The sequence below is a fragment of the Corella eumyota genome, chromosome 2 (assembly GCF_963082875.1).
Source record: "Corella eumyota chromosome 2, kaCorEumy4.1, whole genome shotgun sequence".
NCBI lineage: Eukaryota > Metazoa > Chordata > Ascidiacea > Phlebobranchia > Corellidae > Corella > Corella eumyota.
In genome coordinates this window covers 923,563-989,287 of record NC_137491.1, presented here as the reverse complement: position 1 = coordinate 989,287, position 65,725 = coordinate 923,563, and the positions used below count along the sequence as shown (strand labels likewise).

Below are 65,725 nucleotides of genomic sequence, written 5' to 3'. Positions count from 1 at the left end.
TTGCGGAAAATACTGAAGCCGTATGTGGACGTTAACAAAAAGACACTGAATGCGGAAAAGGACAAAATTTTTATACCCTTCCCTAATCTTCCCTTGCACTTTAAAGTCGTTTTAGCATCATTCTATTCATTCCCATGCCTTTAAAAGCAATCCCGCATTATTCCTCAGACCTTGACTGCAATCATCCCTCAATAAAGTACAAAAATTCCGTTCCGTCCCGCATTCCGCGAATTTTTATTAACGTTTACATACGGTCCCGCACTATCCCGCATTCCGTACTTTAGTATTGTCCATTTTAAGTATTGTAAAACTAATAACTTTTTTATTAAAGTTACTTCTTTGGTTAACTGTGCTCGCCTATAGCTATTTCTAAGAAAGACCTTTTCAAATTCCACAAAGCAATAAAAAAGCAAAAAACAAACATTTAAAAGTTCCTAAAAATTTTTCCTTACTTTTTTTTGTATATATCTTTATTCTCAATGTGGGAAAGTCGAATGCGCGACTTAAACATAGAGTAACATCAGTTACTCTGACCCAGTCTCGAGTTGACTTTGCCAGTTTGAGATACTATCAATTATAATTGCCCGGTATTTAAGCTGCTGATTAAGTGCTGGCTCAGCAGGAGTTTATACCGTTTATAGCGCCTTACTCAAGGGCGCTACAGCATGAGAGCAGTGGGGATTAAACCCACGACCTCATAGTCGTGTAGCAATTGTCTGATTGTTCTTATCACTATACCACCAGACCACGCTGCCGGTAAAAAATACCATTCGTTTATTTTAATGTCTAACTACCACAACTAGACGTAAAATTCGGTTTTAAAACAACAAATACAAAATGCAACGAACAATTCCTACTTTTATTAGAGATTTTCGCAGTCAAGAACTAAAGCGATAAGAATTGTGATTCTTAACCTATCAGCCTATTTAGTCTTAAATCAGCTGTTTATTCGCGCACAAAATCATGGCCTAAGCGATACGCCATCTCCGGTAGGGTTGCCTTTTTAAATATTTAATTTTTTATTTAAACAACACAACTTTATTGTAATTAAAACAAGTAAAAAGCTACCATGCCTAATTTAAATATTTTGACCAATTTTCAAATTACTTTGCAGTTTGGAAAGTAAGGCTAAAAAAAAAGTGAAGGTAGTGAGAAAATAACCCCAAAGACATTTTATGGTTGTGCCCCTTTACTACCAATTCAAATAGTCTTTCTTAATAGAATAATAGTTAATTAAAACGCCAATGTATATCCATATTTTTAACTAAATCAAAGTAGGCGATTTTGCAGATACGTTTATACGAAATTCACATTTTGTACGGTACAGCCTTTTTGCATAAGTTTAATTAAATGTGTTATTTAACCGGCAGCATGGTGTAGTGGTAAGAACACTTGCTACACCACACATGAGGTCGTCGGTTCAATCCCCACTGAGCTCATACTGTAGCGCCCTTGAGTAGGGCGCTGTGAACGGTACGAACTCTTGCTGAGCCGGCACTTAATCAGCAGCATAATTACCGGGCAATTATAATCTATATTATCCCGAACTGCCACAGGCAACTCGAGACTGAGTCGGAGTAACTGATGTTACTCCTCTATGTTTAAGTCGTGCATTCGACTTTTCCACATCGAGGATAAAGATATATACAAATAAAAAAATTAGTTAATGGTAAAATTTTATTCTTACGGAAGAATCTAACTTCTAACATAAGTCAAACAATATTTAGGTCATCATTTGCGTTTATCGTGACAAATTCATAATTTAAAAACGAAAAAAAAATAATACATTATTTACAATACAAAGTTTATCTAGTTGTTTTTTCCAACATGACACAGTAACCGAAATAACAGTTAAAAAAAATAACAATAACGATTATTTAAATAAAGTTGAATTTTAAAGAAATTGGAACCAAAAAAATACGAAAAAATAAATAAATAACAATACCTTAATATACAGACAAAATGTTATACTGCTATTTAAACACAAATTTGGTCATTTAATAACAAATTTTAGGTCATAGTAACAAAATAAGTTCAAATGTCTGGCAATGTCAAATTATATATGAAAACACTTACAAAAATGTGACAGCTTCATACCATTAGTGTTCGCACCATACAAATTATGGCAGCTTAAATAAGAAAAAGTAAAAATTCAAAAAGATGATTTAATTATATGAAAGAAAAAGATTTTACATTTACACCACTTCAAAAAAATAGGTATTTAACATTATCTTGTTATTACACCTCATTTCACTAAAATGAATAAAAATACTATAATATTTTTTGTCATATAAAACCAAAATAATTTGCATCCAATTTAAAAGAATTTTCATTTAAATTCTAAACATTTTTTGGCAGAATATAAAAATAACTTTGAAGACTTTTGGGATTAAATTTTTAAAATACATCATTTAAAATTTGCTATTTTTATAAAATATAATAGTTTAAAGCCAAATAAAGAATTCATTAAAAACAGAATAAAATTTGATTTTAAAAATTTTGATAAAAGTTTTTTTAAATGAAAAAGTGCAATAGGTAGTGCAAAAAAAACAACCAAATAACCAAACTTTCAACCCAAAAAAGGCTTCATTTATCAGGCTCTGGCTTGCATTTAAACTGAAAAAAAATTAAAAAAATGATCACTAATATCCTTTTTTTCAATTTTAAATTTGATTTAAGTTTTATTTTTTCACTTGTGATATGATTTTAAGTAGCCTAATCAATAAAATGCACTACGGTTGCAACTTTTAAATAATATTTGCCATACACCACAAACGGCAGTTATATTTTTTTTTGTGGGTTTAGAAATTTGATATACATCTATATATGTATATATATATACGTCTAATTTATAAGCTTTTCATAAAAATGCTTTTTGTGGTGCATAAAAATGTATCACAGGCAAATTATTAGTTAAGAGTTGTGCTCTTATTAATACAATTACTTAGTGTAAGGGAGGCTATTAACTTGTTTGTTTATTGATTCAATAAATTCTACACCAACACTTAAACTTTTGGGTTTAGTGACCATGCCATAACATACTTAAAATCTTTATGTAAACATTAATACTTTTGGCATGTTTTAAATCATTAAATAGATTTTGTCATTTTTTCCCTGTCGCATTGTTGTAATATTAATTGTATATTGTATTTATCATTTACTTTTATCAATTTGCAAAAAACCAAAATAAAATTTAAAAAAATAATAACAATAATAAAAAACTAAAAAAATTAAATAACCTAAAACTCACATGGAATTGTTCCATTATAATTTTGAGGCAGATTCCAGATCTGATCTTCATACACCCAACTATTCACATTAGGATTAGAAGCCCATGTTCTCAAGTTGGGGAAATTTTCTACTTCAACAAGAACCCAGTTTTGTTGATCTAAAAAAAAGACGAGCAAATTTTTTTTAACGATAAATGCATAATACTGGTTAGCCTTTACATTTTTGGATAAAATCTTTGAGAATTAATACTGAATAAATCCTACCCAAAATTAAACCATAAAAGCTAAATTTTAATGCCTATGTTTTTTTTAAAAACCTAAATAACACAATGTTTTACCTAGATACGGTTCATTCTCAAAATAGGGGGCAGCCCCTCTATGAAAAACATCAAGCTCTACCATGCTATCATCTAAGCGCAGGTCGATTTCTATTAAATTAAAAAAATTTAAAGCAATTTTAACAAAAAATAACATATTGGAAAAAATCAACTAACATTTAAAATATTAAGTTTTGGTTATATTAAAAAAATAAAAACATTACTTTCATTAATAAAAAAAAATAGTTTTTTTAAACTTAATTTAAAAAGAAATATAAATAAATACCATCTTCAGTCTGAACAGCTGGTCTCTCGTCAATAAAAGCTCGTGAAGTTAAGTTTCTTTCAGTACTGTCTACATGAGATGGATCTAAAAATTTCAAATAAAGAAATTTAAACAATAAATTATAAAAATTTTGCCTGGACTTTATTCACATTTTTATTTTGACAAACATGTCTATTTAATGTATTTAATGTAGTAAATGTTTAAAAATTAAGACCAAATTAAACCAACCTGCTTGCATGTTGTTATATAACTGCATATTTTGTAAATTCTTTGCATCAGCTGTTTGCTGTGAATGATAAACTTCTTGACCAGTAACTACTCTATCTGGTTCCAGCCCAGATATCTGACTATTAATAGATCTAAGATCTAATTCTTGTGAAGCCTGTGGACTTGTAGCTGCTGTTAAAGAAATTGGGTCATCATGGGATTCCTGCTGACCCAGACTGATTGGCGAGCTGGCATTTTCCTCCACGTCTGGTTCTTGTTGCAGGGTTAGACCATCCTGAGAAGCTGGTCTGGTAACTAAGCCTTGTCCGTGTGCATTTCTTTGATCTTGTTGGCCATTTCGCGTGCTTGATTGTTGTGTAGATCGGTCGAGAATAGGCAGTGGAGATGTAGAGATACGATGTGGTTCTTTAGACCTTAGAACTGGTTGAGTATCTGGCCTTTTAACTTCTATAACTGGTATTTGAGCAGCATTAACCATTGGTGTGCTTTCATTACCAGCTAAAGATCTATTATTAACTGGTGTATATATTGCAGAAGCTAGTGCTGATGGTTCGGAGGCTGGATTTATTGGTACAGAAGCGGGTGTTGATGGTGTAAGATGGTTCAAACCCTCCAATTCAGTTGCTTCTTCAGTAGATAACAAAATATTGGTTGGTGTTTTGGGACCAATAACAACCATGGAATTCCGTTCAGTCGAGCCTTCAAGCTCTTGTTCTTGTTCTTCAATCTCCAAACTTGAATCACTTCCTGTACTAATAATCGAAGAAACCTCTGGCTCGGAAAGTGACAATGAAAAATCTGAATTGTCAAGAGCAGTTGCAGTTTTGCCTTGGTTAGAGTCATGTTGTTGGGAAGCTTCTGAACTTGAGTTGCTGTCACTAAGTTCGTCAGTTATCACAGAAACCTGCGACTCGGAGGGTGGCAAAGTAGGATCCAATGGTTGGGTGCTATTACCAGCAATTGTGGTACCTGCCTCATTAGTTATCCCGATATCCGGCACTAAAGTAGAATCAACTAGTTGTGCACTAATGGGACCAGTTGAGCCAAATGTAAACTGCAGAGTTTCTGTCTTTGTTTTCTGGGTGGTAGGAGGTGAATTTGCTCTTCCGGAAGTTTTGGGGCTGCTGGAAGCTGTATTGAAGCTTGAAGTTGTGGGTAAAGTTTCTTGATGAGCTTGGGACTTGACAGAGTTGTTTGCATCCATATTTTCAGGAGGCAAAACCCTGTTAAACAAAAATCATTTTTATTAGTCACTAAAGCTTTAAGTCAAACTAACTTCTGTATAATTTTCTTTAAAATCGCAAAACACAATTTCCTCTTATTTTGGTTAAATTTTACAACAATGGATTTGTAAACCATAGTAAACCATTTTATTTTATTTTAGTTAATAATTAATTATTATATTACCGTTTAACCAAATAACTAACAACGCTTAATGCAAATGTAATAATTTTTAATTGAATTTCTTACTCATTTTCACTGCAATTAGAATCAACATTAAGATTATGCTGCTCTGGTGTAGGGCTAGGATCTCGTTCAAAGTTTTTCCTAAAGATATATTATATTAAAATAAATTGAATGTCTTTAAAGAAATATAAAAACCCAAACAATTTATCAGCTAGTTATGTTTGTTGTGATACATAACACATCTAATTTATTCTTTAAATTTATATGTTTAAATTGAAAATTGAACAACAAAATAAATTAACACATTAAATTACATTGAAAAGACATTACTAAAAACATCATTATAATATTATGAACATACTGGCAGTGATAATGTCACAATCATTTAATTGTTTTAATCAAGTGCTTAAACATAATATGATTGGTCTAATCCAAGTTTTATTGTAACCAATGTAGGGAAAAGAACAAAAACAGCAAAGACAAAATTATTTATAAATTAAAATTTCAAGTTCAACTGCATGAACTTAAAGGGTTATGTTACAGAGTTTTGCAATTGTGTAAGTGATGTATATAGCATGTTAGTATGGTTGACAATGAATCATAAAATGCCTTTAGAACCTTTAAAAAATGTCTGTGGTACTTACAATTTAATTTTCAAAAATACTGGAAAATGATTAACATTAAAAACCTGGTTACCATATTTTTTGTGTGACGTAGAAAGTACTTAGTAGCGTAGTAAATATATACAAGTTAGTACTTTCCACGTCATCACAAACAGGACTTCCCCTTTTTTTTATTTTTTTTTAAAGTTGTATACCTTAAAAAGTAGGTAAAATTATTTAAAGTTAAAAACATTTTTGTGTTCAGTGACACCAACTTTATTTATTTTTGAGTATAAAAATATCGCTAATATATGACTTTAAAAAATTAATCTTAACAATGTAGGTAAACTACTTACAATAATTTTACGAAAGTTGTTACAAACAATATAGCGGAAATGGATTACATTACATTTATACAGGCCTATACAATGAGTAAGCATAAAAAAGGCCTAATACGTATTTTCATTGTAATCGTGTCTTTAAAAATTGAATTACTTTATAAACCGACTTTATTTATACCAGTTTAACATCATACAAGTGTTAATTTTTGTGAATTAGTTAATTTTTATTAGTTTTTGTATAAATTTTTTATATAAACACATTTATAAAATCAATTTTTGTATAATAGTTACAGAAAATTATGCCTTTATAGATGTTTTTCCATTAAGTTTTAGTGAATATAAATGTTTATTAGGTCGAATCCGAGTCCGAGTACTCGGCCCGAGTATTAAGAATATTTTAATACTCGTCGAACATTTTTTGGTTCTCGGATGCCGAGTAATAATTTGTCATTTAAGATCGTTTTTTACTAAACATAAAAAACACAAGGTTTGCCTTTTTCTAATAATTTATAATCTACTCTTAATTATATCACGTTATTTAAGCAACGATTGCGCAACAAATACACTTTTACTTACGGATAATAAATTTGAGACTTTAACATTTTCATTTGGACTTAGAATGATATTGCTATCAGCGGTAAGTAGTTTTGCCAACGTTAAACACTTTATTATCTATAAAATTTTCTTGGCAAATTTTGCAGTTTTAAAATTATGCGGGAAAGATTCTCGTGAACAGTTATATACGTTTAAATGATGTCATATCTGAGTACTCGGGCTCGTCGAATCCGAGTAATTTGGATTTCAGCCCATCCCTAATGTTTATATGTGGTCTTAACAAACATAAATTCTATCAAAATATTCTAAAACCCAAGAACAACAGAACAACACATAACAGCAAATATACGCCACGAAACATTCACAAACAACATAAATTTTGTACTCACAGTCAGCGTTTTTATTCTACATTATAATTCCATAATTAAAATTAAATTATTAGGTTTACTTAGATTTAAAATAAGGTTCAACCATTCATATCGTTAAATAAAGTTAATTATTAACTAAAAATAAGTAAGAATTCTGCAGGCTACTTTCTTATAAAAAAATGTTTAAAACAATTTAAGTTATAAAAAATCAATTAGAACAAAATTTGAAATTCTGTTTAAAAATTGTATTACAACTCCTAGTACACAAGTTGTTTTACTAGTTTAAAAAAAATCAATTTGTAGATTAAAATGTTAATTTTAAATATAACTTACTTAATGGTGGGCTCTCTTTGTGTTTTTCGATATTTCAGTTGAGTTTGAACCCCTTGTTTTATTCCATCAGTAGTTCCCAAACTGGTATAACAAAAAAATTATGCAATATTAAAATATTAACAAACTAAAAAAAGAAAATAATTAAAATATATATAAAAACTGGACCTATAAATCCATTAAGTTTACACACCAAAATAAATAAACACATTTTATTTCAAATAAAATGCTTTAATTAAAAAAACATTAACTTCTCTCAACCACCACTACTACCTTTTCTTATACAGGCCCAATGACAACAAACTTTTTTACTCAAGATGACATTTTAAACAACCTCTTTTGTATTCATAAGCATCCTGATACATTTTAAAGTAAATTAAATGTTAAAAAAGAAATCGTTTGACAGTTAAGAAGTATGCTAAATACATTAAAATTATAAATATTTAGCCTAAGTTTATTTGAATTAAAATCACTTACATTTGGTTATAAGAACAACCTGCTACATTGTTATCATTATAATCTGGTAGGATACTATTTTCAATGCTAAAAAATATTTAAAAATCTTTAAATTTTTACTTTTTTTGTGATTACAAATTTTGGAACGTAAACAATTATATATTAAGTTAAAGTTTTCTTAACTACAGTATTACTAAGTAAAAAATTTTTTTATAAAAACTAAGTTGCTTGTATTAAAATTTTACATTAAGAAGTAAAAAAAAACATTATACCCGGATAGACAAAAGTTAGAATGTTGACCTTGCAAAACCGTATCTTCATTTTCATATCTTTGTGAACTTTCCCCACTGAAAAATAGGATTTTTAAATAAAATATTTGTGTCATTGTGTTAAAAACAAAGATTAAAACATTTTAAAGCCCTTTCTAAAGACTTCTACTAAAAAAAATTATGAAATAGATTCATACTATTACCATTTCTATAAAATTAAAGTTGTTAAATGTATAATAATTACTTTAATTAACTAATTGTTTTCTGTTTTATCTATACATTATATATAGCGTATCATTTGGTTTTAAATTATTCTTACCTTACAGCTGAAACATCTTGAAATGTTTGCAAATTTTTTTCCTCTTCTTCTTGCTTACTTGGTCTGTTTAAAAACAATTTCAAATTATTTTAATAAAATTCAAGTTTAAACTTATTTAAAAGAAATGTTAACTTTGTAAACACACAAATAACAATCACAATCGCTTCACATCAACACTTACCCAGAAATAGTTTTGCTCAAACTAATTTCATCCGAGTCCGAATCACTTTCACTAAAACTTTTTTGAGAATTTCGTCGACTCATGTCCATTGACAAAACAAACACATCCCATAAATAGGATGTAAAAACATTTAAGCAAAAAGCTCTAAGTTTTTCTAAATAAATTGCAATATTTGCCATCAAAATAAATTATAATTTTAACATAATCACCCATTTCTAAAATATATTTTTTTTTTGTATTTTTAACCTCGATGTAGAAAGGTCGAATGCGCAACCTAAACATAGAGTAACATCAGTTACTCCGACCCAGTCTCGAGTTGTCTTTGATGGTTTGGGATATTATAGATTATAATTGCCCGATAATTATGCTGCTGATTAAGTGCTGGCTTAGCAGGAGTTCATACCGTTAGCATCTTCTTAAGAGCAGTGGGGATTGAACCCACAACCTCATGGTAGTGTAGCAAGTGTTCTTACCACTACACAGGCAGACCGGGCTGCCGGTTTTTAGTTAAAAAACCTTAAAAAAGTTCAACACAGTCAACAGCAAATTTTAATTACAGTAAATCAAAAAGAAACATCAAAGTTACATTTCATAATTTAGCTGTTATTTCTCTATTAGCGTGGTCCTGTTTAAACTGGTAGTACTATGAATGCGAAATGAAAGGAATTCATAAGGGAAGATTAGGGACTAGCAGACTAGGGTAAAGTTATAAAAATTCCGCCCTTTCCGCCGTTCATAAACTAGCGGACAACACGAATAGGGTTATCTTTTCAACTGCAACTGTTAACCAACTTTAATTGTCGAGAATGTTTAAAATAATATCATCCAATTTAGCAATAGGCGGACAGGGTTTTACAATAAATTTTCAACGCCCAAACTGCCAAAAGTAAACAAAGATTAATTTGGGAATGACCTCATCAATACAAATAAAAAACAATAACAGTTGTTGTTTATCCTCAATCAATATTTTTTTGCTAGTTTGACAAATAAATTATAGTTTAAAAAGTGCTTTAACAGTTATCTACCAGGATTTATATGTTTTTATACAAATGGATATAAATTTCCCGAAACCGTTTCAGGCAGTATGGCGCCCTTGTTTAAGTTATTTGATTTAAGCCATACAAGACAAGATGCCGCCTTAACATACTCTTCATTACTTATGTAAATATTATTACTTATGGCATATTTAAAAACATATAATATATATATTGTCTTTTATTTGCCACATTAATGTAATGTTTCTTGTGTATCTTTTTATTTACCTTCATTATTGCGCGAAAAACCTAAATAAAAAAGCATTGTTCAAGGTGACGATAGATCTCGCTAACTCAGTTTCAAATAAACGCAGTGATAAAAATTAAACAACCACGTGACTTTAAAAACGTAGATCACAAGTTCGAATCCAACTCAAAGCATTGTTTTTAATTTATTTTTTTTTAATTTAATAACAATCAGTTTTAAAATTAGGCAACTATATATTAACATGAAACATGTAATGAAGTGTGATTTACCTTTTTTATACAAAATAGTCTATTTTAATTATTAGGTTTAATTATAAATATTGCACAATTTCTTTAAGATATTAAATTTAGTAAATATATCATAAAATAGCCAAAAAACCTAGGACATTAGTTTTGTCAATTTTCAATTGCAAGTAGGGACTTAAACAAAACTTTGTTTTTCGAAATTAAATATTATTTAATAAAAAGGCTGTACAAATGTTATTTTGTTGTCATCACAAACTAAAAAACCAACATTAGCATAACAAACAATTCCTGGAATTACAGTATGGCAAACTCAATAAATACAATAAAAGTTATAAAATGTATTTTAATGTGCAATTAAATACTTGTTTTTAAGCTTTTGCTTCAACATTTTTCCTAAAAATTTTTTTTAAAAAATCTTGTAATATAAACATCCTGTCTGCAAATAAAATAATACTTACTCATTTCTTAAAAGAACAAACCAACACAAAAAAATAAAATAAGCGGTTTTCAGTTTTTTTTGTATATAATAGATACTAGTACATGTTATCAGCTTTACATAATTAAACATTTATAGAAAAGATATATGTTTTTAGTTGATTAGTTCCAAAAAAATATGTGCCGTATTAAAACAGAACTTTTAATTTGTTTGTTAAAGTTTATTGAAAAAAGAATAGCAAAGTTGCTTCAAAATATTAAGTTTGATAAATATATAATGACATGGCCTTACCTAAACCTGTGTTTAAAAACCACCTATTTTTTATTAAAGTTGTGCTAATCAAATAGTGCAATAAAAATGTTATGCTGTTGTCATTACACAACATTTAATGAAAAAACCAATGTAAGCAAAGAAAACAATTCTTAGAATTGTTTGAAGATAAATAAAAATATATTTAACAAATATTTTAAAAGTCATAAATTTAAATGTACAATTAAATGTTTTTAAGCTATTTCAATTTTTTACTGTTTAAGGGCTGGTATTTGAATATGTTTTTTTGGTATTTTTTTTAAGAGCATATTAAAGCCTGTAAGCAAGTGAAAGATTTAAAAAAAGATTATTAAATTTACTTTATTTTTTATTAGAAATGAACTAAAAATCTGATCATTTTTTTTATTTTCATAATACAGATTTATACATTTTTCAAAGACAAAAAAAAAATTAAATATTTAACACAAAAATCAACACAAAATTAAATATGTAACACAAAAATCAACAAAAAATTAAATATTTGACACAAAAATCAACACAAAACTAAATATGTAACACAAAAATCAACAAAAAATTAAATATTTGACACAAAAATCAACAAAAAATTAAATATTTAACACAAAAATCAACAAAAAATTAAATATTTGACACAAATATCAACACAAAATTAAATATTTGACACAAAAATCAACACAAAATTAAATATGTAACACAAAAATCAACAAAAAATTAAATATTTGACACAAAAATCAACACAAAACTAAATACAAGGATTTGCAATTTACACTTGATAGCCATTTTCAATTAATTTATATAATAACCATTATGTTTAGTAACTTGATTGACATAAAATAATAACAAGCTTAAAAATACATAAAAAATGACCGCTATTTTAAAAAATAGAAAAGCTTTTACCAAAAATTATTTTAAAAGATTGAATAATAATAGCAATCAATGGCCCCTCGAAATAGGCTGTGGTTAATGTGATCAATTTGTGCAGCTTAGCAAGCAAAGAATTTGGAGAAACCTGTAATTAAAAACAGTAATATTTAATAACATACCATAAATACTTAAAATATTTATGTAATCATTAATACTTATTGCTCAATGCATGTTTTAAATAAACAAATTGATGTTGTCATTTTTAATCGCGTTAAATTATTATTAGTTGCATATCTTTTAATTAACTTTTATTAATGTGTGAAAAACCAAAATAAAAAATTTATAGAAATTTTTTTAATATTCCTTTTTAAGTTTCTTTTTATAGTAGGCTAAATACCAACTTTTAAATTTACCTAAAAAGTAAATTTATGAGGTTGTCATATCAAACAATAAAATTACTAAGGACGTCATTATACAAAGGTTATTGGTAAAGGCTGTGTAATTTAAGTAAACAAATCTTTAAATTTATTTTTGATTTTAAATATTAGCTTACTTGGTAATAAAAAATTGCCTGCAATTTCATTGGATGGCTGAATTTATTTGCCCAACATTAAATCTATAATCAAAATTAAAATAATTACAGGTTAGTTTAGTGTAAAAAATTAAGTTAAATTTAATATAGTTATGTGTTAATAAAAATTTATCTCCAATGTTTAAAAAAGAAATATTATTAACAAAATAAAAAATGTTGTTGTTACAGATTTGTGTTACTCAATTTTTACAAAAATCCACCTGAGAATAGTTTTAGATCATTTCGATCATATCCGTTGTAGAAATCGTTTAAACCTTTGGCCCTCCGTAACAGTTTAAATGAAGATATTGACAGGATTAATCCAATATCGCGTATAGGAGCATTCTTAATTAACAATTCTGCTTCCTTAACTTTTTTCAGGGCTAAAACAGGATTACCTAGAATGTCATGACACACTCCTTCCATGAAGTAAATCTTTGCAATGTCTATTCCATTTTGTGAAAGCAAAATTTTTTCATCGCCTGTGATGTTTTTCAGTTTAATTGATACTAAAAGAGCATTCCCGGGTTCATTATGACAGAAAAAAATCTGCATACACATTATTATTAAAATGGTGTAAGATATCCAATTTCCAACAAAGTAGCTTTCGTTTTGAAGGAATTCTATTGCTAAAGGTTTTACATCTTTAAGTCTTCCAAGATTCTTTAAACAATCAATCTCGTATTTTAATAACTTAAAATAAAAATTTTCTTTGTCTATTTTTTTTAATAACTGCCATTTAAAACTATGTATCATCTTTAAAGGCTCTTCAAAGCGTTGTTCCATAATGTAAGCATCCATAACATAGTAATCAATCAAGAAACCATCCCATTTGATTTCATGTTGAAAGTTAGGTGCTTTATTTTCCCATAGGTGAATCATTCTTTTGTATTGACGTAAAGTGCATAAACAATAAAAGTAGCAGAAACTAAATGGATCATGATCCGGGATTTCTAGTTTGGAGCCAGTTATAATAACTTTGATAACGTCACTTCCACCAACTAGATGTAGTAATTTTCGTTGTTTGAGTCTTACATCTTCCAAGATTTCATATGTTCTTAAAAGACTAGTTGGCCCAACAGCCTCAAGTAATTCTTTGGCAGGATCTAAATCAAAACCTGTTAAAGTTTGCCCCATGTTAATGTTGTCATGTAGACTCTGGTTTTTAGCATAAAGTTTAAGTCTAACTTCACTAGCAACAGAAAGGGCATATTTAAGGTGATGTGCTGTCTTAGAATTAACAATTTTGCGTTGTTCTAATTCAGCAACTGCTTCAAATCCAGTTGAAAATACTTTATAAAAATTGCACATAACCATTAAAAACAATGATAATGCTCTGTAAAATCTCTGTTTCATGTTAAATTGATTTCCAGTAAAACACAAATCCCGTGTGTTATTGTCAAAGTCAACTTTTTTTAACTCATCAATCAATTCTGGTTGTTTTTCAGCTTCAAGTTTTTTCTCTACAAGTTTCTTATAATCATTGTGAATTTCTTCATCTCCATAAACAAAACAAGTTCGTTTTAACACATCAGCCAAGTGATAACCATCTTTTAAATCCACTTCAGATTTAACAGAGCTAAGATAAATTATCATTTCATTTGCCGGTTTAATTAGTTCTGTTAGCCAATCTTTATTAGGAGTTTTTTCTTGTCTTCCTAGTGGGAAGATACATGCAGAAGGTACCATTCCATCAAAAGAAATTCCTCGTTTTGTAAAACTGTCAAAGAACCAATCAATTCCACCTTCGATGTAGTAATCATTTAAGGATGGAATTGCAACACATGGAAGAATAGTTTCTCCCAAATTCAAGATAATAAAATGAAAAATCACAGAAAACCATCTAAAATATCCTTTAGCCATTTCATTTTCTTTAACATCACCTTCAAGCAAAATCATGTGCTCAAAATCAGAGTAAGGAGTTATTTCTTTTCTGGTAAGAGACCCCATTCCAGCTATGGCAAATTTACATGGAGGTTTTCCCATGATTTTTTCACACTTTTGAGCTATAAATTGCATAACAGAAATATATTGATTAGTAACATCATTTTGTATAGCACTAACTTTTTGTATTTTATTCGATTCTAGTTCCTCTAATATTTCTGAACTAACATCGAAAGGAATTTTTATCAACTGAGCCAGTTTAGGATTTGTGTTTTCCCGCAATTTAAGAATCTTTTCAGCAACTTTTGCAGAAATATTTCTTAAATTTGCCAAAGGTTGATCTGCTTTTGATATTTTAAGCAAATGTGAGCAAAGATTATCCAGATCTTTCTTAATTATTTCAACATTTGAAGGATTTCTTACTATAGCTGAATTTAAAAGTGCACAACTTCTTATCAAGCTCAATTTATCAGGACTTTTCTCCTTATAAAGCAACCCCATTTTGTGGAGAATTTTTGCTGATTCTTGTGGTTTATTTTCCTTCCACTTTCCATCTTGTGTTTCTTCACAAATTTGTTTTAACTTAGCAGCAAGGATATTTAACTCTGCATTAGACATAGTTGTTTTTAAAATGTCACAAAATTTCCAAATCAAAGTTTATATACCAATGCACTCATAATTAGAAAAAGGTAAAACTTAAAAGAAAGTTTGCACAGCAGCAAATTACACAACATGGCAGTTTTTAAAATTTTAAAATAATTGAACAAAAGTAAAATATAGTTTTAGCAAATAATTGAAAAAAAACTAGCAAATTTTAAATTAAAATCTTTTTTAATATTTTTCATTGAAATTTGCAACATTAGAAGTCTTTTAAAATATTTAGTTGGGTACAAAAATTTTAGATTCGTTTAAAAGTAGTAAGAATTATAAATAAGCATTAAAACTATATACTTTATATTGGTATATAGAATTGTGTATTAACTTATTGTTTAATAAACTGATTTCTACTAACTCATTTTTAATCCAACTTCTGTATTTACTTTATAAAAAAAATATATATTTACTTTTTATAAATTTTACAAAAATGTTAAGTCTCATTTCTAATTACATAATTATACCATTTTTTCACATAAGAAAAATATATATATAAATTATTAAAGTATTTAGCATATCAAGAAAAACATGATTTAAAAAAATTTAAGTTTCGGTTTGACCATCTCCTTTGTCATATTCTTCATTTAATTAAACTAAAATTTAAAAAAAACTTTTATTCAAGCATGCTTTTTAACAGTACAATCCCATACATAGTGTATCAAATTAAAGTTAACCTACAAATAATTCAAAATTAGCTTTTTATTTGCTCGAATTAAGTTTATTTTTTAAACACAACAATTCGAGAACATCTATGGCACAAAAATCAATCTGTTAATATCAGTGTAAAACACCACTTTAAATAAATTTAAATTTAATAAACGTTGCTACGCTATGTTGTATTATTTACATATTTAAATATTTACCAATATGGTATTACAGCATATTAATATGCACCAATATGGTATAACAGCAGCACCGGTTAAAAGGATAAAAACATTTTTACCATTGGCACATAGAACAAAATTGTTACAGATTTTTACTTAATCCATGAATATATATATATACAATTAATCAACACAGTATAATACATAATTAAAAGATATATAACAAAAAAGGCGATACTTTTTTTTTATTTTTTAACTTTTGTATTTTTTTTTTTGACTAAAAGTTTAAAAACTACTAAAATCTATACAAATTAGCTAACATAAAATTTAAAAAAATTTTAGTATGAAATTTTGATGACCTTTAAAAAAAGTTATCAAAAATGTAAAATTACCATTTTAATTGATATATAATCAGTTAAATTATAAAATAAATTTGTATACAAAAAAATTTATGTTATTTTGTAAAACGTCTTTAAAAAATATAAAACAAACTTTATTTAAAATATATGAACTAAATTTTCATAAATTTAATATTTGTAAATATGATTTAAAATTTTAAACAAATTAGTGCTGTATTTAAAAAAAATCTAGTTAAAAATTTGAAAACAAAAAACTCACAAAAATATATAAAAAAAAAATATTTTTTTTTTCAATTTATAGTCTAGTTAGTTGTTTAGTTGAATATCACTTTTTCTTCACGAAGTTATGTTGCTTGCCATCTTAACCTTTAATTTCATAAATTTTAGTTCAGAAATTAATATTTATTTATGTATCCTAGATATGGAAAGGCAGAATTTCAAGCGTAACATTGATTATCTTAAGTTGACTTTGTCAGTTAGGATATTACCAAATATAATCGGTACCTATAAACTATACAGGATCGAATGGATCGAATAAATAGAATGTACCCAAACATATATCAAATGGTTTTTGATTAAACCAAATGGATCGAATGGACCAAACAGATCGAATGGACCGAATGGATCACATGCATTATGCTTATTCTGAATGGGTGAGGGTCGGGGTAGGGTTTAATTTATGCAATATTTTTGTTCCATCCTATCCATTCGATCCATCCTATCCATTTGATCCATTCGATATACATTCGATCCATTCGATCCTGTATAGTTTATAGGTACCCAATATAATTACCGGACAGTTGAAGTTTACAGTTTAAAGTAACTAATTTAGGACCCATGTACAAGTAGCAAGATTTAAACCCAGGACTTAACGTTGCTAAGCCAGGTGTTTTTACCGCTACAATAAGTTACATGTTGTCTAAACTTAAATTTAAAAAGTATAAACCAATTCTTTCACAATTTGCTGTGTTACCATGTATATTATCACTTACCATCTGGAATTGTTCCCTGATAACCAGGGGGTAAGTAGTAATCCCACACCCATGTTTGATGCTGTACGTACATCCATGTTGTTACAGTTTCATCGTAAATCCATAATGGATAGTTGGTAAAGGAATCAGTTGTAGAGAGAATCCAATTTTGTTGATCTGTAGTTTAAAGTAAAAAAGTTTACTGTGACAATTTTGTGAAAATGTTGCAAATTATTTTATAGTAAAGTTATACTAAGTTAACACTTTTATCAAAATCCGACACTTATTTTTTATACTTGGATACAAATTAATAATAAATTTGCTCTTAACACAATTGACCAATTGACTAAAATCAAATTTTTTATACCCAAGTCTGGCACAGTTTCAGTATGTACCGATATTTCATCTGATATAAAGTCTGGATGAAGGGGTATTTCTATAAATTACAATAAAAAACTTTAATTAAAAATAAAATTTTATTTAGTCAGCAACAATGCAGTATCAAACTGTTGCATACTAAATATTACATTCATCAAATATGAAAATTTTAAACTAACCGTCTTCTGGTAAAACCTCTGGTCTTTGAATTGGTTCATCAACTTCTAATCCGGCATAATCGATATCTGGTATTTCTTGCAACTCTGGTAGATTTAGTAATGCAGAATCTGGTGAATTGGGCAGCTCAGGTTGATTTTGTGATGCAGAATCTGGTGAATTGGGCAGCTCTGGTTGATTTTGTAATGCAGTTTCTGGTGAATTGGGCAGCTCTGGTTGATTTTGTGATGCAGAATCTGGTAAATTTGACAGCTCAGGTTGATTTTGTGATGCAGAATCTGGTGAATTGGGCAGCTCTGGTTGATTTTGTGATGCAGAATCTGGTAAATTTGACAGCTCTGGTTGATTTTGTGATGCAGAATCTGGTGAATTTGACAGCTCTGGTTGATTTTGTAATGCAGAATCTGGTGAATTGAACAGCTCTGGTTGATTTTGTGATGCAGAATCTGGTGAATTGGGCAGCTCTGGTTCATTTTGTAGTGCAAAATCTGGTGAATTGGGCAGCTCTGGTTCATTTTGTGATGCAGAATCTAGTAAATTGGGCAGCTCTGGTTGATTTTGTGATGCAGAATCTGGTGAATTGGGCAGCTCTGGTTCATTTTGTAGTGCAGAATCTGGTGAATAGGACAGCTCTGGTTGATTTTGTGATGCAGAATCTGGTGAATTGGACAGCTCTGGTTGATTTTGTAATGCAGAATCTGGTAAATTTGACAGCTCTGGTTGATTTTGTAATGCAGAATCTGGGAAATTGGAGAGCTCTGGTTGATTTTGTAATGCAGAATCTGGTAAATTTGACAGCTCTGGTTGATTTTGTGATGCAGAATCTGGTAAATTTGACAGCTCTGGTTGATTTTGTGATGCAGAATCTGGTAAATTTGACAGCTCTGGTTGATTTTGTGATGCAGAATCTGGTAAATTGGACAGCTCTGGTTGATTTTGTGATGCAGAATCTGGTAAATTGGACAGCTCTGGTTCATTTTGTAATGCAGAATCTGGTAAATTTGACAGCTCTGGTTGATTTTGTGATGCAGAATCTAGTAAATTTGACAGCTCTGGTTGATCTTGTGATGCAGAATCTGGTGAATTGGACAGCTCTTGTTGATTTTGTGATGCAGAATCTAGTAAATTTGACAGCTCTGGTTGATCTTGTGATGCAGAATCTGGTGAATTGGACAGCTCTGGTTCATTTTGTAATGCAGAATCTGGTGAATTAGACAGTTCTGGTTGATTTTGTGATACAGAATCTGATAAATTGGACAGCTTTGGTTGATTTTGGTTGTCAGAAGGCCCTGTAATAGTAACTTTTGGACCACTACATGATGGAATATTGGTTTCAAGCTGTTCCAAACTGGTTGTTGCTGTATTTGAGATTGGGCCGGACACCGTAAGATTTTCTCCAGCATAATGGCTTGATCCAGAACTACTTGAATCATCATCTGATGAATTGCTTAAAGGGTTTAAAAGATTTCTGCAAAGTTCAAATATATTAAAATCACAACAGGTTACATTAAAAATCAACTAAAAGTTAATGTCTACTGCTTATTAAATCAACCGTTTTTAAACATAGAAAATAAAATTAAACGTATTTTGTTTTCACCGGATTTATTCACTTTTGTTTATTATCTGAAAAGTTATGAAGATTTTTTTTAAATATTGATTTACCCTGATCCAATAATTTCACCACTTGTATCCTGTCCACAGAATGTGTTTGAAGACAATTCGATTTCCAAGTTAGAAGGCAAACTATGAGTTTCAGAATCTGATAATCTAAAATATAACATTTTTAAAGTTTTTGTTTACTTTTTAACTAAAATAAAACACACTTTTAAACAACTAAAATACATTAGGACAATAAGACAGCAATTTTAATTACATATAATTTGTATTTGTAACTAAGGCTTATTCAACTAATTAGGGTAGTCTAAGAATTTTTGTAAAACATAAATATGAACTTAAAAGTTGGCACAACAAACAGTAACTCTTTTCATTGCATATAATGAAAAAACATGTTGTTTATTATGCTAATAAATATGAAAATCTAACAGGTACAAAACAAACTTGAAACATTTCCTTCACCACAACATTAAACTTACCAATGCATATACAAAAAAACAACCAATTAACATAATTACCATCTTAATTACCAACAATTGAAACCTTAAGGGAAGTTAAAATATAAAACAAATGAAGTTTAGTGTATTAAAAATTTCTTTTATAATATAAGAGTTTTGCATATGTGTAGATAAGTTCTATTAAATATTCTGATCACTTGTATTTAACAGTTCTTTGAAAATCTTAGGAAAGAGAATTAGTTTGGCTAGTTTAGTATGAGAAAAAATCAGGTAGGACCTTAAAGTTCGAAAAGAATGAAGTTGTACCTAGAAGTACGAGAGAGAATTAGCTATGACCGCAAAGTACAAGAGTTTTTTTGAGAACAGTAAAGTACAAGTGATCCAATTATTCTACTCAAAAGATTTACTAATTTAATTAATAGTATTTCATAAGAAATTTGGTCGATTATAATACCTATTTTAGTAAACAACATAACTAATTTTAAAATTCTTTTAGGTAAAATCGAGGTAAAACAAATAGAATTATTTAAAAACTTGACTCACTCTACACTTCTTGGTAAATTGTTTTCTACAGTTAAAGACCTGTGCCTTCTTCTGGGCGGAATTTTGTTAGTTGGTGGCCTTCAAAAAAAAAGTTTAGTTAAAGATATGATCTTGAATACAAACAGAGCATAAATTAAATATAGTTTGTATTAACTTACTACCACCCACCACCTTAAGTTATTGTTACCACATGACTTCAAAATGCCAGCAAATACACTCGAATCTTTCACCTTGTGCCTTAATAACCTATTTACCCCAGCTTTACTTCCATACATAACAATATTCATTTCCTTGAAAATTTATATTGTCTAAATATACATCAAAAAATTTGATTTGGTTTTTCTCTATAACTTAGAGTAAAATTTTTATGTGCAGATTATTTCAATTTTTTTTTTAATTTTATTTCTGCGCTTTACTACAGCGCATTTAAAAACTCTACTAAAGTGCTTAAAGAAAGGGTTTGAAAAAAATTTGCAAGGTTTAAATTGTTTAAAAAATCAAAATACCTTAAGCTATTATTTCCATCTATAGCTGGGTTACTTTTAGCCATTTCTTCAGATCCTCTAAAAAATAAAGTCATTTTTATTTTACATTTAAGTGTTTTGCAAATTTATAAACATTTTTGGGGCATTAAAAATACTAAGCAACGTTTAGTTTTTGTCTCTCAGTCTCTACAGTAACAAACTAACAAAAGATTAATTCTTGTTTAAAATCAGTTTTTAATTACCCTTTTCTGGCCACATTAGGAATTGGTTTTTTACTTGAACTTGATGACGCCATTTAAGAAACTTTTAAAATTCTTTGGATGTAAATTCACAATAGCAAAGTGAATATGATGACTTCATTGAAAAAATACCTGTCTGACTGTTAGTTTTATTTTTATTTGGGTTGTCCGTGATTGATGAAAGTAAATAATAAATAAGATAAACAATTAATATTACAACAAGTTGATTTAAAATCCTATAAAATAGTCTTCTAAAAACCCTAAATTGTTCTTAATTATAAACACTGAAATAAATTTAAACAATATTAAAAAAAATTCAAGATCGTCCAAGTCCAACAGTCTTGTTAAAATTTAGTGTTGGCGGTTAAAAGCATGAACTACTAGAAACAACGCCTTCTTATGCAGCCAATAGAAACGCGCGGTAGATTTATTTTGATCACGTGATCACAGAAGACGTCATAAAACATTTTTTTCATTTATCCTCAATGTAGAAAGTACGCAACATTCAGTATAATAACACTTGTTACCAAAATAGAAACATTTCATACCGTAACCCAGTCCAAAGTTGACTTTTTAGTTTAACATTTTATTTAAATTGTCTCGGTATTAACCTGCTGATTTGTTTTAAGATAAGTAGGAGTGTGTATCGTTTACAAGTACCTTACTTAAAGAGAGCATTACAGCTTAGAATTAGCAGAGAACAAACTAATGATATTAACTTCATGTAGTGGAGCTTATAGTACTGACCCAACCTATGTCTACCAGAAAATTTTTACAAATATATTTTTTTACTTACTTAAGGTCTCCGATACAATTCGGCCAATTTTTATATACCCATCGCTAGATGTAAATAAAATAAGTTTCTAATAGCGTAAAAAATTCTTAATTTAAAACTTAATCGACAAAGGTCGTTTATTAAACGTACGTCCAGTCCCTTGTCTAAAAGTTTAATTTATTCTAAAACTTAAATTAAAGCAGATTTTGTCAAAATTTAACAAATCTTTAAAAGACACTTAAGATTTAATGAAAATGATTTGTTACAATGCATATACAACAAATAAAGATCAAAATAAAATTAGATTTTAATTTTTTAACACCACACACCTGATTAAGTTTGTTATCAAAGTTAAATAGTTAAAACATACGACAAAATAAACAATTCTAAAAAAATTTACGTTATTTAAACATACAACTAAACAAAATGATAAAAGGTTTAATAACCTTATCAACAAAAACAAACTAGTTACTATGCATAGAGAATTAAGCAAATGAAACATGAAAAAAAAACATGAAAAAAGGTGAAAAAAGGAAACATGAAAAAACATGAAAAAAGGTGAAAAAAGGAAACATGGCGTAACATTTTGTTCACAATAGCAAAATTTTTTAATACGTTTTAATATTTTAACTTTTTTAAATTTTTTCGTTTATAAACTTTTTTATTTTTTTTTTAGTTTAAAATTTTTTTTCCCCTTTTTTAAATTTTGTATTTTTTTTTTGTTAATTTATTTTAATTTTTTATTTTTTTTTATTAAGTTTTTTTTTTATTTTGTATTTTTTTTGTCTTTTATTTTGTTCATTTTTTTATAAACTTCATCTGAATTAGATCGACATCGGTCGACACTTTTCGTTTCTTCAACACAAAGCAGTTATTTACACGTCATAATTGGATTGTACACCCCAACATTTGTCACCCTCAACAATTTAAATTTGGTCCAAACATGAAATAATATTTACAGAATCTCTGGCAAATTTAAAATAATTAACGGCGATTATTGTACTACTAAATATTTACAATACTCCTTACTAGAGCCAAAAGTGCCAAAAAAATTTGACTACATTCGATTTACCCTATTAAGATATTTAAATGCTTTATAAAAGCTACACAAAAAAGAAAATACTTTACAAGGTGTGACAAATGCTGGAATGTACAACCCAATTACTAGGACGTGTAAGTTTTGACCGCTTGCTGGATCTTTTTTCGGCAAATGGGACAATGTCGCAGAGCTTTTGTACAATTCATACAACAGCAGATATGACCACATGGAATAAAAACCATGTTTGCCTGTTGGTCAAGGCAAACCTAAATGAAAAAAACATTAAAAGATTAAATTTAACTTCTACAAAAATGCTTAAAAAATTAAATGCGTTAAACTTTTAAATTGTAAGATGTATTTATTGTAAAAATCAGCAAACGTTATACTTACAAACATACCTGTAATAAATTTAAGTTTTTACTTTTTTCAAATTTACTTTTTTTAATAAAACTTTATTTATATACGATTAAAAGAACAGCGCTTTAAAGCGTTCCAAGATAATTTGCGCCAAATCGATAAAAAAACAAGCGTAAGGGGGCGCCAAAGAAGCGTTTTAAAAATATGTAGAACTTAAATAACTAGAATAAACAAAAGTTAAGGCAAAATTACCAAGTAAAAATAAAAAAAGGCAATTTTTATTAAAGTTTCTGGCAACAAAAAAACTTTAAAGTATTAATTTTTTCTGAACAAAGTAATTTACGTTACAACGGCTAAGATAATAAGTAATTTTAAAATTCTCAACGATACAGGTGGAATTATATATCACCGTAAATAAAGTATTGTGACGTAAAGAGGTTCGATTATTACCGTGTATAACCAACAATTTACAGCTAAAACCAAATATGTGTGGGAAAAAGGGGGAGCTATAATTCGGAGAAGAATATGTTATATATCTTCACAACTTCCCTTTTCTAATAAAAAATATTGCGTTAAAACCATTTCTTGTAAAAAATTCAGAAAAAAAGGTTTTATTGAAATTTGATTTTTTGTTGTTGGACAATTCCCAAAATTTAACAGCCATTTTAAAATATTGTGCAACACTTAAGGCGGCGGTTATCTTTGTGATTCAACAAATTTCAAAAGTTTTATCAATGACCTGATTACCACAAAACCCCCAAAAAAATCAATACTTGGGGACTACTTACGTAAGAACTAACATTGTGACGCAACAAAATGTTAAAGTTGCAATAATGATTTGGCATTTAATAAAAGTGTTTAAAATGTTTAACTAGCAAATAGAGGTTTGTTAAATTTTACACATTTAACCCCTTAAATATACAAATTACAAAATTTAAATCAGAATTTTGAAATAGGTAAAATTTTAAAATGTTGTAATATGTAAAAAAAAGGCTACAAAGGAAGTAAAGATCACGTTTCGGAGTTACGACACTTCAATTTTAATTTTTTTCTTTATCGTAAATTACTAGCTCTCATTACCGTTACCTAATATTAAAAAAAGGTTTCACAGGGTATAACCCAATTTTTGAAGATTAATTTTGATAACATATCAGCAATGCAAACAAACTTTAAAAATTATCAAAAATTAAACAACACTTTAATATTTTAAGCTTTTTTTAAATTTAAACAGTTTTTTTTTAAAACACCTATTTCGCAGAACACCAGTTCACCGAGATATTTAACATTAAAGTAAATAGAATTTTATGCAATGTTGATTTTTATGTTACAAGGTCGACTAAGGTATACAAATATAGGTTTAAAATAAGATATGCTTAAGACATGTTTTTAATCTCACGTCAATTGCTTCTTACGTCACAAAACCATATTATCTTAATCACAATCAATATTTGTTTACAACATCTGTTCAATGGAGTAATATTTCCTACTTGACGTTAAAATAGAAAAATTTAAAAATAAATTATTAATAATATTTTGTATGTGTATGCTTTTTAAAAATTTATATATAAACTTGAACATTAAGATTGCGACATTGAATATATACGTTCAACATCCGATTATTTAGTAAACATAAATTCAAGCATGTAATACAAAATTAAATGTTTTGAAAACAACTTTAACAGGGAAATAAAAACATTTCATTTTTTTATTAATGTTTGTCGTCATTTAACGAAAAATTTTTATGTGACACAAACATTTCGAAATTCAAGATTTGTAACAACATGATTTATTTAAAGAATGCGAATTACATGATAACTAAACTTAATTCTCCTAAAAATGTTTCAAATTCCTAGATAGTTGACAAGTCAATAGCCCCACGCAAATAATTTAAATACAAAGTTAAATTCTTACAATATTAGGTAATTCTTAAGTTTATTCTATTTTTTTTTTAGCTAGGTAAGTAACACTACACATACAATTACACACTTAACATTTTTTACAAGAGTTTTAAAATTTTAAATTTAACGAACTTTTTATTGAAATACAATGTTGGCGGGAAGAGATAACCGGCTTATCCACGAACCAAACAAAATTATAACCTTTTTTTACCGTTAAAAGCGCGGCAAACAAAATTGGCGCCAGAACCAAACTGTAATTTTAGAATTTATGGGAATATAAATAAGAGCGGACATCGGCAGAGGCAATTTATTATAATCAAATATGGTTTGCTTAGCATAGGAGAAAAAAAAACAAGACTGTTTTTTGTCAAAGATTTTTAAGTCGTCACACAGTTAATGATAAATGATAAACAGCGATGCTTTCAAAAAAAGAGTCAAAAAAATTCTTAATAAACTGAACAATTATTCAAGTGTAGTTAAGCGTTTTTTGTTATGGTTTCTAACGTCACGAACAAAGGTTTCTAACGTCACGAACAAAGGTTTCTAACGTCACGAACAAAGGTTTCTAACGTCACGAACGAATGGTATATATACGCCAAATAAAAATCCAAAAATCCCAGTCAGGTGAAACACCAGGTTATTCCCCACAAGGTATTGCGCTACTTACTGTAGTGTTGGAAGCCCTGAAATTTGCCAAAATATAAAATACAATCTTGTTTACAAGGACATATAATAAAAAACTATAAACGATTACATGGATAACTTTACAGGTTTCCGTGAACTGTTGTTTTAAATTCGTAGTAAATGAATCATTGTTTGAATAAAATATCTGACAAAACAACTTTTATGCCTATATTCACAATTCATTGGATCAACACCACAACAACATGTTTTGTTTTAAACCATGCAAGTTATAATAATTTAGTTCAATAATAATATTTACTGAACCACACATAGACATATAACAACAATAAAAAACTCATTATAAAAAAAGTAAAACAAATTAAAATATATTTTAGCACTTAAACATTAATATTTATAACATAACTAAGTTTACTTTCTTTTTTGGGCAACTGAAATATATCAAAATCCACAATTCTTTTTGTTTTAAAATAATAAATTATTTTAACTAGTTTCTTTTTACTTATTAAAATTTATTTATTCAGCTGATTTTGGTTTTAAAATAACTTTTAAATTAAATCTATATTTTCATTTTACCTTTTTTTAGTATGAAGATAAAATGTTTAATTTAGTTTTTGAAATAAAATTTTCAATTAAACACAAACCTTGCAGAGCATTTCATCTTTAAGTTGTTGAAGACGTTTTTGTAACTTCTGTTTTTCTTCTGGTGTTGGTTCTGGTGCTCCCTCCGAAACCTATAAGATAGTCGTTAGTTTTTTTGTTTTGTGGTTCAGCAGGGGATCACAGGGGATCGAGCCCCGGACCTAATGTAGTGTAGAAATAGTTCTGACCACAACACCACGCTGACGAATTTTTAGACTGAAAATTCCAAAACTAAAAATAAATCTCAAAAAATTCGCTTACGTTATTTTGAGCAGTATTCAATAGCTTTGGTTGAACATTCGACTCGCTTAAATGTGATTGGTTCGTCATAACCGAGGCTTCTGAGGAGCTAGGAGAAGGCTATAAATTTAATTAAAAAAAATTAAAAAATATGTACAAGATTGAGTGTATAAATTTTCAAATGGAAAACGTTTCAAGAGTTGACAACTATTTTTAAAATGAGTTTGCTACTATTAAAAAACATTATTGTATATGATACTGTAATAAACTATATTAGTTCTTTGAACTTGATTCTAGTTACACTTTAACAACTTCTGATAAACATTGCATTACTTTATTTAACCTTTAACCCATCATAAATAATACTTAATCGTATAGGCACTCCTGTTTAATCACGTTGGCAATAATAACCCCAAATAAACAAATGTAAAAAGAATTATGGCCTGATATCAGGGTCTAATATAATGCCCCCTCAAACTTTAAATAGTTGCAACACATAGTTAAACATTATTTAATGATTAAGTAAAGTTGATCGTAAACTAATCGTAAACTCAGACAATAAAGAGCATACAAAAAAGTCCTATGTCTTCTCCTGACTTTAACTTACCTCATTGTTCATCTCCACATCAGTTTGGTCGACCAATTCAATGTTTTCTTGTGTCTCCATTAACTCTGGGTTTTGACTTCCACTTAATGGTGCTTGGGTGGTTATAGGGGGTAAATTTGCCCCTGTTTGTGGAGTTGACTGAGTTAAACCTGAACTAGCAAAAATTGGTGGAGTCTGTCCAGTAGAGGGAGCAAGAAATGGTCCGGAAGTAAAAAGTGGGTTATTATCAAAAGTATCCAAAGGTGGGTTAGTGAAATCAAAACTCGATGTAGGGGTAGATAAGAGACTGAAACCTGACGGTACCCCAGATTCAGAGTAACTGGGTGGGGATAGATAGGATATTGAGCTAGGGTCTGTGGATGGGGTAAACAAGGGGTCTATGTTAGAAAATAGGAAACTTGTTTCTGTTGTCATAGGTGTTTGTAACTGGGTTTCAGATGGTTGCCTTTGAGCACTAAAAATTAATTTTAAGTTTAAAAATCAGATTCAACAAATGTTACCTCGAGTTTAGGTGGATAGAATACCTTTTCACATCTAAGATAATTAAATATGATTAATTAAATTAAGATATTATTATTCGTTTTAAAGCATTATTATAGAAACTATCTAATATATTATTATTACAATAACAAAACAATCCTTATGTTGTTTAAAAAAGGCAACATATATTGTTAAAAAACCAGCACAAAAAATATTTTTTGGACATGAACAACTAAAAAACTGTTTTAAGTTTTTATGATATAACCTTGAAAATAAAATCTGCCAATTATTTTAAACATGGTAATTTAAGCATATAACCTAACCTTCAAATACAAAATAAAATTAGATTTTCTATGGCTAAGTATTTTTAATTGGTATACATGTTCACATTAAATAAAAATAGTTTTATTCAAAACTTTTAAACTGTTTTTTTAAGCAACCTTTGATTGGCTTCATATTCCATGACTGCATCAAGCAAGGCAGAAGCTGACTGGTAGGGGGCGCTGTGATCCTCTATTTGTGACCTCATGACCTCTCTTACTGATGCTTCTTCAAACCCCATTCCTGGTGAAAAAAATTTTGCAAAACTTTTTTTAATTTTATTTAAAAGGTAACTATTGTCAGAGCTCACCATAAAAAATAATAGCTGAAGAAAAAAAGATTGATAAAAATAAGTTAGTAACATAAACAAGTGTCAAGTTACAAAAAATTTAAAATATTAAAGCATAGAAAAAAGGGGGCTATAGGGACTTTTGTCACATTTTTATATAAAAACATAAGATTTACAAAACTATTACTTATTCTTGAGGATTTCAATTAACAATATATTTAATATTAATGATATATCTGATAATGAAATAAGCTGCAAAATGTAAGAATTGTTAAAGTACTTGCACTTTAGTTATGTCAGTTAAGTTGTTTCAGCTTAAAAAGAAAGTTGTAAAAATGTTAACACAGTTGCATTTAACCTTTTATAGACATAGAAAAAAAGGCAAAAACCAAAAAAATCCAATTCCTAATTTGGTAAAAATTTTGTTCGCACAAACAATGCAAATTTTGCAAAAATGCTTAGGCTTATTTTTTGAATGGTAAATCTGCTATTGAAAAGCTTAAGTTCAAAACCAAAAATTTAAGCAACTTTTACAAAAAAAATAATCTTGTGAGCATGAGGTAATTATAATTACGCAAAAGTCATAAGACTTAACCATTAGATTTGTAAACAAGCAATTTTTGTGTAAGACCAAATTAAATCAAAGCTTGCATTTCTGCTAATTTTGTTTGACATTGAATTTTGTACATTAAACTTTGGACATAAATTTTTTTAACAAGCTAGCAATAGAACCCCATTAAGTTAGCAATGGTAAACCTAATTTAGCAAAGCTTATAAATTTTATTGTAGTTACAACCTCCTTACTTTTAGTACCAAGGACATCACCAAAAAATATTAAGAAGTACTTTACCTGGTACTTTCCCCACGCCCAAAGAACCTTTTTTTCCCCCCCTTTTTCTTTTTACAAAATACCAACTAGCTAAACCAGCTGACGTAAAAGGTCATCGCTTACATTTAATTTAAGACTTAAAAAGAATAATGCATTGTCATTTTATATTACATTTTTTTAAAGCAAAGTCATTTAAAATATTTTTCCACAATGCAAATATTATTTTAGATATTATTTTCAACACTACTATTATTACAAAAAAGCTGCAAAAACAATATTTTTTTAATTTTAAATATGAATAATAGCACACATATTGCAACATTTAGGCCATTATTCAATTCACGGAAATGCATCATTTATAAAATATTGATCACAGTTTAAACTTTGTATAGACAGGAGTAAACAACATGATTTGGCATACAACCATTCATTTAATCATTTTAGGCCAAATATTTTGCAACTAGATTGCACCATAAGTTTAATTAAAACAAATGCTGCAATCTAATTCTTTGCACTGTTGCATATTTGCAGTAAATATTTACATCGACATTCTTTAAATTTTTTCTTGCATTTATTTGAAAACTTTTGCAAGTAAATGTCAACCACCATAAATTTGATTCATAAATTTTAATGTTTAACTTCAGTAAATATTAAAGCCAAGGAAGGTATTTGATTGGCTGATGGTATTTATAAAAGGGTGCAGCAAAGAACAAACTTTAACTTAATGGGTTTAATATTACAAAATCTTAAGGAACTAAGATATGATATTGCAACCTTTAAAGACAAAATAACAAAGAAATTTCAACAGAGTCACGACCTTTTACACAAAGAACATTGTTTGATTACTATGGTGAAATTATTGTCAATTGAAAACTTACAACATTTATTTTATGAAAACTTATAAGACAACAAACTTAATTTCAACTCATTCTTACAAAATACAGTTTTATTTTTAAATCCCTGCAAACAATTTTTATTGTTAAATTTCAGTTAAAAATTTTCTCTTTTTTGTTTGCTGTACCAGCCAGAACAAGTTAGCACAAACAATAAATGGCAAATATACCAGTTTGTACAAGGTAAAAATTGCAACATCATTTTATAAGATTTAATTTAAACCACAATTTAATGCAAATATTTAAACTTTAATGCAAATATTTTAACAACAAAAGTTATGCAATGGCCTACAATGTAAACAAATTAAGTTTTTATTGTACCATTATTCTTTTAGATTAATGATATTTTACACTATTATTGCTACAAAAACAACAAGTAAAAAGGTTGAACAACCTTAAAATTAAAATGTTTAATATACTAAAAATATTTTAAAACTTTATAAACCAAATTATGCATAGCTTGAAGGCAAAACAAAATCCTATTATAATTTGTTCAAGTTGGTATCATAACATTGTAAAAATATTATCCTGTGTTACTAGACAACTGGACAAACCGGAATAATAACAAATATGTTATACTACTCTCTATAACAACACAAATCATATTATCTTGTTTTCACAAACCATATTATATTATAAAAAGGAAAACATACCAAAAGTATTTCTAAACCAGAACAGGAACCGATCCTTACTTGAGATTTTAAACCTTTTAAAAAAATCAATAAATAAACCAAATTTACTTAAAATCTTATTAAGTAAGGTTTCCCTTTTAAAGTAAATATTTTAGACACAGGAAAGCACTTTATTTATACAGACAAGCCTATATCACTTTTTAATGACAGACATTTTACATCCTTTTTGTGAATGACAAATATATTAAAAGAGAAATATTATTAGAGAAAATCCACCTCAAAAAAAAATTTAGATTAGTAGGTGTTAACAAATATCTTATATTAAATATATTCACAAAATATTAACACATTAAAAAATGTTTAAAAAAAAAACATTTTGTAATAATTAATTAATTAATAATTTTACTGCTAAGTAACACATAATCTTAAATTACAACACAACAAAGTAATCTTTTAACGGTTAAGCTTTTAGTGTAATTTAAAACCAATGTAACCCTGTAGCAACGATCAATTAGTTGCCTTGGTAAATATATTTAGTTACAAATGTATTAGCCACTTTTCTATTATATTACAATCTTAGGATCTTCCTTTGAAACAAAAAGTATTTTAACCCCTTTTATTCCCCAAATATTCCCTATTTTAAGCATTTATAATGACTCGTAATTTGATAAAAAATAGTCTCTTGGGAAACAAATACAAATTCTTAATAATACTCTTACAAAAAAAAGTTAACTTAAATTAAAATCCAATAAAAGGTTTCAGCATTTAAATAATTATTTAATTTTTTTATTAAAGCCTAAATATGTTTTACTTATAACTTACCGATGACAGTTTTTGCAACTTCAGTTTTTAGAGCTTCATCCAACTCCCTTGCTTCCCTTCTCATTTGATCTTGGGGGTCAACAATCGGGACTGGAGGTGAGGGGCCTTGCATCCTTAAATAGAATATTTATTTGCTATAAATTTAAGAAAACATTTCAAGTATTTATTATCATCCAAACCAAAAATAACTCAAAAATAAAACTTACCCGGAAGGTGGTACATCTTGTCCTGGAGTTCTAAGCGTAGGACGATGTAAATTTGGAAATCTCTCAACGACTGAATTAACAAAATCAAGTCCCTTGTTTTGTAGCAAAAATTCACAACTTGGATACCACTTCGCATGTTCTGACCAAGGGTCATCATGGTAATCCCAATTCTGTAATCCACCGTTACAGTACCAACATTTTACACGATCTCTACTGCCTGTAATTAAATTATAAGTTTTTATCTATTAATCGAAGAACAACTACTTAACCTGATTAGCTAAATAACCACTTTTTTGTTTCTACTGTCTGCCATTTTCTAACCACCATTTTAATTTGTTTCTACTGCCTGCCATTTTCCAACTACCATTTTTATGTGTTCTACTGTCTGTCAATTTTCAACCACCACTGTAATTTGTTTCTACTGTCTGCCATTTTCTAACCACCATTTTAATTTTTTTCTACTGCTTGCCATTTTCTAACCACCATTTTATTTTGTTTCCCTGCATTTTCTAACCACATTTTAATTTATTTCTACTGTCTTACATTTTCTAACCACCTTTTTAATTTTTTCCACTGTCTTACATTTTCTAACCACCATTTTATTTTGTTTCTACTATCTGCCATTTTCTAACCACCATTTTATTTTGTTTCTACTGTCTTACATTTTCTAACAACCTTTTTAATTTATTTCTACTGCCTGCCATTTTCTAACCACCATTTTATTTTGTTTCTGTCTTACATTTTCTAACCACCATTTTATTTTATTTCTACTGTCTTACATTTTCTAACCACCATTTTATTTTGTTTCTACTGTCTTACATTTTCTAACCACCATTTTAATTTATTTCTACTGCCTGCCATTTTCTAACCACCTTTTTAAATTTTTTTTCTACTGTCTCACATTTTCTAACCACCATTTTAATTTTTTTCTACTGTCTTACATTTTCTAAACACTGTTTAATGATGATTTTACTTTCTACCATTTTTTTCTTTTATTATTGTCTACCATTTGTTTACTGTTCCCCAAACAGCTTCCTTTAAATTCTAACCCGCATTTAGTAAGTTGATACTTCCTTAAACCATCTTCACTTCCTTGGTATTTCCACAGAAAATTTAAACAGTAAACTGCTATGCAACTACAATTCACCTTTAAACTATAGATTGTAAAGAATTGTAAAACTGGCTTTTTTAGGCATTGAAATATAATTTAAAATAAACACAAACCTAAATAATAGAATCCTGCAGCAGCTATATCACTAACAGATGCATCGGTGTAACTCCAATCTGTGAAAGTATTAATTCGATTTTGATGGTTTTCCATGTGGGGAGAATTGGCATACAAACAGGGAAACATAGTCCTCAGGTTTTCTCTTTGTTGGCTGGTAAGTGGGAAATTTTGTCGTCTTGGTGCTGGCATGTTTCGTTGCTTAAAAATTAAATTAAAAAAATTAAATAAAATGTTCACAGAATAATTTAAGTTGGACTTATAGGTTATTGCTTACATTTCTCATAGGCCTATAGCTTGGTGAGTTGCGATCAGGAATATTTCGATGTTCTCTTTCCTGCGCCATTTTACAGTTAGGAAAATGTTTTTTATGTTCAGTTAGGGGGTTATCGTACAACCTCCAATTTCTTAAGACCCCACCACATGAAAAACATTGTGAGCGGTCCAAATTACCCAAATAAAACCACCCAGCTGATGCCATATCCCTTCCAGATGGGGTTGGGGGATGATTAGGCCATCTTGCGAATGTTGTTAGTCGATCTAACTCATCTCGGAGGTTAAGTCTCTTCAACAGTGCCTCATGTTGGGGGTCAATCACATTTGCAAGTTGTCGTTCAAATGGAACTTCCTCGTTAGGATTGGCACGAGTGTTTACTGGTCGTGCAGTTTGGTAAACAGGGTTGTTTTGACGATTTGTGTTGTTTGCAACATTAATGCTAGCTCTGTTAAGACAATTATGACATGCTATATATAAAAAAATATAAATATAAAAAATTGGTAAAAGAATCACAAAAAAAGCACTTTTCATAGCATGCCTAAAACAAAAAACAGCGTCTTAATAATTTATGTGACAAACTACATTAGCATGAGCTTGGAATCAGGATTTAAATGAAGATTACAAAATGTTTAAATTTTTTTATTTAAATTTGTTCAAATAAAATAGAGGTTTTAATATTAACGAAAAGTCGACTTTTTATCAGCATACCTGGAACTTCTTAACCTTTCTAAAATTAAGGTATGAAAGGTATACACTACTTGTTTAATAAAATTTTTTGTGATTTTAACAGAACCAAAAAAAGAATACTGTTTTTTTTTATGATGTAATTTAAACACAAATGACGTTATTCTTAAAACAAAGCTATGAATAATTTAAGTACATCCTGTTTTTAGGAAAAAACCCAGCCACGTATGATGTCCGACCATTACAATCAATTTCAAATATTTCGTTAAAAGTATTTTTTTATATAAATTTTGTGTAAAAGCAATTTTAATGGTTAAACAATATAACAGTTTGTTCTAATACCAATGTTTTAGTTATAACATTTAAATAAAGTAAGAACTCCCTAATCAATAATAAATTGTTGCAACATAACCATATGTGGGAGTAGAAGTAGGTATTTCCCATGGGAAACCGTCCTAATGGTGCAAAACCACTCACACAACCAATACTTATAAAGTTAATGATACTTCAAACTATACAAACGTTATATTCTATATATATAATACATACTTTAGCCTACATCCGTTTCATAGCCACACACACACACACACACACACACACACACACACATTATTATATCCATAGCAAAACAACAATATTAATAAAGAAACAGTAACTTTAACACACTTGTAAGTTTATAGACAAACAAAGACAAAAAAAATAATTATTTCAGATCTTTAAAATAAAAATCCCCAGGAAATTTACCCTATTTTGTTACTATACTTCAAAAGTATGCACAAATCAAAAAGTGATAAAAACTCACCCATTTTGGCCGAAGTGAATATTAACGTTGTTTCTAGCAGGCTGTTGTTGAAACAACTAAATTAATGTTTGATTGTAAATTTTTTAGTTGCCTCTTTTTAAATTTAATTAAATATTCAGCCTATCTAAACTTCAAAGTGGTAAATATAATATTGAACCACTTAACTTAAGTATGCTCAAGTATTTAATATTTCATATATTAAATTAAATTTTTAAGAAATTATTAAACCTAATATATATTAGCGACAAAGATCCTTTTAGACAAGCATTTTAACTATTATTAAAAAAAAACTTACGTTTCCAGCAGGTGTTCGATTAATTGGAATATTTCCACAGTCGCTTAAACGTTGGGCAAATCCACAAGATGGGCTAAAAATAAATATTTTTATTTAAAATATTAAAATAAAATCGGGTTTGGCCTTTATTTTTGTCTTCCATTTATTACAACCCCACATACTTGTGCATACTAAGACCAAATGGATCATGACTGGGCTGCAAATTCTCCTTGGAACCTCTACAAGCAAAGCAAATAACCTTGTCCCGTGTACCTCCATAGTAAAAACCTCCTCGAGCATAATTATCTTTGTTAATCTCAACAAAACTTGGAAAGTTTTGAAAAGTCAAAAGCCGATACGATTCTTCTTTACTATTACCTAAATATATTGTTACTCCATTTTTAATATCTGACTAAAAGACTAATATTTAAAACATCTTTCATTTAAACGTTTACTCAGACATGGTACCCATTTTTAGTTTGATTTTCTTCAACTTGACTAAAGTGAACAACATAATCACCAAAAAATACAATAAAACTATGAAATTAGTGATACATTTATGTTGCAATTTAAATACAAAACATTTATTATATGATGAAATTTACATGTTTATTGTCTGGATTAATTACTTCTATGTGTTGCAAGTGTAATTAAAGCACAGTCAGATTGTTATACACAATCATAAGATACACATTGTTGTGGTGCCACAGTTAAGAAAAAGTTAAAGTTATGAGTCTTTTTAATACTATTGTCCTACTGTAACATACTCATTGAGCCATTTAATCTTTCATGGTGCAATTTTTGAAAAAATGTTAAAGATTTCAATGCAGACACATCTTGCTGCAATGCCGTACATGCCTTACCTGGTAGCACTTGATATTATCATGATACCAGGCACTCCCTAATGACTTCCAAGGTTAAGTTTAAAATAAATACGCCCAGACTTTAAACAGGCTTAATTTAATTAGTTTTGATTTTCAATACCTTGAAAATTAATGGGATTAATTAATTATAATTTAACATTTAAATACCAATTTAGCTCAGGATTAAGAAATAATTTTTAGTTATTATTGTATGCTTATATTAAAAATATTAAGAGGTTCAAAAAAAATTTGTATTTTATTGCATTACCTTAAAAATAATAAAGCTACTTTTAAAAGTGTCACCGGGTAAAAACAGCAGCAACATTCCTAACATACCAATCATGCATAACCACAAGTTAAAAATGCAAAAACACACAATTTTATCATCTGTTTTTTTAACAAATATAAAATTCACAATAAACAAATAATTACCAGATGGAATGCTCACATGATACGATAACAACTCCGGGTCTGAATCTAAATAAAAAGTAGTTCAATTTTAGCTAGGAGTAACTACTAAATGCATGGTGGCACAGAAGAGCTACAGCGAGCCAAACAAAATGCCAAGTTCGATGATTTGCTTAATACTCAATGACCTTTAAAAGAAATTTATAACTTACATATATTTAAACGTGAGTATATACACCGAAAAAATATTTATTAATTAAAAGAGTTTGTGTTTTTTTTACACCAATCTTAGTTTTTACTTACTTTGGTGAGCAGTAAAAACAGGAGCTGGGGGTGCAGGTGCAGCTAAAGTTCTTTCCACATTTCTTTCACGATTTTCTAGAATAATGGTAGCTTCTTTTTCTTCTTCTTGGAGTTCAATATTTTCAAGTTTCTTTGGGTTATTTTCTTGGGTGTTTTTTGTAGATTTTTGAACATTTTGTTGGTTAATTTGTCCAGTAACTAAATTTTTATTTTGCTCGTTATTTGGTTGTTTATCGGGTTGGTTTTGCTGATTAACTGGTTGGCTATTTTGTTCGTTAATGAACTGGTCATTATCATCATTGATTTGTTGATTTTCTTCAAGGTTTGGTGTTTCTTTTAAAGCTAATGATGAGCTGATGTTTTTGTTTAAGGCTATTTCAAAGTAGAGTAGGATCACATTAATGATAAAACACGCTGTGTAAGCATATACTGTTCCAAACCAGTGAACAAACCGCATTAACAATAACGTCCAATTATAATGCCAGGAAAACAAACTTTCTGTTTGGTTTAAGTCCAATGAAGATTGCGCACCTAAAAAAAGTTGATGGTTTAAGCTATTTTCATGTGCCACCTTTGAAGTTTCACCATCTTGAAAAGCTTCTTGTTCATCTTCATCTTGAATATTGGGTTCAGGATCACTGTTAGAGGGAACATCTACTGGACTTCCATTATTAATCTGATCAACACTAGATGAGAAAGTTAACAACAGATATTGCCCACTTTCCAATTCATTCTTATTTTTATTGATTCCACAACAGTTTTTAGTAATGTTTAATAAGACAGAAAATAAGGGACAACTTTTACAGTTTTTCTTCTCAGTCAGAATAAAAGCAACAACATGGAAAAAGATAAGCAATGGGAATATAAAAATCCAAAATATCTCAAATACAGACATAAACTTCACATCAGTGTTCGCATTCTTCATAAAAGAATCGACCTTTTTAAATTCAGGTAAAGATAACTCTAGTTCAAGGTTATTGCAGTGAACAGCATGAAAACACTTAAGATCTCTAGGCTGAACTTCTAAGCAAAGGTCAGAATCACAATTTTCACAGTCATAATAAACATTTTGGGCGATTTCAATTTTGGAACAATTTTTTTCTTTTAGGATTTTTGCTTCTTTAGATTTAGAGTCATGAAATAGGCGAAAATGTTTAAAAATTTCCTCCACTTTCCAGTTTGTTTCAAGATGTTTTTTAATTTTTTTTGGCACCTTTTTTAACGAGGGGGCATTTACCAATGGTGTTACCAAATCCTTATATTCAGTAGGCTGCTGGAAATGGTACCCGGCATCACCACATCTAACACAGTAGCTAGCTTCATCAGGTACCATTTCGCCATTCCCTCCTCGGATTCTGTTTGAATAGGATTTAACCATTGATAAGCCCCCCCTCCCATCCTTTTCACCTTCGCCTTCATTTTCACCTTGAGCTTCACCTATGCAGTCGCTGTCGCCATCTGTTGGCCGATTATTTAAACTGGCATCAATAATTGCAAAACAAATTAAAGAAATTTGCAAAATAAAAACCTTACTTTTCATTTTTACTTTAGGGGGCATTAAAAATAGAAAACCTTTAAAATGACAAAATAAAAATTTTAACACTCACAATAAACCGCATTAAATATTATTTTAACTGTTATGCCGTGACGCCACTTTTATAAATAATGTTAAACACCATTTTGATTTAATATTCTAGTTTATTTTATGTGTAAAAGTTATTTTGTAAAAGTTATTTTAAACCAAAAAGAAAAAAATAACAAAACAAAAAAAATGTCATTAATGTTTGCATTATGTAAATTGAAAGTTACAAACTTTAAAAATTGTTTAAATATTTGTATGAAAATTATGCAACTATGACCAAAATAGTTCTCATTTTAATTGTATTACTACTCAATTAAATGTGTCTAAAAATTGAAGTAAAATATACCGTTAGATGTCAGCATTAAACAAACTAAACTCCAAATTTAAAAAAAGCAATATTAAAACAAAAAACAAGATTAACCCATGTTTACCAACTAAGTCATGATTGAACATTTTAAATATTAGCTTTTTGTGATTTACAGTAACAATCGCAAATACTAATATTTACTTAAATTATAATCATATCGTAAAAAGTTTTATATAGCAATATTATATATATATACCTAAAAAAGAAAAAGTCTTGTTTTGTAGTTTGATACTGCAAATCAAACAATAAAAAATAATTTATATACAATCAACAAGTCAAAAGTTTTAGCAAAAAGTAATGCGCTTTTTAAATATAAATGTTTAATGATAGTTTAAAATATACCCTGCCTAGAAATCATACATTGTGTGATCAATGTGTAAACAACATTAAAAGCGGGAATTTTTATAAACCTACATTTGATTTAGTAAGATTATATCCATTTCAAGATTTTTAAAGTCAATCAAAAAAAAAAAGGTTCAAGCAAAACCCAGTAAACAATGAAATTGTTAAATGTGTACCATTTTTGATCATTGAACGCATTTAATAAAAACTAACGTAAAATAGAGGAAAAAGTAAATTCACCCTTTATAGCGCTTGGTTTAGGCAACTTTTTCATACATGAATGAGAATACGCGAGCTTGTAACAATCTAAAAAAGAGAAAGGCTCGTCGATTTTAGACTGTTTAACTACATGCGAGAGTTAGCTCAAGTTTAAAGGGCTTTAAAAAAAGGGAAGTATCAAGTTAATGATTTAACTGTAAAAGTAGACAATACAGCGATAGAGAAAACTACAAGAAAAAAAATTTGCTACAAGCAGAACCTGTTTAAATGTTTTACTTTAAATAAAAGTTAAATAAATAAAACAACAGAAATGATTACAAATTTCAATATTCTTATCACAAAAAAATAAATAAAATGATGAAAGTTGTTAACTAAGTTAAAATTTTTTAATCAAGGTGACAACAAATGTTTTTAACAGAAACAAGCAAATATTAAACTTTTACTGTTAAGTAATTCTTAAACATATGTTAATTACAAACAATAAAAATTATGTTAAAACACATCGTTTAACCTACTTACAAAATAAATACTGTACAACACAAGATTCTAAATTTAGTCGCTAAAACTGTATATCGACGTCTTTATAGCCATATTATATTCGTTAAAAGATAACTGTTTTTTCGATAACTAAGATTGTACAATAAATTACAATGTTCTAGAATAACTAAAAGCGTGTCAAATATTTCTAATTAACTTAAACTTATACGATTTTTTTAATAAATATTACTGACAAATTTTTTTATTCTAAAATCAAATGTCATCTGCTTTTTTATCGACGTTTAATTTATAATATTTTTATGATTTCTATTGCGCAATACTGTTTTTAATATAATATTTAAGTTAAATTAAAAAAATGTAATATATATTTGTGTTGAATTTAATGATTGTTTATTTAAACAAAATGTTTTTTAAAGTTTTAATAATTGGGTGTAAAATTTTTTTTGTAAACTAAAAAAGGTGAACCTTCGTAAACTAAACGAACTTTAACCATAGATATTACATTACATGTAATATCTATGCTTTAACGTGTAATGTAATATCTATGCTTTAACGGCCGGGGGGTAAATTCAGTTTAAAAAATAAAAAGAAATAAAAATAAGGAACCGAAATTTGGTATTTGTGTTGTAATGTAATTTTCTTTGTGATAAATGTATTGCGATCTAGTGCTTTATAATTAATGAAAGGTTACCCAAGAAACTTCGCGTTATATATCTACCCGACCTATTCATTATAAGTTGTTCCGCAAAAACTGTATGTTTACCCGGTGCGCGACTAGTAGAGATCGGCCTGTTGCGCGACAAGCAAAGATCGGCTGTTGGGCGCCCGCGCCATTTTATGATCTTGATATGCGACAATTTTTTTTTACTCTAGTGTCATACTAAATATAAGAAAATAACTTGTTTTTGCTATGCTTTTTTATGATTATGCTTTTATTCTATATTATTTTGTTGAATCTTGTCAATTCATTGTAAATAATAATTCGTTTGTATTTAACACATAACGTTTATTAAAACTGCTGTAATTCAGAATTATATTGGTAACAATTTTGTGTTTTTTTCACAAAAACTAAGCAACAGTTTTTAACTGATAAAACATTATAACTACCTTTTTTAAATTTTTTTGGCGACTTCTATAAAGCGCAAATGATTTTAACCAACTGACTCTGGCTCACAACCGCTTTTTTATGTGCCTTTTTTTACCAACTGGGTATTCCCCCAAAAGCATATTAAAAAAAATTAAAATGATTGCAAGCATTTCAAAAAGCTAGGTCACAGAGTCATGACAAATAAAATAAATAAAAAAAAATAAAAATCTTTAAAACAAAGCAACAACAGTTTGATCTGCTTGAAACCCAAATGTATTTTTGAGTTTTAAAATATTAAATATTTTTTGGGTCACGTATGTTGTCCAGTTCTAGACAAAATTACACTACGGTCCTCCTAAATTCTTTCCTACGGTTAACGGGACGTTTTTTTTCTGTGTATATCTTTATCCTTAATGTGGGAAAGTCGAATGCGCGACTTAAACATAAAGTAACAACAGTTACTCTGACCCAGTCTCGAGTTGCCTGTGGCAGTTTGGGATATTATAAATTGTTAATGCCCGATAATAATCCTGCTGATTAAGTGCTGGCTCAGCAGGAGTTCATACCGTTTATAGCGCCTTACTCAAGGGCGCTAAAGCATGAGAGCAGTGGGAATTGAACGAACGATCTCATTTGTGTAGCAAGTGTTCTTACCACTACATCACGCTGCCGGTTGTTTTGTTTAGAGCCGGACAACATACGTGACCCTATTTTTTAAATAATATTTTACTATTAATGTTTTTAAGCTAGACAAAAACATTAAGCATAACTTTAAAACAATAAAATTTTTGAGATTTTTTTATAAGAAAAAAGTAAATTACAATATTTTGAACTGGAAAAAGTTCGCCTTTTTCTCGCGTAGCAAAAACGAGAGAACACACGGTTTAAGCGCATGTAAACAGGCTAACAACAAATTTGGAACTTTTAAAATAAAATACCAAAATTTAAAAATTCTGTAAAAACATAAATTTGTAATTAAATGAATATAATAACTAACTTTATGTGATTCCTGGCCTGACGACCATTGTGTTCCTTATCAAAAAGTCTGTTCTTTAAAAGAACTTCAGCATCACCAACTGTGCTTTATCAACCAAAATTTAAATGTTATTTATAAAAATGTTGAAAAATAAATGTTCTTAAAAACAGATTTTTTAAAACTTACTTTTAATTGTGCATTGAAAATAATTCTAAATCCATGTCGAAATCTAAACAACATAAAATAACGTTTACTTAGTTGTTTAAAAATATTTAATATTAAGTGTTTTTAATTGGAAACTTTAAAAGCATAAAAAAATAACAAAAAACAAGTTATTTTACAAAAAAAATCATATGAATATGCTCTAAACAAGATCAATATTTAATTATACATGAAATAAACAATTTAAGTAATTGTTGACCACCTAAATTCAATCAAAATTCAAAGTTTTTACACACCCAAGTCAGGTAAAGCAGTGGTTGAGGTTTGAAAACCCTTTTTATTAATAAGCATTTTTAACAAGAAATTTTGATAAAAGTATAGCTAGAAGAAAAGAAAGCTCTAAACTGTTTATTATTCAATTTACTGAAATTAAAATAGTAAGAACTAATAAATTAAATTATAAAATTAAAATTTGTGTACAAAAAATAATTTTTTGGCACTGATACACTCGCTTTTTGTAAATACTTTTGCTCTCTACTGTCATCTAGTTAGTTTTAATTTTTAAAAACGACCATCACATAAATCACTTTAAAACGGAACTGACCTAAAATTAACTATTTTAAACAATACAAACATTTACCAATTAAAGTTTTAATCTTAGACAAAACTTTTTAGTAAAAAAAACACTGTTAAGTATTTACTATAATCATCTAAGTCGTAATTACAAAACTACAAACCTATGTTCACACAAAATATAAATCTTAATCAAATAGAAAAATAATTTTCTTATTTATTTTATTATATACAATAACTAGATTTTTCTTCTTAAATTTATATTTTTCTTGTTAAACTAGCACCCTCATTTTGAATAAGCTTTGCGCAATTATTCCACATGTATACAACGCCGTAATTGTTTCATTGCAAAATATTACTACCATTTTAATACTTTTTTCTCTTTCTCTCTCTCTCTCTCTTTTTTCGTTCAATCCTATACCCACGTATACTTAGGCGCACGAAAACCCCGCTTATAGAAAAGCGAATGCTGTAACCATTGCTTCCCTTATATTCAACGCACGCAGAAGAAGGCAACCAAAAAAAGAAAAGTGGCGCATGTAAAACGCGGGTGTTTACAAATATTTTTCCGGGGATTTTTTTGCATTGTTTTTTTTTTAATTCTTTTTACAAATATATCACCCACCCAAAATAAATATTTTATACTATAAATAATTATTAAGCTTTGTTCTATTTAAGTTTTATGCTTGCAAAAAATTAGGAGATAAAAAATATTTTTCAATACCATAAATATCCTTGTGTTAATAAATATTTGCAAGTTCATAAAAAATTAGAACTTTTAAAATAATTATATATTTGAAATAAATAAATACAAAGTTTGGAACTCTAAACATTTCTTTATTTAAACAATATTTATTCAAGCAATCAATAAGATTGAAAAATCGCAATAGTCGTATTAAACTATTACATCATAGGCTATGTGCTTTGCATTAGTTTTATTAGTATGTTAACTTATCTGTTGGTTTAAATATTATTAAATGTAATCTTACGTAATGTAATAAAGTGTTTTTGTCTAAGATCTGGTAATTCTGGTGTAATTAAAATATTTTTCCATTAAAGTCTCGACCGGTAGGTGACGCAAGAGAACTGAATTTGTAAAAATTTTAAAATTAAAAAATTTAAAATGTATTTCACATCTAATCTTGCTAAGGCATTATTTTTATTTAATATACCTTGCAGATTATGCTTTAATACGGTTTTAAAACTATAGAATTAAATCTGTTAATCCGGTTTAAATGTGTTTAATCATTACACAATTGTCACAACAGTTTATTATTTTTGCATCAAAATTGTACTTGTTATTTTTTTAGTTTTATTATAAGTTAGCGTTAATTTAAAGACCAAAAGTGGTAAATAGTCTATTACTATCAAACTTTGTTTGTAGATGAGGTGGTAACTGCATTTTATTGGCACTGAATGATTTTAGAATAAAAAAGTACAGAAAGTAAAAAAAAAAACAAGTTAAACTTAATGACGAAAAATTGTAATATTAAGTTTTAAATATTGCACGTAAACAAGCGACATGAACTTTAACTATTTGACCAGATGTTAAACGAAACTTTTAATAAAAAAAAAGGCTGCGAACAAACAAAAAATATGCATTCAAAATACTAAAAATATTCGCAACAGCACATCGGCAAAAGGCACACGCGAGCCATTAAAATTATGGTCATTTAAGAAATCGTCTAATAGACAAAGAATAATAAATGATTTGCATATAAACTCTTATTACATGCTGTGAGAGTAACAGTGATATAACACAATCATCAAAACACAGAGATTAGCAAGTTTGTTAACTTTCTTCAACTAAAAAACAATCAGATTTTAATGTTGTAATCATTTTTTTAGAAAATAACAAAATCTGTAAAACTTAATCCCTAAATCAGTAGAAGTGCTTTACTCACTAAATGGAATTGTCCCATGATGATTATTCGGTAAATTTTCCTCCCAAACATAAAAATTAGTTTCTAAAAAAATACATAACTTTCAGTTAAAGCAACTTTTATCCATAAAACTTACCAACGTTTAACAAAACTGGACAACATTAAACTCACCCATATAAGGAGTTGTGCCTGAAGTATAATAATTGCTTTCAGGATCGGTATGAAGAAATATTTCGTCGTTCGTTTCTTAAAAAATAAATTTCACAACAAAGATTAATTAAATAAAATTAAAAAATATAAATAAACATATAGTTGTTTATACTTAATTTCACTTACGTCTGCAAATATCGCCGGTTGGGTGTGCTGTTAAGCTTTCTATTGAATATAACTGTCGGACTCGACCATCATCACAAGAGTGAGTTTCTGTAAGGTGATAACTTCTATCTTGATTAGTATAAAGAAATATTTCCTCGTTGAAATCTAAAAAAAATTATTAATTTCAAAGAAAATATTTTTGTAATCAAAATTCCTATTTGTCTTACATTATTAAAGCTATAAACACAATAAATTTGATATCAAGAGTGCTTTTGTAATATTTTTAGTTAAACATTTATAAAGAATCATCAACAAAACACTTTACGTACGAGGGCAAACATCGCTTGTAGGGCGAGCAACGAATCCTGATAAGACGAAACAACAACGCACTCGACCATTATAACGTTCAGGGTGGCCCACAAGGATATATAATTGAAGATGCACAAAGAGGGAAACGACAAATTCAATAAAAGTATCTGGAAGAAGTTTAAAAAATATTTTGTTAACATTGTCCAAGTATTGTTTAAGCACGCTTGCGTCAAAAGATGTCACATACTCGTGGCGGGAAATGTGTTTGCACACACTTTTAAGTAAATATACTTAAAGAATTTAGTATTGACAGTGTACATTTAATTGACTTGACACAATAACGTATTATTCAATCATTTTCTCAACTATAAACGATTAAAATATGATGCCCTAAATTAGCTAGAAAAATGCAATTTTATAAATACGTTCTCTATTTTAATCCTAACGGCATTATCTTATTTCTATTTGTTTCTAGGTAGCCACTTAATTGTTTTCTGTAGTATTTTATATATTAACTTTATATAAAATATTCTTTGTATATGTTTTTTATATCTTTGAAGGTTAAAAAGAATTAAAAATAATAAAATTAAAAAAGGAAAAAAACAATTATTTTCTTTCGTAATTTAATTTTACTTTAAACTAATTTTGAAAAGAATAACATATGATAATAAAGTTTGTTAAAGCTTACCCATATTAACTTCCCAGTTAAAATATAATTTGTTGTAGAAACTTGTACGCATATAGTTTGGTTGTCCACTGTTTGTTTGTCTAGGAATGCCACAAACTAATGTTGACTTTGAATTATGTTCGATCACTTGTCATCGAACAAAGTTTATACGACAAATTCTTCACTGTCAAGTCTTAAACTCTATAGAGCTTATGCCTTATTCTTTAATAAATATTACTGACAAAAAAAATGTATTCTAAAATCAAATGTCATCTACTGTTTTATCGACCTTTAATTTATAATAATTTTATGATTTCTATTGCGCAATACTGTTTTTAATATAATTTTTAAGTTAAATTAAAAAAAAACGTTACTTTTTACGGCCGGGGGTAAATTCAAATTAAAAAATAAATAGAAATAAAAATAAGAAGGTGAAATTTTGTATTTGTGCTGAATGTTGCGAAAAGGTCACCCGAGAAACTTCGCGTTATATATCTACCCGACCTATTCAATATAAGTTGTTCCGCAAAAACTGTTTGTTTACTCGGTGCGCGACAAGTAGAGATCGACCTGTTGTGCGACAAGTAGTTTGCGCGCCTAGTAGAGATCGGCCTGTTGTGCGACAAGTAGAGATCGGCCTGTTGTGCGACTAGTAGAGATCGGCCTGTTGTGCGACAAGTAGAGATCGGCCTGTTGTGCGACAAGTAGTTTGCGCGCCTAGTAGAGATCGGCCTGTTGTGCGACAAGTAGAGATCGGCCTGTTGTGCGACTAGTAGAGATCGGCCTGTTGTGCGACAAGTAGAGATTGACCTGTTGTGCGACAAGTAGAGATCGGCCTGTTGTGCGACAAGTAGAGATCGACCTGTTGTGCGACAAGTAGAGATCGACCTGTGCGACAAGTAGAGATTGACCTGTTGTGCAACAAGTAGAGATCGACTTATTATGCAACTAGTAGTTTGTCCGACTAGTAGAGATTGACCTATTATGCAACTAGTAGTTTGTCCGACTAGTAGAGATTGACCTGTTGTGCGACTAGTAGTTTGTCCGACTAGTAGAGATTGACCTGTTGTGCGACTAGTAGTTTGTCCGACTAGTAGAGATTGACCTGTTGTGCGACTAGTAGTTTGTCCGACTAGTAGAGATTGACCTGTTGTGCGACTAGTAGAGATTGACCTGTTGTGCGACTAGTAGTTTGTCCGACTAGTAGAGATCGACCTGTTGTGCGACTAGTAGTTTGCGCGCCTAGTAGAGATCGGCCTGTTGTGCGACAAGTAGAGATCGGCCTGTTGTGCGACTAGTAGAGATCGGCCTGTTGTGCGACAAGTAGAGATTGACCTGTTGTGCGACAAGTAGAGATCGGCCTGTTGTGCGACAAGTAGAGATCGACCTGTTGTGCGACAAGTAGAGATCGACCTGTTGTGCGACAAGTAGAGATCGACCTGTGCGACAAGTAGAGATTGACCTGTTGTGCAACAAGTAGAGATCGACCTATTATGCAACTAGTAGTTTGTCCGACTAGTAGAGATTGACCTATTATGCAACTAGTAGTTTGTCCGACTAGTAGAGATTGACCTGTTGTGCGACTAGTTTTATTTAACCAAAACTAAGCAACAGTTTTTAACTGATAAAACATTATAACTACCTATTTTAGAACTTACTTAGTGGGCTCTATAAAGCGCAAAGGATTTGAAGCATTGACTCGGGCTCGACGATCAATTTTGTATGTGCATATTTTTATTACCGAAAAAACAAGCATTTTCCCAAGAAGCATTAAAATTGACTTTTAAAACACGAGGTCACAAAATTATAACATACAAAATAAATAAAAACACTTTGCAAAGGAACAACAAAAAATCTATTTTTAAAAAGTTACTTTATAGATTCTATAGAGTGCAAGCGCAAGTGCATTAAACAACGAACTTAGCTACCCGGCTAAGTTCGACAATGTCCGTAAAGTCACGTGATTATACCAGCTAAACATGTAGTTAAAAGTTCCTATGTTAATTTTTCGCTCTGTTTCATTCGCTTAGTCCCATGATAAAACGAGTTATATACCTTAACACTGATGAAAAAAGAGATTTCGGTAAATGCTCGCCTACGCATCACGTCATCTTTGAAGCGTTTTTAAGCCATCGGTTTAGGCTTTATATAGCCACGTAACAAGAACTTCCTTTTTTTCTTGCGCAAGCATGACTATATTTAATCATTAATGCGCAATTTTATTCAACATAAAAAAATGTTTACATATTTTTTAATCCATTCAGGCCTGGATTTTAATTTAACAAAGTTTTGGTTTCAACAAAAAAGGTAATAATTTAGATTAAAACACAACAGATAAATACAATGTAGTGTTTTTTTAAAACTTTATATAAATATATATTTTTTAGGGTTGCATAAAATATTTTAGTATCTAACGTGTGGGAAAACGTTATCTTCCTGGTAACTGGTAACATTTATCAAGTTTTTTATTGCGCAAGGTCGACATTCACAAGGGAAAAAGGTGTGTTGGGTAGTCGAGCTACTAAATTTTAAATTAAATTTACCAAGCAACCGTTGTATTGAAAAGGTAAACTGAAACGTATTTACTTTCATTTGGGAACGCCAATTCGAGGTCTTTCTATAACAACACTCTGAATTCATGTAAGGTGTAAACGGAGTTCTAAAATATATTATATTAAACAAAAACACATAAAGGGTAAAAATATAAAGGGTAAAAATAAAAATATAAGCTTTGGTATAAGCTTTTTAATAATCGAATATATATATGAACATTTAAAAATCAAACATTTAAAAGTCATATATTCTAATAAAAAATAACAATTTGTTAAAAGAGACCCTGAATAGTGGTGTTATTGGTGGGACCAATGGATTAAAACGTTTTTGAACTCAAAATATTAAAACTTTTTCAAAGAAGCATTGTTGGTAAAATAAAATATGTTAAACTTGTCAAAAGATAAACATAACTAAAAAAAGTAAAATTTATTCAAAACTTGCTGGTCATCTGGTTTAAAAAAAAAATAATTAAACTTATTTAAAACTTACTAAAAAATTCATTTAAAACTTTAAGTTCTTACTATACATTTAAAACAAATTTGTTTTGGGACCGGTTTCGATTTTTAAAAAATAGCTTAAAAATAATCTACTTCTTTGTTTTTATTTTATGTCTTTTTGGTTAACATAAAAAAATCTGTCTAGGAATAATAAAGAATTTGTATCACCTAACAACTAACAAAAAAGTAATTTACGACAATTTTATAAACGCACATACTGGCGAAAAATCATCTTATCTGTAACGTCACAAAACAAAAACTTGATTGAGATTCTTCGCTCACTGTCGTGACGCCACTAAGATATTGCCTGTTTTGATATCGTGACGTCACTGGAACTATGTAAATTATTTATTTTTAAATAACAAGTTTGTCTTGAAAAATAATCAATTAGTTGATTAAAAAATAATAAATTGTGTTTTAGAAGATTTATCAAAAAATTGCGCATACAAAGAAAAAGTATTCAACAAAATAAAAGGTTGGTGATAAAATCTCTTTTTTACAGCACCAAAGAAACGTTTCAACTGGATCTTTTCGTGTGAGTTTTTTTTAACTGTTTCATTTTTTCGTGTGCGTTCTTTTTCTAACTTTCTTTTTTGAAAGAATGTTACCCCATTTTTTCTCGTTTGTGGTCGTAAAAAAACATCAGAAAAACTTCTTTTTTCCGTCTGCTTTTTTTCTGAGTAGAAACAGTCTCTCAAATGTTTTGTGTTCGTCACCAGGACACACCCTACACACACCTCCTTTACATAATTCTGTTTCACAATACCCTATGTCAGCATAGCTGAAAAAAAAAGGTTAAAAAAAGGTATTTATTGGATTATATTACTTTAAACAAAGTCTTGTAAATCATCTTCCTTCACGCACCACAACTACATTTATTCGTGATCGCAACTTTACAATTTTTTTTAACAAAATTATATTTTTAAATTTTAAATATTTTTAAAGTACACGTTCAAGATTTAAAGATTTTATAAAAGACCCAAAAATATATTTTTTTAGTTATTATTTTTGTTGTTTTATTCAAAATATGTTTTTTAATGTATTTTATATTTACGTTGATATTTAACTCACAAATTTATATTCCTATAACACTTTGCCAATAAGGTTAAAAAAACTATTACGCATGACTTATGATTTACATATTTTTTATGACAACGTTTATCACAACTTTTATCACAACTTTTTGACAACGTTTATTTACAGCGTTTATCACGCGACCTTTATGTACATTGCTGGCAACATTCATAGCTTTGCTTTTGATCCAACACACGTTTGTTAACATTACGTCATAAACCCAACTACGATACGGTCGCATTCCTTGTTATGTCAACAACCCTTCTCTTTATTTTTATGAGCTTGACAAACATGCATTGTTTTATCGAACTCAACGTTAGTTTATTTGTGTTTTCAACAACATTTAAACATACGGTACAACTAGAAAGGTAAAGTTTTAATGCTCAATACTAAAACCTAGCGTCAAATATTTTTTATAGATATCGGCGGTGGAGGGTGCCAAAGAGCTATAAAAATATCTAATTTTACTTGTTAAAAAATTTAAAAATTAAGAAATAAGACTAGATAAACAAATGGGTTGCGTTTGCTTACATTTAACCTGTGTTAAAATAAAATTATTTTTTAAAAATTGTTAAAATAAAATTAATTATTTAAAATTGCACAATTATTTTTAACCCTAATTGACAGATTTTAAACGATTTCAAGTTACGTGCAGCGGAGGCAAAATCCCTGCAACATTCTTGTAATTAGATCTTTGTTAAAACAACAAACAGGGATTATTACGTCACAACCCCTGGTTTGCGACATTTTATTTCGTTTAACTATCGACAATAAACATGTTTTTACTTTAAAAATATTTCGTTTTCGACAAAAATTGAACTTCTGGCGTCATCAATCAAGTAATAGTGACGAATCAATGACAGCTGTGATGTCACAGTTAAGAAATAAACATGTTTTTAACTCAGCGCGATAATTTAAATACAGAAAAAATCAATTCAGCGAAAATTTTTATTTTAGAAAATTTTAGCGAAATGTGCAAATTAAAAATAAAACACAAATATCTGGTGATCGCTTTTTTTGAAACATTTTTAAACAAAATAAATAAATTTTACGACATATAAATACAAACAAAAATAAATAAATAATTTTTTTAAATTAAGCAAATTCCTCGACAATTCATGCACATAGTCCAGACTCTGATACTTCGCTTCTGGAAATAATTTAATTGTTCGGGTATGACGTCATAGTCGTCATTGTCTTGATTTTTTTCGCGGGAATCAAAAACATCGGAAAATGAACTCATATTTTCAACTAAAAAAATAATTGAAAATTAATTAAAAAATTTGAATTAAATTTTTAAAGAAAAAATTATACTTTTTGTAATTTAACTAAAATTAATTAAAAATAAAAAATTAAAAAAAAAATGCTTCTACCGGGATTCGATCCACCTACCTCCAGTATCGCGACGTTTTCTTGCTCCAAGCAGGACCCCGCTACAGTGATGACACATCGACGGACAAATTGTTTGCAAACCTCGTTTATAAAACAAGTAATGTCGGTATCGCGGTGCTGGTCGAACCAACGTAATAATGGTCATTGTGATGGTTAACACCATTAATATTGAAACCAGTTTTGCCATTTTTATGTTTGATTTTTTTTTTTGAATTTTAAAAAATTTCTGTAAAATTGTTGAAAACTTTTAAATAACTAAAAATTAAAACTTAATATATTTTCAATTTTTTTGTTTATAATAAGTTTAACAATACTAGCTCATAGACCTGCCTTACAGTCAGCATTTCAATTGTTGTAATCGCAACTCTCAACTAATATTTGTCTACATAATTTACCCGCGCATCAAAACTGGCTTTCATTTAATTTGTTTTTATTTAATTTGTAAGCCTATATATCGGGCATACTTAATATATATATATCACCTACATAGCTCCATTATATATAGATAACATTTTGTTAATTTACAATTCGACTTTTAAATTTGATCTATAAAAAGTTTTAAAAATGAAAAAAACAATTTCTGACATTTAATTTAACTTAAGCCTGCTTACTCATATTCGTTTCACATTTAATTTAATGTTTGTATATTTTGTAACCAATATTTCCATATAAATAAAACATTTTCCCTAAATATTTTAAACAAGATATTAAACAGCTAATATTACACGATGCCCTTTCTCTAAATCGAATATTACAGAATTTAAATCATTAATTTAAACCGATATTAAATAAAATTTTACATGTCCAGCTTAAAATAAAAGCTTAAAATAAAATTATATTTTCTTAATCAAATAATCCTAAAAACTAGCCGTAAATTTTTAATAAATACTTGATAGCAAAATTAAATATTTAAAAAAAATTTTAAAACTTGAAATAATTAATTAAAAACTAAATTAATTTTAAAAACTTATTTTTTTGTTTAAATGTTAAATCTAGCCAAACTTGTTTTTGAAAATGTGATTTTCACGATTTTTTCTTCTTTTTATACAAAACTCACGAAAAAAAAACGAAAAAATGTGAACCACGTGACCAATATAAAAACAAGTTTCATTAAAAATGGATAAACGACGTGTTTTATGACGTCACAGCGGCTATTTATGCGCGCATAAACATGAACCTGTCAATTTAAAAGACTATTTTAAAGCTTTTAATTAAACAAAAACAGATCAAATTTTGTAAAAATGAAAAAATTGAAAAAGGTTTTAAATTTCGCATTGTTTTTAAAATTTAATTAAAACTAAAGAAATGAAAACACAAATATAAAACAAACTTTAAAATATTAATTAGTTTAATTATTAATTACAAATTATTTATATATTTTTGAATTACCATCGCCCGAAGCCAAATTTATTTTTAAATATATTCGAAACCTAAAAAGGACAACAATAAAAAAATTAATTTTAAATTAATTAAAAATTAAAAAATGCAAATCATTTAAAAATAATTTTCTCCTTTACGTAGAAAACTTTTTTAAATTTTTCAAGAATTTATATGACGTCATAGTCTACAAATATCTCGACGTCTTTCGGGTCAAAATTTGCCGGTCAAATTTTAAAACAAAATTTTAAATTTATTTTTATAAAAACAACAAAAATAAAAAACGTTAAATTTAGGACATGCTCGAGCAAACACGGCTTGTTTTGGTTAAAAATTTCGTGTTCACGATGACGTCATAATTTGCTTTGTTTAATCATTGAAGTGTAAATGTTGCGTAAAAACGTGAAATATTTAAATTTAAAAAAAACTTAAAAATAGGAAAATTTACTGATTTAAAAAATCACAAACTTTGAAATCTAATTAAAAATTAACGCATATTATTTAATTAAACTGATTAAGTTGACATTAATTACAAAATAATATCTTGAAATTAATTAAAATACAACCCCTGGTAGACCAATAAAATTATTTATCATTTTTAAACAAAACATTATCATCTATTACGTCATAACCCTCATTTATTATTAACAATAACATAGTGTTAATCACAATACACAATTTTTATCATATTTGTTGATGTAAAAATATTGATTTTTTTATTATTATTTCTAAAATATTATTTTTAATTAAATAATTTAAAAAACAACTGCAAATATTTTTAAAATAGATCTTAGTAAGATTTTACTTAACAAAATAATAAGTTTTGTTTGTGGTTTTCTACATGTAAAAACTTTATTAAATTTAATTAAACTTTTAAAAGTTTAAACCGCAAATAAAAATAAATTTATTTTCGACAAGATGGCTTCGCAATTATCGGAAAAATCAAATTAATTATTCAACAAAAAACATAAAACATCAAACTAATCAACTTAACACGTTTGTTCTTTCATAATCTTATCTGTGACATCACATGCATGCCTATTATGACGTCACAAAACTTAAAACTTGACCGGGTAATGGTCACTTACGGCTGTGTTCTTAAAATAAGATTTTAAGTTATCGATATTTTGAAATTTTGAGATAATAAAATAAATATCGACTTTTAAATTAAATTTTCGATTGTTATAGTTGTTTGTTTGTTTATTGTTTTGTAACAATTAAAATATTTTTTCAACCCAACAGAATCCATTGTTTTCAACAATTTAACAGTGACGTCACAATTCTACAAACTCATCAATCACTAAAAATTTTTTTATTTAAGAAATACACGGGAATTGTTACGTCACAATTAAAAAAGGTTACGCTAGATTAACTATGTTGTTTTTAATCCGGAAAATTTGAATTTCGTAGAATTTCCAAAAAAATTGATTTTCGAAAATATGACGTCATTCTTTGGAAAATAACACGATTTGCCAATCGACACAATGAACTATGACGTCACATTCACCAATTCTGGATCCAAATTATATTTGAGATCGAAACACCGAAGCACAACAAAAATTTTCCTGGAGAGAATTTTTCGCCAAAATAATTCTGTATGACGTAATAATGACGTAATAATTAACATTGTTATATAACAACAATTGAAAAAAATATTTGACTTTAAATAACTTCGTTTGTGTTTGTAAGTTAACCTTTAACTTTGTATATTACCCTTTATTAACTTGTCGTTTTTTTCTTTGAGCTTGGTAGAAGTTTTTATTAAAGCCCTACTCAGGGATTTAATAACATAAAAGAAGTAGAAATCGAATTTCATTTATCTTTAATTTTTTAATAAAAAAAAATATTTTAAGCAGGATTTGAACCGCCTCCTGGTTTCTTATTTTAGCTCCTTCAAAAGTTTGGGTTTTTAGCTCTTTTATCAACAATAAATCAGGTTGTGGACCCAAAAACAACATGACGTCATCGCTGATGACGTAGTTGACTATGACGTCACGACGAAAGTAAATTGCAGAAATAATATGCACATCAAGGTTAGATTCTTATTTAAAAATATGCCATCTAAATTTTTTTCAATTTTTTTAATTCTAATTTTAATTCTCTTTTTAGTTGATTAATGATAACTTAACATTTCAAACGCATTCACCTTTTTAAATACCCAAAATTCTTAAATCAAATATTTAGACCAATAATTATAAACATATTGCTATACACATCAACACTTTGCTTTAAAAAAACCCGAATTCCCAACGATTCAGCTTTATTTATATCAACAACCTGAGAAAAATATTGTTTAAAATTTGCCTGAAAATCTGGTATTACAATATAACATTACAACCATCTATCAAAAAGTTAATGGTGTGATAGACACATTTTGAAGAAGTAAAGTTCTGGGTTCGATTCCCACCGCTATCATGTCACCATTTTGACCTCTAAAATCAATATACATCTTTGGTAAGCAAATATTTCAAACTGATAAACTCAACTTAAGACTGGGTAATTGAAGTTACTCTATGTTTAGGTCAAAAAGTCAACCTTTCAACATTAAGGATAAACAAAAATATGTCAACGCAGAGAAAAATTAATCCAAAAAACTGTGTATTATGACGTCATTTCAAAACAACAAATATACAACAATTTAAATTTATATAAACATCCTAAAATCAAATAATTAAATGTCAAAACAAATACAAACATTGTTACACTAAAAGTTAGTTCGGTGAATCTTATTTGTGACGTACACTTATGCTTATTATGACGTCACGGAATGGTAAACTGAACCGGATAATGATCGCTAACTTCTTTTGTCTAAAAAAAGTTATTTTGTTACAATAAAATCTAAAACAAAATCACTTTAATATTATGACGTCATAGTTATATTAGCAACAGTTGTAGGTTACCACAATGATGCAATGATTGATATTATGACGTCACACTTACCAATTCTACATCTAAATTATATTCGAGATCGAATCTAAACACGGTAGCACAACAAGAGTTTTCCTGGAGAGATTTTCCCGCCAAAATAATTCTGTATGACGTAATAATTAACTTTGTTTAGTTATAACACGTTATGTATTAACATACGAATACAAATTTTATATGACGTCACAATAGTGAAACAAACGAACCTGTCGTAAGCACAATCAGTGTTGTAGGTGGTCGTGTCTACGTCATCAGCAATCAACCATTTAAATCGATTGTCTGACCTAAGAGTGACGTCATCCCAACATGATTTACATACGTAGGTACAATCCGCGTTAAAGTCGCCCGCAATAATCGCGTCCTAGAATAGAGGAACATTATGACGTAATAATTAAAATTATAATTGTTAACTTAACAATGTATTTAGGACTTTATGACGTCACAATTTACTTTGTATGATGACAATAAACAAATAATTAATAAATAAAATTAATTAAATTTTAATTAAACTAAATATGATTTACGGGTTAATTTATAAACAAAATTTTAACAAATAAACTAACTAAAAATTATTTTTATTTAATTAAAACCAATGTAACTTAACATAGTAAAGATTAAGTTTAAATAGTTGCTAGAGTTAACAATTTAACATCAGTAAATAAGTAATTACTCCTAAAGCAAATTTAAGCGAAAAAAACGTTTTTAGTAAAACCAGCGCTTATTTAAAACACGATAATTGCCTCAAACTAAAGTTTAAGCTTCTGTAGTTAAGCCTAGCTTAAGTATGATTTACTTTTAACGGTTTACTAACACATTTAAACCAGTTATTATTATTATTCATTATTTACAGCTTAATCTTATGCATAAACCTAAACTATAATACACAATTATTAACTATATTATATAATCTTAGGCTTAATTATATAAACCTAAACATACCTAAAATATAAGTTATAACCTTTATACCTTCACATTTAAACATATTGTTACACATCTTAAAACTATCTGACAACACATTATTGCTAACATAGTTTATAAAAGTATGACGTCAACACAAGTGACGTCACAAAACAATTAAAAAAACTAGATATAAAGAAATAAAATGAGGTCTTAAGATTTTAATAAGTAAACCTAATACAACCACACTTAGCCAATCTAACTATAACTTAACTACTTATGACGTCACAACACTAACAGCGCACGCAAACCAAATCAGCAAAAAAAACTAAAAAACTAAGCAAACTAAAAACCTTGAGCAAACTACCCTAAAGTTTTCAGCCCTAAATCTCAAATGGGAAAATGCCAGTACAGTTATAGCCACGGTCGGCGGATCTATGTTAAACTTGAGAGGACTTATAAAAAAAGCAAACACTCCTCCATTCAATATAGAGACTGGAATGGAGGGCCTCCCAAAACTTAGTGGGAGGCCTCCCATTCCATAACCAACCGTAACAATCTATCACAAAATCAAAAGACAGGGTTGAAAAAATATCTTAACATTTGTGGTGACCTATAAACTTGGTGGCCTATGTTAAGGCTATCCTAGCAATGGGTTTAATTGTTAAATCGCTAAATCCATTTTATTTTAAGTACAGAAAAAAGAAAAAGTTTTTTTAAACACACACAATATGACAAGTCCAATAAATATATTAAGCTTAAACGACTAATACTTAAGTTAACTTACTGGGCCATAATATCTGGTTGATTCTTCGTAAACTGGGATCAAATGATTCATTTCAGCGACGGCATCCGAGGGTTTAGCGTGCAGTGGAATAAATGTGAACTCTCTTTGCCGCCCTGTAGCGGTTGTAAAATATTCATAAAAATTGTTGGAAATAATCACACAAATTTAGAAAAAACATTAAATAAATAAGTTACCTAAGTTATCGATCCTACGAAATCTGACCACTAGAGGCTCTCGTTCAAAGACTTCGTAATCATCTGAGAATTGGTACATGTTACGTACTTCCAGTTTCGACGTTCTAAATTTAGATTAAAATTATATAAAAACGAAAAAAAAGAACCTTTGTTACGTTTAACCTAGAGATGTCGTTTTTAAATTAAGATGCTACAACATGATGGTAGTCGGAATCAAACCTAAAACTTCTATTTTATTCTAACTTAAGGATGCTACAAGATGTCTAAAGTTAAAATAAAACCAAACGCTTAATATTTATAAAACAATTTAAAAAAATGCCATTAGTCGGAATTAAACTTAAAACCTAAATTAATAAACCAGTAAAACGTTGTTAATTAAAAAAATATACAAACTACTAAATTTATAAACAATAAAAAAATTTTAAAAAATAGTATGAGACGAGATTTGAACCTACGACCTCACCTATACACAAAACCATATTGTTCCTTAGACGAAGTCCTTCCAACCCTTTTCCCAGTTTCAAACTCGAACGAATCATTTGTAGCTTCGTTTAACATTTCAATTAAACGTGGAAAAGCTGTCTTCTTAGAATCCCTAATCTCCTGGATCATGATCAAATCATATCGAGATAAAATCTAAAAATATTTACTAGATTTAGGATAAATTAAGTCAGCTAGTGTGGTATACTGGTTATGGCATTGGATTATAAGCTAAAAGATCACGGGTTCGACCCACACCAATGCCACACTATTCGCCCTTAAGCCTAGCGTTTACGGATAGCTAAAACACACCAAAAAAGTTTCGGGTTCGAGCCGCACCAATGCCACATTATTTACATATGAGCCCGGCATTTACGGTTAGCTTAAACACACCAGAAGGTTTCGGGTTCGAGTCGCACCAATGCCACACTATTTGTTCTTAAGCCCAGTTTTTACTGATAGCTTAAACACACCAAAAGGTTTCGAGTTCGAGCCACACCAATGCCACACTATTTGCCCTTGAGCCTAGTGTTTACGGATAGCTTAAACACACCAAAAAGGTTTCGGGTTCGAGTCGCACCAATGCCACACTATTCGCCCTTAAGCCCGGCGTTTACAAATAGCTTAAACACACCAAAATGTTTCGGGTTCGAGCCGCACCAATGCCACACTATTTGCCCTTGAACCTAGTGTTTACGGATAGCTTAAACACACCAAAAGGTTTCGAGTTCGAGCCACCCAATGCCACACTATTTGCCCCTGAGCCTAGTGTTTACGGATAGCTTAAACACACCAAAAGGTTTCGGGTTCGAGTCGCACCAATGCCACACTATTCGCCCTTGAGCCCAACTTTAACAAATAGCTTAAACCCACCAAAAGGTTACGGATTCGAGCCACACCAATGCCACGTTATTAACCTTTAAGCCCTGCGTTTACAGATAGCTTAAACACATCGAAAGGTTTCGAGTTCGAGCCGCACCAATGCCACATTATTCACATTTAAGACCTTTAATAACGAACTAAAACTTGTAGCGCTTTGGGAGTTATGACGTCACAATTAAAGCAGTTTATATTCAACAAACTAGAGTAGCATTATAAACTAAACGGCAACAATTATATTGAATAAACTTAAATGTTCTGACGTGGTAAAGTAATATAGCAAATATGTATTTATTTAATATTGCTTTATATTAACATATTTATTACTTAACCTTTATTCACCTTCACTAACACCTCAACTACATTCTCCTTCCCTACTTTACTCTGACCAAAAACCTGGATGTTAAAAGAACTAATCAGGAGCGAGTCCTCGGTCGCTACTACGCTCGTCTCTGGACAACATGACGTCACTGGTTCTGACGTAGATGATGATGACGTCACAAGGTGAAGAAGCAAAACGCTTAGCAGTGAGAGTTTCATTTTATTATTTTTAATCTACAAACTCTTGAAAGCTAAAAAAAATTTGTTTAAGTTTTATTTCGTTATTTTTTAATTCTAAAACCTCCAAAATTGTTGTTATTTTGTTTTGTTAAACACACATTCAATTAAAATGAAAAAGTTGATGTATTTTAGATGAATCAAAACCATTTGTTCACTTTAATGAATCAACCCAAAATAGTTAAAAATATTTTTATTAGTATATTTATAGCTTTATACAACTATATCTAATGCTTTTGATGTTAAAAATTTGTTGAACTAATATTTAAATTAAAAAACTTAAAAATTTTTAAATCAATAAAAAGAATATATCTTATTCAATAAAATGTGATAAAAGTTAATTAAACTTTCACCTAAGTTAATAAAACTTTTTACTAATATTCAAACATTATATTTCAATAAAATACCAACTATAAAGCCTAATATAACATTTAATAAACAACCCTAAATTTAAGTAATGATTAACGTTTTATATACACTGTATTTTATATAAATGTCATATCCAAATAAACAAACAAGAACCATGTTTAACCATTAAGCTGTTTATAGTTACAGTAACAATATTTAACCTTTCTTTAAACTCTTTTAGTTTGGTATTTTGTTTTGGAAATTTCCACAATTTATGAAAATTTTTTATGATTATTATTTACAGCTTCACTTATTGTGACGTCATATCCTATTGTATGACGTCAGTTTTATATACAAAACGTGCTTTTAGTTTTTTAAACTTGATATTGAAAATTGTTTTTTTATTCTTTTTATATATAGGTTTATAATATACAGTAACGTTATTTAAATAAACAAAAATATTTATCTTTACTATTGTTACGTCATCAAACAAAACAAAAATAAACAAAGCAAAATTTATACAAACAAAAATCTTTTTATTTAATAAATACTCAAGTTTAAGATAACTTTTTTAACAATTAGTTTAATTAATTTATTTAACAAATAATTTAATTAAAACAAAAAAAATTAAAAAAAATAGTTGGTAAATTACCAAACAAAAATATTCAAATTGCTTGCTTTCTTATGCTTTATTAATTTATAAACAGTTGTTTAAATTTATTTGAAATACAAATTAAATTATTAATTATTAAATTAAACCTACTCGAATAAATATGATTAACATAACGTCAGTTCCTGTTAATATATAACAAACAAACAAATAACAATAAACGATTGATATTGTATAAACATTCGCGATTTCGCGTTGAAAATCAGTTTTAATTTGGAATCAAAAAAATTTTTGAAACAAAGTTTTAATTAACTTAAACAAATAACAAAATAATTATTTAAATCAATCTAATATGGAAGCGCTACAACGCCATTGTTTAATAAACAATCTTTATTATGACGTCATTATAGTTAAAAATAAACGTCTCCTATGACCTCACTGTAGTGTTTTAACGTCAAAATTAAACGTATAAATGACGTCACAATTTGGTTTAACTCATACTAATAAATCACGTGGTCAATTCTTTATGACGTCAGAACCGGATATCGAGAGACGACGAATCGCTCTGATCTTCCGCATCCGCGTTTCTCTGAGATCTTCTTCTCGCCTCCTGGGCGATTTGTGACGCAATATCCGGTGTGAAAGAGTGACCGGTTCGAACCGAGACCTTGTGGGGTCCAACCCAGTGGTTAAACGTGCTCACGCGCGCCACCTCGTGGTTGGAATTTGATGAAGAAATTTGATTATTTTCATCTGCTTGTTCATCTTGTTGTTGATTATTAGATTGGCTTAAACAAAAAAAATGGTATCATAAGTTTAACTTAAATGTGACGTCATTATAGTGTGACATCACAATATGATCGTGTTACGTCATGCCATGCAACGAGAGTCACGCCACGTGACGTCATCGTTATCATGTTATTGTCACTATTTATAACAAATACACCGAAATGTTGATATTAATAGAAGTGACGTAATAATTAAAAAAACGTCATCATTAAAAACAATGACGAAACTATGACGTCATACTTACCTAGGAGGTGGCGGAGCAGGATTTTTATTTTTTTTTGTAGATTTGTTGACCTGGCTGTAAGTCGGTTCGTTCAACACTTTGGCGGTTGGTTCTTGAGTGGAGTCACCTTGAGGGGGTTCTTGAGTGTGGGAATCTTGGGGAGGTGAGTCAGGGGGGTTTTGAGGAGGTGCAAACACATGAGATGATGTTGAAGGAAGGGGGTCAGTTGTTGTTGGAGGAGACTAAAAACAAAAATACAAGATTGATATCGTGTTAAACCGAGGTTGGCATCAAACTACAAGCCGAAAGGTTTAAAGTTAGAGCCGCACCAATGCCACATTATTCTTTCCTTAAGCTTGGCGTTTATAAAAAGCTTAAACACACTACAACAGCACCAACTCTTACACAATAAAGAGAATAATACGCCACCCTAAGCTTAAGGTTATATAAAAAATATGTTTTGTATGTTATAAAACTGTTAACTACGTAAGAATGTTTAATGCGGCCAAAAATACCTGAGATTTGGCGGATGAATACAAGTTACTTTGTAAAATCGTTGCTCTCTGCGATCTAACACGCTTCACTGGTTTTAATCCACTTTGTGGCGTCACAGGTAGATCGACTACGTCATCGTCGAATTCGCCTTCTTCTTCCCATTGGTTAAAGCCATGCGTGACGTCATGGTTGTCATGGTGACCTTGATTGTCATCTTGGTAATAATGAACGTTGTTGTTATCGGTCTCTGTGACGTAATTGTGGTCGTCATAATGTTGCTGTGATGACGTAGCATAGCCTTGTTGTTGTTGTTGATATTCATCTTGGTGTTGATCGTCATAACCTCGGGAATTATCGTTGTACCCCTGCGGGATCTCGTGTCGATTATTCCGGCCGTTCTCATCAAAATCGTTCCCTTCCAACTCATATGGATCGTAGTTTCGTTTATTATAACCTTGCTCGATGTTTTGAATAACCCCGTTCGAGATCGAGTTAATTGCGACTGGTTGCGGGGTTTGGGGGCTGTTTTCCCCGTAGATTAACCTCCTGATTAGCCCGAAGTAAATGTAACTTGAGGCCACGAATAAGTTTTTAAAGAGGAACAAAATACTTGTGACTTTCCCGAACTTGCAGAACAAAGATAAACGAAAGAAAAAAAATAAGGAGTCGAGAAATATCGTTGTTATCATTGCACTGCAAAAAAAAAATTCTTTAGTTATTAAATATATTAAAACTTAGATTACCATATACTTTAGTCAAAAAGCAGGAGTAGTGGTAAGAAAAAAAATCTTAGCTACACGAGCTCATGGGTTCGATACTCACCACTTTCATGCTGTAGTGCCCTTAAGTAAGGCACTGTATAAACTCATGCTAAGCCAGCACTTAAATCTATAATATCCCAAACTGCCACAGGCAACTCGAGACTGGGTCGGGATTACGGATGTTACTCAATGTCTGGATTGTAAACTCGATCTTTTCACCTTAAGGATACGCCCGTTCACACGGCGTACGCAATGTAACGTAAAGTAACGTAAGGTTGTGCAACCATTTAAAATGAACAGAGTCGTTCAAACCTACAAAATTTTGCAAACGTTTGCGTAAGTTACGCAAGATTTCGTAAAGTTTTGTGGCTGAAGTAAAATTTACGCAAGATTTCGTAAGCGGTATACTTTTATTGAATACTTTTTTTAAAATTAAAAAAAAAATTCCTAGAACTCGCAAGTTACGCAATGCAACGTTACCCTGCTGTGTGAACAGGTCTTAAAAATAAATACAGAAAAACTACAATATATTTCTAACCGAATACCATCGAAAACAGGTTAGAATTTAATGAATTTATCCACCTGTACTGATTATTAACAGCGGGAACAAAAGTACAAGCAGCCAGAATTCCCAAAACATAAATCCCGTTCACCCAACTCGATGGGGAAAACCCCAACTTGTCACTGTTAACGGCGACACTCAACAGCATTCTGACGTCATAAATGTTTAATAAACTGTATAGAAGATGGCTTGATCTTAAAAAAAACAAAGTACAAGTTAAAACATCTAAAATTTAAGCAGCAAGACACCAAAAGTTTTCCTTTATATATTGCTTTAAAGTGTTTGGGATATTTTATCGAGTAAGGTTGTGCTGTTGTGACGTATGTAGGTTATTTGTAAACGCCAGGCTTAAGGGCGAAAAATGTGACATTAGTGCGGCTTGAACCCGAAACCTTTTGGTGTGTTTAAGCTATCTTTAAACGCCAGGCTTAAGGGCAAATAGTGTGGCATTGGTGCGGCTCGAACCCGAAACCTTTCGGTGTGTTTAAGCTATCTGTAAACACCTGGCTTAAGGGTGAATAGTGTGGTATTGGTGCGGCTTGAACCCGAAACCTTTTGGTGTGTTTAAGCTATCTGTAAACGCCAGGCTTCAGGGCGAATAGTGGGACATTGGTCTTAAACTAGAAAACTTTAGCTATGTAGTCCATTCCGTTGCCATGACCGCTAAACTACATTACTGAACACCACCAACTGTTGACTATATAGTCTTATATGTAACATTAAAAATATAAAACAACCTACCTAGGATCGTCCCATAAGAAGAAAGTTGAAATTTTGTTTGAATTATTTTTGTTTTGAACCAAATTTGTTTCAGATCTTCTTCCTAGAGAATAACCTGAGATTGACCCTTCATAAGTATAATCTAAAAACAACGAAATTACATTTATCTGAAATTACATTATTTCATTATTTGAAATTTACATTATTTGAATTAATTTTACATTGATTGATTACATTATTTCTATATAAAATAAAGCTTAATTAGAATCATTAAGTATAGCATACATATCTATTGAAGCCTACTAAACAATAAATATATATATTTAAGTATGTTCAATTTATAAGACTACAAAATAAGAAAACTGCTGTTTGTGGTGCATGGGTATACAGTAAAATATAAGTTGAAAGTGTTGCGCCTATATTACAACAATTAAAATGCTCGACCTACTAAAAAAGGCATTAAAAATATTATGGAAAGGTCGTTACAAGATGCTTTCAATTTTGAAGCACAGTTATACGAGTTTTATATAAAAACTTTCACAAAAACAAATTTTAAAACGTAAAAATTAATAAATAACTTCAAAATTGTAAAAATAAAAATTCAAAGCAATAAATTCCGTTCAATAAATTCCGTGTTAACATTGCATTATTGTTAAACAATACACCTATGACGTCACAATATTAAATAAACCACATTGTTTAGCATTATTATCAGTGTTTGTTCTGGAGTTAATCAAACGAATTAAGTAATCAAAAGTTGGCGAGAATTTATTTTCACTTCACGTAAAATTAATTAAATTTTAATTAAATAACGAACCAATAAAACTACCTAATTTAAATTAACAAAAAACTAGAATATTAAAACAAACCAAAAACGTTAAAAACATAACTTTACACTAATTAATTAATCAGATTAATTAGGTTTAAAAGTTTAATTACCAGTAACTTCGTTCATGTTGTTGTCTTGGTTGTTTTTCTGAAACTCGGCTCTCAATTTGAAATGCTTCAGTTTTTCTGACCAATCTGACAACAATAAATAAAACAATCTTAATTATGACGTAATAAAATATATAGTGACGTCACAAAATTAAAAAAACTAAAATTTTTATTACGTCATTAATTTTAATATTTGTAATAATTATAACTTTGTTTTTACAATATTTATTTATGACGTCACACATACCTATAACAAGTAGCATTATGATAAGAAGTTCGACTGAAGTATACTGGAAGGTTGTGACGTCATAATGTTGTGGTAGAGCGACCAATATCATGATAACACAGGGAATAAAGGAGAATATAACATACAACAACATTGAGTAACACCTGGAGTAAGAATAATGTTAAAAATATAAAAATTAGAGTAAAAAATTAATTTAGTATTTAAAACGACTTGGAGCATTAAAAAATGTGGTTAGAGTTGAGGTGAAGGGGAGTGAATAGCAAAAACTGTGTATAAAATAAAAGTGTAGTAGTAATAAAGTAAAAAAGATTTAGATAAGCTATTTAGTAGTCAATAAGATTTTGATAATTAATATTTACACAAATTTAAATTGTTAAATTTATGTTTTGTTTAAATAAGCTGTTATTATGTAATTTACATACCTTAAATTTAGAAATAAAAACAACAAAATAAACCTAAAAATTGTAATACTAGTAAAAAAAATGTAGGAAATGTGACTCACCATTTTCCTTCCCCAAACTTGGACAATTTCAACCAATGAAAACAAAGTTTGACCGGGATCCACACGAGCAGGGTTGTTATGGCAACAAACACGATTGTGAGCGAAACAATCAACCAATAATCTTGACCATCTTGTAAGACTTGAGCTGACAGAGTTCCTATGACGAACAAAGGAGTCGCGAACGCAATCCATTGAAGAACTTCGAAGACGATTATTTTAAATAATTTCTTGCGAGACATTTTCGAGTTAAAATGTTAAAACATTCTAGTTTTCATTCGATTGTTATTGAACAAACCTTTAAAGAAACAAA

General features: G+C 29.0%; 6 protein-coding genes across 9 annotated transcripts; all 6 read right to left on the bottom strand.

Annotated features, from left to right (window-relative positions):
- Positions 1-1,676: 1,676 nt before the first annotated feature.
- LOC145742145 (uncharacterized) lies at positions 1,677-9,038 on the bottom strand. The gene is made up of 11 exons (XM_082559912.1): positions 8,890-9,038; positions 8,709-8,771; positions 8,393-8,467; positions 8,142-8,207; positions 7,668-7,748; positions 5,532-5,609; positions 4,062-5,284; positions 3,834-3,917; positions 3,569-3,658; positions 3,251-3,388; positions 1,677-2,616 (listed from the first exon to the last, which is right to left on the bottom strand). Exons 1-11 carry the CDS (start codon positions 8,976-8,978, stop codon positions 2,612-2,614), a joined length of 1,992 nt encoding a protein of 663 aa, XP_082416038.1. The 5' UTR covers positions 8,979-9,038; the 3' UTR covers positions 1,677-2,611.
- Positions 9,039-15,706: 6,668 nt separating this feature from the next.
- Positions 15,707-21,446, bottom strand: LOC145741696 (uncharacterized). 3 transcript variants are annotated; one of them, XM_082559330.1, is made up of 9 exons: positions 21,125-21,446; positions 20,904-20,960; positions 20,566-20,705; positions 20,398-20,475; positions 19,445-19,549; positions 17,785-19,250; positions 17,595-17,663; positions 17,249-17,404; positions 15,707-16,622 (listed from the first exon to the last, which is right to left on the bottom strand). In XM_082559330.1, the coding sequence occupies exons 3-9, from the start codon at positions 20,682-20,684 to the stop codon at positions 16,618-16,620; spliced, it is 1,998 nt and encodes a 665-aa protein (XP_082415456.1). In that variant the 5' UTR covers positions 20,685-20,705; positions 20,904-20,960; positions 21,125-21,446; the 3' UTR covers positions 15,707-16,617. The 3 variants fall into 3 exon arrangements, with proteins under 3 accessions (XP_082415456.1, XP_082415457.1, XP_082415458.1); XM_082559331.1 differs by having other exon boundaries at positions 20,569-20,705; XM_082559332.1 differs by lacking the exon at positions 20,566-20,705.
- A 992-nt stretch (positions 21,447-22,438) lies between these two features.
- LOC145743518 (uncharacterized) lies at positions 22,439-38,715 on the bottom strand. 2 transcript variants are annotated; one of them, XM_082561502.1, is made up of 14 exons: positions 36,630-38,661; positions 36,351-36,395; positions 35,238-35,433; positions 35,077-35,149; positions 34,782-34,837; positions 33,296-33,740; positions 33,018-33,219; positions 31,794-32,010; positions 31,588-31,700; positions 28,242-28,365; positions 27,322-27,775; positions 26,736-26,834; positions 26,477-26,566; positions 22,439-23,201 (listed from the first exon to the last, which is right to left on the bottom strand). In XM_082561502.1, exons 1-14 carry the CDS (start codon positions 38,185-38,187, stop codon positions 23,061-23,063), a joined length of 3,813 nt encoding a protein of 1,270 aa, XP_082417628.1. In that variant the 5' UTR covers positions 38,188-38,661; the 3' UTR covers positions 22,439-23,060. The 2 variants fall into 2 exon arrangements, with proteins under 2 accessions (XP_082417628.1, XP_082417629.1); XM_082561503.1 differs by lacking the exon at positions 22,439-23,201 and adding an exon at positions 23,210-25,873 and having other exon boundaries at positions 36,630-38,715.
- A 5,815-nt stretch (positions 38,716-44,530) lies between these two features.
- Positions 44,531-45,634, bottom strand: LOC145744135 (uncharacterized). The gene is made up of 3 exons (XM_082562248.1): positions 45,631-45,634; positions 44,963-45,232; positions 44,531-44,798 (listed from the first exon to the last, which is right to left on the bottom strand). The coding sequence occupies exons 1-3, from the start codon at positions 45,632-45,634 to the stop codon at positions 44,647-44,649; spliced, it is 426 nt and encodes a 141-aa protein (XP_082418374.1). The 3' UTR covers positions 44,531-44,646.
- A 5,045-nt stretch (positions 45,635-50,679) lies between these two features.
- On the bottom strand, positions 50,680-51,405 carry LOC145743538 (uncharacterized). The gene is made up of 2 exons (XM_082561525.1): positions 51,126-51,405; positions 50,680-50,984 (listed from the first exon to the last, which is right to left on the bottom strand). The coding sequence occupies exons 1-2, from the start codon at positions 51,310-51,312 to the stop codon at positions 50,824-50,826; spliced, it is 348 nt and encodes a 115-aa protein (XP_082417651.1). The 5' UTR covers positions 51,313-51,405; the 3' UTR covers positions 50,680-50,823.
- A 3,351-nt stretch (positions 51,406-54,756) lies between these two features.
- Positions 54,757-59,231, bottom strand: LOC145742937 (deoxyribonuclease-1-like). Its single transcript, XM_082560783.1, has 7 exons — positions 59,007-59,231; positions 57,769-57,941; positions 57,306-57,409; positions 57,112-57,224; positions 55,634-55,788; positions 55,443-55,533; positions 54,757-55,310 (listed from the first exon to the last, which is right to left on the bottom strand). The coding sequence occupies exons 1-7, from the start codon at positions 59,202-59,204 to the stop codon at positions 55,263-55,265; spliced, it is 882 nt and encodes a 293-aa protein (XP_082416909.1). The 5' UTR covers positions 59,205-59,231; the 3' UTR covers positions 54,757-55,262.
- Positions 59,232-65,725: the final 6,494 nt, after the last annotated feature.

Excerpts from the sequence above, each read along its gene's own strand:
- LOC145743538 (XM_082561525.1), bottom strand. The coding sequence starts at position 51,312 with ATGGCAAAACTGGTTTCAATATTAATGGTGTTAACCATCACAATGACC. Across the intron at positions 50,985-51,125 it reads AAAACGTCGCGATACTGGAG|TTGAAAATATGAGTTCATTT; the intron begins GTAGGTGGATCG and ends TTATTTTTTTAG.
- LOC145744135 (XM_082562248.1), bottom strand. Across the intron at positions 44,799-44,962 it reads TACAAGCGATGTTTGCCCTC|ATTTCAACGAGGAAATATTT; the intron begins GTACGTAAAGTG and ends AATTTTTTTTAG.
- LOC145742145 (XM_082559912.1), bottom strand. The coding sequence starts at position 8,978 with ATGGACATGAGTCGACGAAATTCTCAAAAAAGTTTTAGTGAAAGTGAT. Across the intron at positions 8,468-8,708 it reads CAAGATGTTTCAGCTGTAAG|TGGGGAAAGTTCACAAAGAT; the intron begins GTAAGAATAATT and ends CCTATTTTTCAG. Across the intron at positions 8,208-8,392 it reads TCTAACTTTTGTCTATCCGG|CATTGAAAATAGTATCCTAC; the intron begins GTATAATGTTTT and ends AATATTTTTTAG.
- LOC145743518 (XM_082561502.1), bottom strand. The coding sequence starts at position 38,187 with ATGCCCCCTAAAGTAAAAATGAAAAGTAAGGTTTTTATTTTGCAAATT. Across the intron at positions 36,396-36,629 it reads TGTTTTTACTGCTCACCAAA|ATTCAGACCCGGAGTTGTTA; the intron begins GTAAGTAAAAAC and ends CTTTTTATTTAG. Across the intron at positions 32,011-33,017 it reads TGCAGGATTCTATTATTTAG|GCAGTAGAGATCGTGTAAAA; the intron begins GTTTGTGTTTAT and ends ATTTAATTACAG.
- LOC145741696 (XM_082559330.1), bottom strand. The coding sequence starts at position 20,684 with ATGAATATTGTTATGTATGGAAGTAAAGCTGGGGTAAATAGGTTATTA. Across the intron at positions 19,251-19,444 it reads GGTGAAATTATTGGATCAGG|AAATCTTTTAAACCCTTTAA; the intron begins GTAAATCAATAT and ends TGAACTTTGCAG. Across the intron at positions 17,664-17,784 it reads AGAGGTTTTACCAGAAGACG|AAATACCCCTTCATCCAGAC; the intron begins GTTAGTTTAAAA and ends TGTAATTTATAG.
- LOC145742937 (XM_082560783.1), bottom strand. The coding sequence starts at position 59,204 with ATGAAACTCTCACTGCTAAGCGTTTTGCTTCTTCACCTTGTGACGTCA. Across the intron at positions 57,942-59,006 it reads TAGTTGAGGTGTTAGTGAAG|ATTTTATCTCGATATGATTT; the intron begins GTGAATAAAGGT and ends AAATATTTTTAG. Across the intron at positions 55,534-55,633 it reads ACTGATTGTGCTTACGACAG|AATTATTTTGGCGGGAAAAT; the intron begins GTTCGTTTGTTT and ends TACGTCATACAG.